At 38.6% G+C, this 66075-nt stretch overlaps 4 protein-coding genes across 10 annotated transcripts; 3 read left to right on the forward strand and 1 right to left on the reverse strand.

Moving 5' to 3' along the window:
• Positions 1-4880: 4880 nt before the first annotated feature.
• On the reverse strand, positions 4881-14221 carry Tceal7 (transcription elongation factor A like 7). Of its 4 annotated transcripts, none has more exons than XM_060374351.1 (4): positions 14173-14221; positions 7242-7307; positions 6379-6423; positions 4881-6025 (listed from the first exon to the last, which is right to left on the reverse strand). In XM_060374351.1, the coding sequence occupies exon 4, from the start codon at positions 6001-6003 to the stop codon at positions 5707-5709; it is 297 nt and encodes a 98-aa protein (XP_060230334.1). In that variant the 5' UTR covers positions 6004-6025; positions 6379-6423; positions 7242-7307; positions 14173-14221; the 3' UTR covers positions 4881-5706. The 4 variants fall into 4 exon arrangements, with proteins under 4 accessions (XP_060230334.1, XP_060230335.1, XP_060230336.1 ...); XM_060374352.1 differs by having other exon boundaries at positions 4881-6017; positions 14173-14210; XM_060374353.1 differs by lacking the exons at positions 7242-7307; positions 14173-14221 and adding an exon at positions 7114-7220 and having other exon boundaries at positions 4881-6017.
• Positions 14222-14641: 420 nt separating this feature from the next.
• Positions 14642-16205, forward strand: LOC110541995 (protein BEX2-like). 3 transcript variants are annotated; one of them, XM_021628666.2, is made up of 3 exons: positions 14642-14911; positions 15166-15241; positions 15580-16205. In XM_021628666.2, exon 3 carries the CDS (start codon positions 15585-15587, stop codon positions 15972-15974), a length of 390 nt encoding a protein of 129 aa, XP_021484341.2. In that variant the 5' UTR covers positions 14642-14911; positions 15166-15241; positions 15580-15584; the 3' UTR covers positions 15975-16205. The 3 variants fall into 3 exon arrangements, with proteins under 3 accessions (XP_021484341.2, XP_021484339.2, XP_021484342.2); XM_021628664.2 differs by having other exon boundaries at positions 14642-14821; XM_021628667.2 differs by lacking the exon at positions 14642-14911 and adding an exon at positions 15025-15046.
• Positions 16206-22522: 6317 nt separating this feature from the next.
• On the forward strand, positions 22523-25497 carry Tceal5 (transcription elongation factor A like 5). Its single transcript, XM_021628668.2, has 3 exons — positions 22523-22682; positions 23980-24047; positions 24660-25497. Exon 3 carries the CDS (start codon positions 24686-24688, stop codon positions 25259-25261), a length of 576 nt encoding a protein of 191 aa, XP_021484343.1. The 5' UTR covers positions 22523-22682; positions 23980-24047; positions 24660-24685; the 3' UTR covers positions 25262-25497.
• A 17797-nt stretch (positions 25498-43294) lies between these two features.
• On the forward strand, positions 43295-45519 carry Tceal8 (transcription elongation factor A like 8). Of its 2 annotated transcripts, none has more exons than XM_021628663.2 (3): positions 43295-43450; positions 43870-43940; positions 44543-45519. In XM_021628663.2, the coding sequence occupies exon 3, from the start codon at positions 44565-44567 to the stop codon at positions 44925-44927; it is 363 nt and encodes a 120-aa protein (XP_021484338.1). In that variant the 5' UTR covers positions 43295-43450; positions 43870-43940; positions 44543-44564; the 3' UTR covers positions 44928-45519. The 2 variants fall into 2 exon arrangements, with proteins under 2 accessions (XP_021484338.1, XP_021484337.1); XM_021628662.2 differs by lacking the exon at positions 43295-43450 and adding an exon at positions 43540-43564.
• The last annotated feature ends 20556 nt before the right edge of the window (positions 45520-66075 follow it).

A 66075-nucleotide genomic window follows, 5' to 3' on the forward strand; every position in this document is an offset into this window, starting at 1 on the left:
TTTTTAAACCATACAGGAGACAAAGGAGGTCACTATACTTTGATTAAAATATTCAGTTTATCAATAAGTTCTAATATAATCCAACAACAGAGAAAAATGCTGTCATTAAACAACTGTCTTTAAAAGAGAATAATAGTGTAAACTTCAACACTCCACTTTCAGTCTGAGGACACTTGGATAACACTGTCAATTGAATATAAAATATATATACAGCAACTATCACAAAACAGCAGTAGAATACAGATTGTTATTAAGTACTCATGGAAAAATCTCCTAAAATTATAATTTTATAAGTGTTAATTATTAACATTTTTAAAAGATTAATGCTATACAAAGTATTTCCCCTAACCACAATCAAATGATTAATATGCACAATATTTTAACAACTTCTGCAACTCAAAAAAAGGAGAATAAACCTTTCACAATTAAAATGGTAGGACTTGAATCTACAAAAAAGATATAACCAGAGGCTATAAATCACATAAACAAATGTCCTGTATCATTTTCTGCTAGCAATAGAACAATATGTCATGCCCACCAGCTTATTTATGCCTCAAAATGGAAAATAAATATTGGTTAAAATGTGGAGACACATTATTAATGGGAAGGTAAAATGGTGAAGATGGTGTAGAAAACAGACTTGTATAGGAGTATGTCATGTTGTGGTGATGCCAACCATAAAATTATCCCTGTTAGTATTCACAACTGTAATTTTGCTAAGGTTATGAATCACAATGTAAACATCTGATATTCAGGAAGATAATCTGTATATGGCCTCAATGGGGGTCAAGACCCACAGGTTGAGAACCATTGTTCTAAGCCTTGTAGTTATTAAAAATAGAAATAGGATTATTATATGTGTTAGTTATTTATCTGTTCTGATAAAATAAACTAACAAAATAAACTTAAGGAAAAAAGAAGGGAAAAAGGAAAGAAGAGAGAGGAAGGAAAGAAGGAAGGAAGGAAGGGAGAGAGGTAGGAAAAAGGGGAGTTTATTTTGGGTAACAGTCCCAGGGGATACCCCTTCATTGTGGCAGGAGCTTGAAAAAGCTTGTTGAATTGTGTCCAAAATCCAGAACAGAGAGTTCTGTGCTCAGGTAGTTTCCTTGGCTTATACAGTTCAAGATCTAAACCCGGGAAATGGCAATGCCTTCTTTCAGAGTGGGTCTTCTCATCTCAATAAACTTAATCAAGACAGTTCCTCATATGCATGCTCAGAGGCTAACCTAATCTAAGTAATCCTTTGCAGATGTGCCTGAACATTTGTCTCCTTTCTGATTCTAGATCCTGTCAAGCTGACAATACTAAAGATCACAGCTCAACCCCTTGTCAACTTGACACCCAAGTCCATCACTTCTAAGCTGTTACTTTCCACCTCTTATTCCCATAATCTTCTTACAATGCAAAAATATGCCCCACCCAACTTCAAAATCCTCCACTATCTTTAACCATTCCAACATTGTTTAAAAGTCTGAAGTCTCTTCAGAGACTCTAGGAGGTATCATAACAGTGAACTCCTATATTATTTAAAAAAATGCACAATTCTAACACAGTGGCTCCAAATGTAACCATCAATTCCAAAAAGAAGAATGGAGTGACAACAAAGAATGATCAGAGCAAACCAAGACTAAAACATGCAGCAAAGGCAAGCAAAAAAAAATTCTGGAATTCCACTGGCCAACATTTAGAGCTCGTGATGGATCTCCAGAGGGCTGGAGTGGTCCCACCCCTCCAGTTCTGCTGCTTGAAGCAATAGACCTTCTCTTGGGCAAGCTCCACTCCATGTCTACAGCTTTCTTCAGTTAATGTCTCATTGTCCAAACATCTGGAATATCCTAGGATCTCCAGAGATTCACCTTCCAATCATGTCAATGGCTCTCTTGAAACTATGAACACACCACCACCATGCATCTCCTATGCCTGCAGAGTCAGTACTACATGGGTGGCTAAACTTTTTCTAGATTTTTAGTAGCAGCAAATTAATTCTTCTGCTTTTGTTGATGTATCTCTCAGATTTGGTGTCACCACTTCTGGGTTCTTTGTGTCATAGATGTTAAACAAATCATGATGGTATCTCTACTATACTCTTTTTAAAGTACTAAGCATTGAAGCTGCTGTAGAGAGAATTTTTTTTTAATCTAAGAATGAAGACATGAAGATACCTGATAAAACAGGATCAGATGAATGGGGAGGAGGTCCCCCCTATCAGTGGACTTGGAAAGGGGCATGGTGGAGATGAGGGAGGGAGGGAGGGACTGGGAGGGAATGAGGGATCGGGACACGGCTGGGATACAGAGTTAATAAAATGTAACTGATAAAAAAAATAAAAATAAAAATAAAAATAAAATAAAATAAAAAGAAGAATGAAGACATTTCGAACAACAAGCAGACTGCTTGGCTCAGAAGTTCAAAGAGGTTTTCTGTATGGCCAAGCACCCTAGTGAGTTTCTCCAGTTCCTCCTATTCCTGTGGTTGGAAGAAAATAAAATCCTTATGAGCAAGTAGACTACTGTTTTCTAAGATGTGGACTGTCATCCAGAATTTTAGCCCTGAATCCCAAATTATTGTGTAAAGAAGGTACTTTACTTTTTAGACCTGTGGGTTAAAAAAAAATGCCTAAAACAAGAGGAAGAGGCAAGAGTTCCATTAAAATGGCTATCATCCACACAGAGAGAAGTGTAAAACCATACATAAATGATTACTTGTACCCTTTGGAAATTTCTTTGCAAAAGAATATAATGCCACATCAGCAGACCATGACATTATTTTTTTTTTCTTTTAGAAGAAGTGGAAAGTACAGATAAGTCTGGAGCTGGGAGAAGAATGATTCGTCTGTTTGCAAAGAAGGTACTTGCAAGAGCTTATTATCTCTTTGAATGTGGCTGCACTGAATCTCCCAGTACATTTCAAAAGATAACAATGTAGTGTGAGCTCTTGCTGTTCAGCCAGAGGTCATAATACATGTGGGAGTGCAGGACCAAGTGGCTTTCAGTATTTATAAGACACCAGAAAAATGAAAACGTTTTGTCTAAAATACACATAACAACCCACTACAAATTGTGGTATAAATGGGTGCCACACACCATAACACATAAATGTTCACTATAGTTTTCAGATTTAGTGTGACTCAACAGTAGTAGCCTACAAAGATGGATCCCTGGCTAGCTATGTTTCATGAAAATGTCTGTTCCCATTGCTGGGCAAAATAACTTCTTTTGACTAGAAAGATAATGCAGGAAAAAAAAAAAGAACAGAGTATCAGGTTATAGGCCAAGACATCACCTGGGGGCATTCAACAATACTTCCTTGCTGTTTGGGGAAATATATTGCTATTTACTGTGTCTTAAAACTGAAAGTGACACCAAGTTTGAAAGCCACATTAATAAAATCAGAAGGATTAGCTTGTACCTACTAAAAATCCAAAACAGCTTAGATTTAAAGAGCTAGAAGTCAATTCATGAAATACCAGCCATGCTTCCTCTGCCTATTAATTATCTAAAAAGAGAACAGGGAGGGTTGGTAGTCACATGGATGACTCTTAGATTCCCTTACATACCTTTTTATGTCTCTGGAAGGAAGCCCAGTCTTTGAATTGTGATCCAAATGCAGTGAGGCATAGTTTGCCAAGCATTTCCTTAGTGTTCACAGGGAGAGAAGGAGCCACATATCCCTAGGATGTGTGTGTACAGAAAACACATGTCAGGCATCACTGCCAATACAGTTTCCTAAAATTTGTTTTGTATGATGGATAATTACAGGGAGGCTGTGTTTAATGTTAAATATATGTAATTATTTACCACAAAGTAAAAGTTATCACGCCATTATTAACAGTATCCCCTTGCCTACCACATAACTCTCAAAATAGCCAGACTCCAGTGTGAAAGTCATCAGTGTAAGAGTGTTGACAACTGCTTCTTATGTCAGTTAACACATCATGTACATAGAACAAAATTATTGTCCATTGAATTATCCATCTATGAGGAACATTAATATAATCCATTTTTATAATTAATAGTCAATAAAATGTTTGATTGTTCTTGGATTTGGGGAAGTTAAATGTGTCCATCTTTACCCTAAGAAAAGATTTTGTATTTTGTAGCATTTAATTTTCAGATGCTAACTTAAAACAACAGGCTACTACAGTCACCTATTTTCATTAATTAAGAAATATAATTTTAAAAAAGGGAACCCGGAAGAAAACCACATAAAGACATGACTTCAATTCTACTAGGGTGACTGCAATAAGAACATTTAAGAAAAAAAACATGTTGTCTAGAGAGATGGCTCAGTGTATAAATATGCTTACTGTGTAAGTGAGAGGACCATAGTTTGGATCCTCAGAGCCCACATGAAAGCTTGGCAGGTGTAGCAGCTGCCTGTAATCCTAGTACTTGGGATTTAGTCACAGGATACTTAGGAAGGGCTGGCTAGATATAGTATCTGAAGTTGGTGGGTAAGGTTTACCAAGAGACCCTGCCTCAGTAAATAAAGTTGGAGAAGATCAAGGAAGACATCCATCAACTTCAGGCCTGCACAAGCACACACACATTATCTACGATGTAGAGAAATTAGAAACATTATGCATTGTTAATGGCCATATTTGAAAAGCAGAGTAGAAATTCCTGTAATCATTAAATAGAATTAATCTATGACCCAACAACTCTACTTCTCAATATGTATTTATGGGAAAAAAAAAAAGATGTCCCAGGACAGTGAGGAACTGGCAACGTTCCAGCAGTGTTACCTGTTTTAAATGCCACTAGAAGGCTGAGGTTTAAGAAGACACTGAGAGAACAATTCATTGGAAATTCAGTGAAGTTTTGATACATAAGGCCCCCAGTGCATCAGTGACTGTGGGGCTATTAGAGAGCAAAAGACCAAAGCAGGATGTGGGTAGAAACAAAGGTGGGGTTTAAAAGCTGAGGGTTAAGGTGGAAGGCCCCACCTCTGCCTTCTGGCATTGTTCTTGAGCATATATTGAAATATTCCATGTCCTCTTTCAAATGTATAGCTCTATACAAGCTAGGTTTCTGTATGAACATTTGCAAATAAGATCTCACCAAATATTGAGAGCTATTGTCCCATAGCAGTTCTATATAAAATATCTGTAAAACAAATATTTTCCCTATGAAATGATCAAGTCTTAAGCATATGTCTTTTATAATGGTCAGTTTATTACTCTGGCTAAGGAATCCAAAAATAATTAGCAGTTGACATGCCTTTCTTATACTTCTGCTATTAAAAAGTTGCTGTTCCACTGCTTTCCAAAGGTGACTGATAAATCTTTTTCATTTATGTCTAATTGTTTTCCTTTTTGGGATACAAAATTAAAAATACAGATATATATATTCATTGTATGGAAAATAAGAGAACACGGAATACATAGATTCACCTCTTCGGCATAGAATAAGCTTTGCATGGTATTATGCATAAATGAATACATAAGGCATACACAGTGCTTCATAGCTTGCAATTTTTAGTTTACGGTAAATTACTAAATGATTGTCCTTTCATGTAAATGAATAAAACTTCTTATTAAATCTGTGGGGTGAATCTGGAAGATGAGGTGTAGACAACATGAGGTTTGTATATGACCATAAACAATACTGAAATATTGAAGTGAAATGATGGCAATTACTTATAAAGAAAAATTGAAACAGAAAACAGTGGAAATATTAACAGAAAATAATTTCTGAGGCTACTGCTTTAAAAGGGATGATCCCGAGATTGGGTATGGTTATAATGCAGAGCCCTAAATTTTTTTCTCAGACTTCTTATTTCTTCCAAACACCTTTCCATCTCGTCTTCCTCTCCTGTCATTTCTTCACCTTTAAAATGCCTATAGTCTATGTCTTCTTTAAATTCTTCAAGAGACTGAAGCAGCCTCTGTCTGAAATTCCCTTCCACTTGCCGGGCTTCAAATGCTCCATGGGGTTGTTCACCCTCTACCTTTGGCTCACTGCACTTGGGCTTTTCTTCTTTTTCTTTGCAGGACTTTTGCATGATGTTGTTGTTTCCTGTTTAACTCCACAGAGAAAATACAGAGACAGATTATTTTCTTACTTTTGAATAATTTTCTTTTAGAATCAATGTATTAGTCCATTTTCCTACACCTTACTGACCCACAGTTCCAGCTTTCAGAAAGTGAAAATATCTCAGCTTCTTCCTCAGCTTCCTGTCCAATCTCCTTTTTCTCTTTCCAACCCCTCAACCCCGAACCCAACCCTTTTGCCAGAAGATAAATTGAATGGCTCCTCTGAAGAGCCATTGAGGCTGCCAATTTTACCCGGCATTGTCCCTTCACAAGTCCCACCCCTAGAATCCCAGTCTAAGTGACTCCCACACACTAACTTGTACAAATGCAGGGTAGTTTCTCACTTCTTTTTGCAGCCAGGTGGTATTTGTGAATAAAGATTCCTGGATCTACAACAGAAATAAGGGATCAGGGAAGAAAGTACTGAGACCAGAGACATTATCATTATCTGGAATCTGGGATTCTCATCACTGGTAATTTCAAGTACTCTACTACCTGTTTTGTTTTTGTTTTTGTTTTCCCCCGATAGCTATCCATCCCTCTAGAATTCTGTGCCTGTTTGCCACTCCTCACTCTCAGGCTTGGCCCTTGTAACACTCCGCATCTCCTATCCCCCATTTTGACCTCACCATTGTAGGTTATAAATGAATGAGGTGAACTATTTTTAAATTATCTCAGTTTTTCCTGTCTCCATCTCATTATTCCAGTCTTTTCTTCATCAATTAACTCACATTTCAGGGCTACCATGTTCTCTGATGAATTGGGGAAAGACAAAGAAGAGGGCAAAGTTTTCCAGGACAAGAGAAGCCCTATCACTAACTCTCTAGGTTTTTCTCAAACCTTACCCCAGTTTCCCTGGTTCTTTGCCAAATATACAATTATTAGACCAGCAAGCTGGTTTAGTGGGTAAAGGCACTTGATACTTAGCCTGAAAACCTTAGTTCAATCTCTGGGATCCACATGGTAGAAGAAGTGAAGCAACTCCTGCATACTGTCCTCTGACCCACACAAATACGTAGTAGAACATGCACTCACAAACATGCATGCAAATACGTAAATTAATAAAAATTAAAACATACGCAATTATCTATCTCCCAAGTAGAGATATGGGGAAACAAGTCTAGATGGATTCCCATCACGTTCAACATCACTCCAAGGGGTCCTGATGGTTTCTGCACACCAATCTGTTGAAATTTAAGAAATTTACCTTCTCTTCACCTTGGCCACAAGTCTTCAGGGCAGTAAAGAGTTCGTACCCAGAGGAGGAAGAAACCTGGATATATAACGAGTTGGGCTCACATCAGTTTCTAATCACGTGAGGATTATGTCATCTTCCAAGTTTTGTCCCTACTTTCCACTCTCCATCAGCAGTGCTGCAGAAGTGGACCTGTCTACTAACCTCCCACCCCCACCACATCAGGCCCTGTCACTCATTTTTGCCTTTGCTAATTTCAGAGGTCAAAAGTGGCCCCTTCTCCTTGTAGATGGAATGTGCCTTTCTCTGATTACCAGGGAGGGGCTGCATCTTCCCATGGTTATATTAACCATCATTCCTTTTTTAGGGGTTGTGTTGAGAGAAAGGATTACTAGTCCTTGTCTTGGTTGCAAGAACAGGTAAGGAGCAGTCTTGCCTCTACTCACCCTTCCCTTAGAAATGAATGAGTATCATTTTCCTTATAGGTTAATATTTGAAAGCAAATTCGAGTATGAGAGATAAACTTGGCAATGAGGTAATAATTGGGTTTATGAATTTTTCCAAATATCTTCCTATTTTTCAACTTTCCATAAACACAAGTCTCATAATTTGAAATATGGTAAAGACATGCGTATTTGGAAAAAAATAATTAAAAATAAGAAGATAAAAAGACCAAGCACCTGTTCCAGCTAATGAAGTCAGAAAATAAATATAGACCTTTTAGGCGGACACATTTTTAGAAGTTCAAAACGTACAGAGCAGTTGGAGCAAGTCCTTTCCAGGAGAAGGTAAAGTCCTTCTATCACATGGTTAAGTAAGACCATAATCCTACAGCATTCTGTGCTTAGGTATGCAGATCACAACAGTCAATCACAAATATCTACTAGTTTGATTTAGCATTTTCACAGATTGTGCCATGCTGTGTTTTATTTATTCCCTTGAATGTTGTGCCCTGATTTAAAAATTGTTATTCTCAGTCTAAACTTTTTTTGTTTGTTTGTATCTCTTAAACATTTTTGTCCTGCTTATGTTTTCTTAGACTTTATTTAGCCCCATTAAGAAAACCAGTCACAGAAACCAGTACTAATCACACAAAACATTTCTTGTTAAGGATTTTAGTTCTTACATAAATGGATTATATACCTGAAAATACGCAATGAAAAAAAATATGCTAAGTTCTTCAGCCTTGTTTATTAAGTAGAGCTTTGTTGTACCCATTTTTAAGGAATGATTAGCTTCAAAAGAAAAACCAGCTAGTGAACAGCCAGAGGAGAAATAAGGCTCTTAGTCCAAAAGCTCACTGGAAACTAAATCCTACTAACACATTTGTAATTTAAGAAGTGGATCTTCTTGTAATTGAATGCTAATGTGACACTTGCATTATCAACACCTTCTTTTCAGTATTGTAAGTGACCTTGAGGTGAAACCATCCAACATCAACTGATAAAAGTTTGCCACTTTTCATTACTATATATAAGGACAATTTCTAATTAAAAAATAAAGTATTAGTTACTTGTCTCATTACTGTCACAAACTATAGGACAAAAGCATCTTTTTTTTTTCTGAGGCAGGTTTCTCTGTGTAGTCCTGATTGTCCTGGAGTCATAAGCAAGTATAAACTACTGATGAAGATGGTCATTAAGATGAAGCTAGACATGAAAGAGTGCATGTGATAAAATTCTGCTTACACAGTGTTCTTCATCTGAAAACTCTACCTATACTTAAAGGAGTTTGGATACTAGTCTCCTGGAATGAAGGGCATTTGGAGTATTGATTCCAAAGATGTGTGGCATTCTGGGGTAATACTAATGTTGAAAGTAATAAATGTGGTTTCATGAGAGTATGTTTAATTGTTACTACTTGTTTACTTTTAAAACTGTTATTTACATGCAAGTAATCATACACATATGAAAAACACATTTCAAATGAGTAATGACAAACACATACCCTCATGAGATCATGCTTATTATATGAAAAACTGCATCACCTAAGAAAGTCATGCTTCTTTGCAGTCAATCCCTGAACAGCCACACATGAGGAGCTTTATGCCTGTGAAAAGCCATGGAACTACTTTAGACAAAGAAATGCTAGGCAGAATTTTCCTGATCATCATAGCTCTGCTGCACTTTTATCTTAAATGGGTATTGTCTATGGACCAGAAAAAAATAGGAATGAAATTCTGAATCAGTGTATACATACGTGTATGCCTGCCTATATTTATGTGTGTGTGTGTGTGTATATATATATATATATATATATATATATATATATGTTAACAAATATATACATATATTTCAATGCACTTTTGAAATCAAGACACACATAGACATTAAGCTACAAGGCTTTAAGATTTTGCCTTTGTTTAGATGACACTATTCACGTTTACAGGTTTACAGGGACCTTGTTTAACTTTTAATTCTCTGTTAATACTGACAGTCATCTTTCAGTGAGATCCTGTGATATTAACATTAACACAGTCTGTCTGTTTAATTTTTGTAGTCACCCTGCTTCTGTGCCTTGTCTGATTCACATGTCTTCCATAATCAGTATGCCTTGTATTTACTTTGACAGCTGCATCTGGCACTTTCCCAGTTTGTATCCTTATCTTACATGTGAATTGCTAGGGCAGATGATTCTCTAGTGTTCTTCTATTTTCTCTCTTTCACCTCCACAGATATCTATGTAAGAAGTATGAGGTCACTTATCCGGTTAGTGCTGTGTATAACAGTCACCTCAGGATATAAAATGAAGTCTGTCCCAAACTGCCACTACATTCTCTTCCAACTTCTACATGCAACTGCCATTCTATTATGCATTTTGTGTAGTTATTCTTTGACTTCTCCTGATGACCAGTACTACCTTCTTAGAGGCAAGTTCTACACTGCTGAGAAATTTATTCTCTCTGGAATGTGATTTAGAGAAAAGTTGAAAAGACTGTTTGCTCTCTATTTTCAAATATACATCTTAATTCTGGATATGAAGAAAACTGTCCTCTTGAGATTTTTATATAGATTATACTGAATGAAAAAAATTAATTTGGGCATAATTGAAACCTCCAAATATTAAATATCCCAACTAATAATCACAGTGATATTTCTACACTTTTTTAGTTTCTTTTTAATGAATATCAAAATTATTTTATAATCTTCAGAACATAGGTATTATACATATTCAATTAGATTTATTTTAATTTTTATTTTAATAAACTTTTTAATTTTTTATTTTTATTTTATGTGCATTAGTGTGAAGGTGTCAGGTCCCTTGGAATTGGCATTACAGATAGCTGTGAGCTGCCATGTGGGTGCTTGGAATTGAACCCTGGTCCTTAGGAAAAGCAGACAGCACTCTTAACCACTAACCCATCTCTACATCCCCTTTAACAAACTTTATTTAGGTGTAATTTACATAAAAATGAAGTGTGCACATTTTGTTTTTATAGTTCTGAGAATGAAACCTGGGCTTCATGCATGGCAGGCAAGCTCCTTACCATTGACCTACATCTTCAATGCAAGATAATCATAGTTAAACTGTATAATCCAATATTTTCACATTAATCAACAGATAAATGACTATCAAGATACAAAATATTTTCCTTTGCTGAATAAGTTATGTTGTGCACCTTTACAGTCAGAAAGAGCGCAACTTTCTAGTCAGACAACAAGGGTCCAGATTATATGTTACTTCTGCTTATTCTAAAAGTCATAGGTTACAATCATCTAGAACACACTCCTCTGTATCTTTTGAGGTTCATCTGTCATATATCTTTTGAGGTTCATCTGTCATTGCTTATATGAGAAGCTTGTTCTTCCCTTCGATCAGTAATGTTCCAATGAATGGATACATAAAATTTGGTTTACGCATTCCTTCATCACTGATTATATTTTCATTCACGTTGTAGTGATGTTGCTATGAACATTCCTTGTCAAAATTTGCCACAAAGTAATTTCTGAATTGTTGTGAAGAGTCCTGAGAGTTGAATTCTAGAACATATGGTTTATGTAAGTTAACTTATCATGGAATTGCCAAAAAAAAAAAAAAATTCCTGCAAAGTGGTTTAACTTTTCACAGGTGACGAATTAACACTTTTTCTGTATCCAAAAAGCAGAATGGACTGTCAGACACATTATCTTTACCATTGCATTGAGTTCAGTTTGGTTTTTAATATTGTTTTCATTTTACTTTTGTTGTTTTGTGGTTTGTTTGTTTGAGACGGGGTTTCTCTGTGTAGCCAGGCAGGCCTTGAACTTATGGTGATCTGCCTGCTTCTGCCTCCCTGAGTGCTGGGGTTAAAGATGTGTGCTATCACACCTGGCTTCTTTGTACTTCTTAATTTGAGTGTCAGGAGTTCTCTCTACTTTTGTTTTTTAGATATCTATTTAATGAACTTGGAGCATGCTGATTTGGTTAGACCAGCTGCCTATTAAGTCCAAGTGATCATATTGTCTCCATCTCCCCAGTGCTGGGATTACAAGGATATATTACCCAGCTGACTTTTTACATGGCTGATAAGGATTCAAACTCAGGTTCACAAGCTTTCCCAACTGAGTGATCTCCTTAACTCATCTACTTCATTAAAAACAAACAAAAAAAATCACCAAAAACAAACAACAACAACACAAAACTATGTCGTTTAAAGGGAAATATTTTAAATTTGATAACTCCAATTACTTGGGGTTTTTTTATATAATTTCTTGTGTTCCACCTAAGGAATCTTTGTTTCCTAAGATTTTAGTGTTTAGTGTTTTTATGTTTTATTTTTAAAGTTTTATAATTTGAGTTTTTACACTAGGGCCTATGAACTAATTTGCGTAAGTAAAGGTAAAAGAAAAGGTCTCTTTTGTTCCTGGAGGAATTTCCATTTGCTTCATAACTATTTGTTGAAGATTACACTTTGCCTGATACCTTTGTAAATAGATGAAATGGCAGGATATGTGTAGGTCTATTACTGGTCTCAATTCTGTTTCAGTTATGACTGGAACACTCCTTTACTAATACCGCAACACTACCACTCTCCTTTAGTAACACCCAACACTACCACACTCCTTTACTAAGACAACTTAAACCTTGAAATCATGGTATCAATCCTCCAGTGGTTTCTCCTCAAAATTAGTTTATCTATTCCAGGTCCTGGGTTTTTCTACATATATTTCACGTGTATGCTTGTCAATTTATAAAAGACTGTGTGCTGACATTGGGAGGTTTGATTAAACAAAATGTGTAGATTAATTGGGAATATTGAATTTCAGAAAAATTTACCATTATATATGTCTATATTTTTTGGTGCTTAATTGCTTTCATCATTGTTTTAGTTTTAGTATACAGCTTACTTCTAAACATTTCCTTTTAAGCCAGGAAGTGATGGTGCATGTCTTTAGTCCCATCACTTGGGAGGCAGAGGCAGGTGGGTATCTAAATTGGAGGCCAGCCTGGTCTACAGAATGAGTTCCAGGACAGCCAGAGCTACACAGAGAAACCATGTCTTGAAAACAAAAACAAAAATCACATTTAAAGCTCATAAAGTATATATCATACATCTGCATTTCAATTTTCAATTGCTCCTCACTAACATATAAAATAAGTATATTTTGTATGTTAATCACGTATCCAAAACCTTCCTACACTGAATTCCCAGTTCTCTGGGGCATTGGCTTTCCCTGTCATCTGCTCCCAGGATGCCCTTCCTTCCCCTGGCTGTCCTTCTCAGCTACCAAAACTTGTCCTGAAATAGATTTACTGTATATAATTTAAGATTATTTAAGACATGCTCATTGACTTGCAAATACATATGAACCATTTGAAGCAGAAATTTCTGAAAGAGAATTGTTAACTTCTTTCCATTCTGAAAATCTTTCAAGATTTTGTAGCAGTATATTCTGTCTAGCCTCGTGAAAATGCCTTGAATGTCTAGGGGCGCCTAAGAAGGGGAGCCATCAACTGCCCTTTCCTTTTCCAAGGTCCAAAAACAGCAGCTGCTGCCGGTAGAGTCTATATTTATATAATGCATTAGCAGAAGAAACAGATGGTTGTTTTTTTTCCCCCAAATTTAATCCTGTTTTCCAAATCAGACTATGATTTCTTTCTTTCTTTCTTTCTTTCTTTCTTTCTTTCTTTCTTTCTTTCTTTCTTTCTCTTTCTCTTTCTTTCTTTCTTTCTTTCTTTCATCTTTCTTTTCCTTCCTTCCTTCCTTTTTTTTCTTTCATTCTCTCTCTGAGATCTCTCTCTCTCTCTAATGAGACAGCATCTCCCCAGGCTAGGCCAGTGTTCCAGTAGAGATCCTCCTGCCTCAGTTCTGTAAGTGCTGGGTTTTTACAAGCAAGAGACACCAATTACCTGCATTTTCTTTTTTTAAATTTTAATACAAACATAATTACTTTTTCCTTCCCAAGCCCCTTCTGTCCAACTCCTTCCAGGCCCCTCCACTCTGCAATTGATAGTCTCTTCTTCTCCGCTATTATCATTATATATAAAAGATGTATGCTTTCCCTTTATCACCAAAAGTACAATACAGAAATGCATTAAGAAATTAAAAAAAAAAATCAGACTGTTGGTAGTGGCACAGGCCTTTAATCCCAGCACTCAGGAGGCAGTGGTAGGTGGATCTCTGAGTTCAAGACCAGCATGGTCTACAGAATGAATTCCAGGATTGCCAGGGCTACCCAGAGAAACCTTGCCTTGAAAAACAAAACAAAACAAAAGAAAAAAAAGGGTCTCTCTGCCATATCACCGCCATCATGGACATGATCCACGTGCAGCCCATCAAGCTGGCTAAGGTAACCGACGTGTTGAGCAGGACAAGATTGCAGGGACTGTGCAGACAGGTGCATGTGGGATTTATGGATGACATCAACAGATCTACAATCTCAAACGTCAAAGACCCCATTAGAGAAGCTGATGTGCTTACACTATTGGAGTTAGAAAGAGAGACTGGGGAATTTGCACTGACCTTGCTGATGGGTCCTAGATATCCACCACTTAACCCATGGGACGACCTGCAGGTGTTAAACAAAGCATTTGTATTATTTAAAAAGAAAGAAAGAGAGAAAAAGTGAGAGAGAGAGAGAAAGAAAGAAATTAATTTTAAAAATCTGCATTAACTTTTTTTTTACTGAAGGAAAAATGGAGAGCTTTGGTAAGTGATGGGACAGCAGAAGGAAAGAGGGCCATCCTGAAAACAGAGGAGAGGAAAAATCAATCCCCCAGAGAAATGGGAATGGCAAGTAGCCCAAAGAGGACACACTGCCCTTCTCTGTCGGCCAGTAAACGCCCAGGGCTTAGAGTGACAGGCCCCAAGCTGGAGATGTTAAGGGGACCTGGAGGTGAAGAAAGGGTCTGGACTTTGCACAGCAAGACACTGAGGGCAGGAGAGGGAAATAGGGGCTGGGGCGGAGCTTTGGATTGTGACGCGGGTCCCACGTGACCAGCCCACGCAGGCTCACACCCCTCTCTGGGGTCTCTGGAGCAGCCCTTGCTCGCTCACACCCTCCAGGCCACCATCCCTGGCAGAAGCACCTGTTCCTGGTAGTGCAGCTCCTGGTGCTGCAGAGCACGCAGACCGGGCTGCGCGGAAAGCAGGAGGCGGAGCGACGGAGCTGGTGAGGGAGCCTGCAACCTGGACCCAAGGAACCCTTTGCTGGGGTCCCGCGACGCCAGCCCGGCCATCGCAGCGCAGGCCGAGGCTGCAGGTGGTTGTCCCCGTGTCCAGCGGCACTGCTGCCGGATGGGGGCGGGCCCAGGCAGAGACCCTCGGGGACTATGAGCATGCGCCCCGCGACAGCTTCCCATAGATCCTGGCTCCCCTGCGTCTGGGATGCCCAGGGGTGATTGGTGGGGCGGGGCTAGGTGGTGGGTGCGAGTCCCCAGGAAGAGCCTGCCCCGGGTAGGGGTGCCCAGGGCAGTGGCACGGGTCCTCCTACCCACACTTCTGCATTTTCCGCAGGTCTGAGGAGCTTCGCTTCGCATCCTACCAGGTGTCCAGCATCGCTAAGAGGAGGAGAAGACAAGGATAGGCCCAGGTGGGTGCAGGGTCAGTGCTGGGAAAGGGAATGTGTGAAAAGCTGAGCCCTACATCCCAGAGCCCAACTTGCCCCCTCCACTGCATCCTTCTTTTCTATTCTATTCTTCCATTTTGGTGACGCAAATACTTGGAGATGGATCTGAGGGAAACAAACAAACCAACAAACAACAACAACAAAACGGTGGGCTTTGGGGACATGTGGATTGGAATTAGGCTCTCTAGAGAGCCCATGGGCTTCACAGGTGGGGAAATTAATTTTGGAAGGTGCGAAGTACAGACTCTGTCCTTGTTGCTGATCAGTCAACCGAGAAATCGTTTCCTTCCTTTCTTTCTCAGGAGCAATGGAGTCCAAAGATCAAGGAGTCAAAAATCTCAACATGGAAAATGACCATCAGGAAAAGGAGGAAAAAGAAGAAAAGCCACAAGATGCTAGCAGAAGGGCGCCAGCTGTGGCCCTGACTTTCGAAGCTGGCGAATATAGTGTGCCTAGAGGCAGTCGCAGGTGGTTCCGAGTTAGGCCGCCCATCGTGCACTACAGATGGGACCTGATGCATAGGGTTGGAGAGCCCCAGGCAAGGATGAGGGAGGATCATGCGGAAAGGTTTGGGGAGGACGTGAGAAGGCAGCTCATGGAGAAGTTAAGGGGAAGGCAGCTGAGCCATAGTCAGCGGGCGGTTAGCACTGACCCGCCTCACCATGGCCATCATGATGAGTTTTGCCTTATGCCTTGAGTCCTGAGGTTTTCTCTCAAGTTAATAGGGGGACCCCTGCTTCCAAAACTTACATTTTGTGATGTACTGCTGTAAAATTTTTGAGGTTACTTCTTTTATGTGGATCTCTTCCTTTTATCAGCTTCTAGTTGAAACTTGTGTTTTTCACTGTAATTCTTTTTGTTAGCAGAATTTATCAGTTGCATGAAAAGATGCTTGTTAAATATTGTGAAACTAATAAAGCATATTTAAAAGGCATTCTCTGCACTTTTACTTAATTTTACTGAATATAGTCATATAATTGGAGTAAGTAGTGTTGATCACTCGGAAAACTGAAAACAATTTTCTTTATATTCATTTTTTAGAATTGAAGACATTTAATGAAGAATTTGGTGGCTTGAGATATGGTTTAGCTCTTTTTAAAAAACAAGTTTTACTTTATTATGTACACAATGTTGTGTCTATATGACAGAAGATGGCATCAGATCACATTATAAATTGTTGGGAACCACCTTGTGGGTGGGAATTAAACTCAGGACCTCTGGATGAACAGCCAGTGCTCTTAATCTGTGAGCCATTTCTCCAGACTAAGAATGGTGTAGCTTTTAAGAGCACCAGCTGTTCTTGCAGAGGATCCAGCTCTACTTCCTAGCACCCACAAGGTGCCTCCCAGCCATCTGTAATTCCAATCCCAGGCAATCTGATGACTTCTGGGTACCAGGCATACATGTGGTGCACAGACACACATGCAGCCAAAGCACTTATGAATAAAACAATTCTTAAAATGAAAATATTTTAATAACTATAAAAAAAACAATGTGAGAACTTTCCAGACTTATGACAATCTCAGATCCAGTTTATCATCTGGCATCTGTTACTGAGAAAATAAGAGATAAGTCTATTTAATATCTATCTTTATGCTTATCAGTAAGGTGAAAATAGTCACCTCAGGGCTGTTGTATGAACTAGATGAGGTAATCTGTGAACTTTTTCCAAGTTTTCATCCTCTTGGCATGTGGGTAAGGTAATCTCTGAAATGTTTTCAGTTATTAGGGAGTGTTTGTAAGACCAGGTCTTTACTCAAAGGCCCCATGGGACAAAGAATAGGTGCACTCTGCTTTACTCTGCCCTATTCTCATCCTTTCCTGAGAAAGTCTATATACTAGACTAGAGTTCTACACCAGACTGCATCCCCAAAATGAGAGATTCTCTCTGATTTCTCTGAAATGTTCATGGTACTGAATCCTACTCTTCATGTGTAGCTAGATTCCTTTCTGTTTATCTTTTTGTTAAAAAAAAAAAAAACATTATCTGGGGCAATTATCTCTCTAGTTGAACAGATTATAGCAGACATACGAGACAACAGCTCACCGAACCTGAAGCAACAGTCCACATTAACCTGAAACTTCGGAATGTACAAAATTTTGTTTTTTTTATACTGAGCTGAGCATCATAAAATCATGGTAGTGTATCAAGATTTTGATTACATAAAAAGTACATTTATGAAAATTGATTTTATTTTGTAGTACTGGGGAATGAACCCACAGGCTCATGCAGAGCTAGGCGTGCCCAGTGTTTTGCAAAAATAAACTTAAAATTTAGGACTCTGGAACAGGTTAGTACATAACTCATGGCCAAATGTAGCCCACTGTTTATTTGGGGGGCTGTAAGAATGGTTGAAAAATTATTTTGGAACACAAACATACGGACTTTTAATTTGGTGTTTATAAAATTTTATTGGAACACCAAATGCTAACTCATTTACACATTATTTGTGACACATTTTATGTTACAGTATCAGTATTGATTAATTGTAAAATAGAAAGTATAGCTCATTTGCAAAGACTCTCACCTGTTCATGATACACAACGATTGTTACCCTCTGCCTTAGACTGTAACATGAGAAGGAGTTAACAGGTAAAAACATCCATTATGGAAAGTAACAAACCCCAATATGAATGATATGTTTAATTCCAAAGTGTCCTGGCCTCTCCCAGGCACTTGAAATGTAAGGAAAGTTCATGAAGACAGCAGTTAATAAAAAGGCTCAAAGGGTTTGGATGCCTTTTCCTAAGTTTCATAGAAATGAAGCCTCTAAAGTAATGAGCTTCTTTTTCTCAATTCTTTACAAAGAAAGATGAGCAATAAAATTCTGGCAAGGTACATGCAGTAAGATTAGGGATGTTCACAAAGAAGAAAAATGTTCAAAAAGAGATTTGATCTTGTTCCAGTAATATATAGATCACTATTATTGTGATTTTTTACATATAAAATTTTAACTGAATCAATTCTTTATTTCTAATATGTATTTCTATAATACAGCTGAAAGAATTATAGAGATTCTCATATTTGAAGTTTTTAGTTTGTTATGGTCTGAAAGAATATTGTGGACGTTTTGGATTTTAAGAGAGCCTAGCCTAGAAATCACTGTGTAGCCCACACAGGAACTCACAATGATCCTCCTATCTCAGCCCAAGGTGTATGATTACATGCATGAGAAATCATATTTGGCTGAAAGCATCCTTTAATGTCAAAAAAGAGGCTTTATATATGTATGAGTGAATGAATTGGGCCATTGAGGCTTAGCCTATCATAGGCATCTAGTAAGTACTTGTGAAATATATGAAAAAAAACTGATTCATTGGTACTCAACAAATAATCAGCATACATTTTAGATGCTTACACATTTCTAACAAGCTAACAGAACCAAAGCAATGCAGATACATCACTAATTTTAATAAAATTATGTTTTCTTAAAATTTGCAAATCACTGAGAAAAAAAATTAAATGAACGGAAGGTTGATGTGGAGCCACAGAACGTGTTGCAGAATGGACTTTCTAGTTTAGAGGAGAGAATAGGCACAGCAACCTAAAAATACACTCTGGACACAAGTGAAATAAAGCTTTCGTCATTAACTATCATCTAATCACCAATGAAAATGAAGTAATAGAGACTGGGTTTATCCCTCCAAACTGAAATATAAAACCTAGACGAATTTCCAGGTTTGGGAATGACTGAAATGTTAATGTTCAGTCAAAGCAAAATTATTTGAGAAGAGATATATATGAGCCTTATGACTAGCTACAGTTTATGACATATCGCAGGATTTTTAACATGTCAGTAAAATATATGTCAATTATAGAACAAAGACCAGAGGATCATCGAAGTATATGCTTTTAATATTTCATTCTATATTCAGAACCTAGTTCTGATGCGTTCAAGATATATACTATACCCCTTTAAAGAATCATGAAAATTATAGCTAAACAAATAATGACATTAACTCTTGAAAGACCCAATCAATCCAAAATGTATTAAAAGAAAAGGAGAATGAAGAAAATATGGGACAAATAGAAACAAGATGGTTGGTTTAAACCCAAACATATCAGTAATCATATTAACACATGGTCAAAACATCTTGATTATAAAGATTGTCAGATTGGATAGAAAGAGATAATACAATTTTTTATTACCTATAAGAATATCATTTTAAGTATAAAATAAAAATAGATTATAAGACTGGAAACTACATAATTTTGTGTTCATCAAAACAAAATTCAAATTACTATATTGATATTAAGCATGATAAGTTGCAGAATGGAAGACTAGGGATAAATGAAGGCATTACATAATTTTAAGTGGTAAATTTTCACATATTACAATGTTTCAAACTACATGAAGCAAAAAAAAATCATAGCTCAATGAAAATTAAGCAAATCCCTAATAAAAGTCAGAAATGAAATATTGTCTCTAAAATATTAACAGAACAAGCAAACAGAAAACAGACTTCCAGAACAACATGGACGAATTTATTCTGTTTAATACATATGTAACTTCCCACTACCAAACAGTAGAATGAATACCTAATTTAAATGTGCACAGAACATTTATCACTATAGGCCATATTCACTGTCATATCATAAGTCTTAATAATGTTAACAGGATTCAAACGATATTTGAGACTGTGTTCTTAGAGCACAATGAAATTAAATGAAAAGTCACAAGAAATCCCTGGAAAATGTCAAAATCTTTAAAATAGGAACAATTAACATATGTATAAGCAGTAACTCCTGGCCCAAAGTAAAATGGAAATTAGGCCATTTGAATAGTTCATGGATATACATTTGCATAGCATGGCTGAGGTTCTGGGATCAATCCAAAAACAGCAAACTATTTCAAAAAAGGCAATCATTTTCAAATTTTATTTACTGCAAATTTCATATGCAAGTACTGTATTTACATCATTCTCTATCCCTTTTCTTCCAGCTCTTCCCATGTCCCACCATTATGACACACTCACATTTATGGTCTCTTATTCTTTAATTATTTTTACACACATACACACATTTAGAAAAACAATCTACTGAGTCCTTTTAATGTTACTAATATGTATATGTGTTTAGATCTGACCACTGGCGATTGAGTAATCTATCATGGGATTGTCCCTGGAGAAGACTGCTGCCTTGATTTCCCTGCAATGAAGGACTATATATTGAACTGTAAGTTAAAATAAACCCTTCCTTCACTTGTTTTTTTTTTTTTTTCATTTTTTAGAGTGTTCTCAGAAACAGGTGGAAATACCCTTAATGCCATTAACCCATGAAAAAAATAAAGAAAATGTGGTATAAATATAGGACAAAAAGGAATGAAACATCATATGTGTTAAAATGTGGATCAACCCTGAAAACATTATGTAAAATAAGATAAATCAGACCAAAAGTTTATGTATTTAATAATTTCTTTTAAATGAAATACAAAGGCTACATTAAACTGTAGAGACAGAAAGCAGATTAATTATTACTAGGAACTGAAAAGAGAGAACTGATAATGGTGCCTAGGTGGTATCAGGGCTCTTTAGGGCTTAATGAAGATATTTCATAACTAAGCAGCAGTGAGGGCGGCAGAATAATTTGCATGTACTATATATTATTGAAATTACACATTTAAGAACGATTAATTTATGTTATATGCCTTTTCCTACAAAAGACAATAAAGAAAACTGATTTTAGAAATAATATGTATCCTTATATATTCTCTAGACCAGTGGCTTTCATCTTTTATATATAATATACAACTTTGAACATTTAAATATATTTATTTATTGTTGTGAGAGAGAGAAGAAAGGAGGTGAATTTGGATGTGCGTGTACCATGGCCGAGGTCAGAGGGCAACTTTCAGGAGTAAGCTCTCTTCTTCTACTTTGCTGAGGCAGGTCCTCTCTTGTTTCTGACATGCAATGTACTCAAAGCTAGTTGGTCCATAGGCTTCTGGGCCATTCTCCTTTCTCTTCCTCTCCTTCTGCCAGCAGAGTTTTGTGGTTATACCACATCTGTTTTTTACCTGGTTTCTGGAACTGAACTGAGGTCACACTTGATTTTTACCCATTGAATCATCTCCTCAGCCCAGGCCTTTTAATAAACCATTTAACAAAACCAATGGGGTCTATTCCTGGCAATGTATATATCAAATAAAATGTATATATTTTATGCCCATGTATATAATTTTGAACATAATTTCAAAGGGTTCACAGTTTGAAAATGCCTGGACTCAGGGAATAAATGAGCAGTATGTGTTTCTCATCTCCCCTATTGCAACTTCTCTTTTCTCAAGCTCATATTTCCTGCTTCCTCATTATGTCAACCTGCTTACATATCAGCATTATTTCTAAATTCTCATGGCATACATACTCCACTAATTCCTACACACGTGTACCTTATATTCTATCTTGGGTGGTCAGTTCAGAACACATGACCTAGATGAAGCAGTCTGGTCCGCATGTCAGATGCCAAGTCAGAAAGTACGAGAATATGAGTATGGATTATAGTCAGAAACCCTGCAGGGTGGCAAGGCGCTTCTCCCGGGACCTTGGAGGTGAAGTTGCAGAGTTGAGAGACCTTGCAAGCCATATCTTGTGAGTAAAATGGAAGGGAGAAAACATGTCTAGGGAAGCTTCTACTCAAGCATTGTGAATGACCTCAGAAAGGAAACACGTCTAAGGGCTCTCCCCGCAGCAATTACTTCTCCAGGCTTCATGGAAACCCCAAGCTGCAGGAGACCAATTTTCTCCTGTTTCTTAAACACTTTATTTTAAATGAAATAGTTTTGTGCTTAAGAATAACACGTGTCCAGCAGAGTAAATGAAATAAAACAAAAATTATTAAAAAGAGAAGAAAATCTCCATTTCAAAAATGTGCTTACCTTCCAAATGATCCACCCTGTACCCTTTATGAAAAGAAGACCATGTGTAGAATGAATGTCTGTGGCTGAGAGACGAAGTGCATTGAAGGAGTACATGAACTGTTATTTTTTTTCTTTTAAATAAAGTGGCCCCCATATCCTCTGAGATCTTAACATGCAGCGGTATTAGGAAAAGATGCAGCCTTTCCCTAATGACTACGCACCACAGGATGAACCATATTTGACCTCTGGAATTTGCAAGTAACACGATGAATGACAAGGCCTCATGCTGTGGGGGAAGGGACAGAAGGTGGCGGGGGTAGTGAGGGTAAAAGTAGGCTGGCTCCTGACGCACTTTCTGATGCTTGGGAGGGGAACTAGGGACCAGAGCCCACTGGTGACGTTCTTGTCACGTGATCAGAAGCAGCCTTTTGCAGAAGTCCCTCTCTTCCAGGTACCAGCAACCATCTCCTTATCTTATCTCCGTGGAGGAAGGCAGTCTCGAAGCTGAACGACAGAGGGGTGGGGGCAACTGCCCTATAGCCCGGCAGGTTGGTACAAGCCGGGAATTCCTGGGGGAGGGGTGGGAATGGACAGAGGCTACTGAGCAGAGCACTCAGTCTGCTTTTCAGATACCGCCCCCTTTCCACCCCCATTCATTTTGGCGCAGAAGATTGTGTGACTGTTGGGGGTAGCACTCTTATATCCTTGGAGAAATGTGGGCTAATGGCAGAAGGAAATGTGAGAAGGAGTCGTTTCCCTGGGATAGCTACAAATCCTTCACTGCCTGTAGACCGCTGGGTAGGAATGACAAGAAGGCTAAGACCAGAGCGGACTCAAAACTATATACTCTATTCCTTTCCAGCTGCTCCCCGACTTGGTGCAGGAAAGGGATGTGGACTGCAAATAAATACTAACTGGGACAGGGGTCATTGGAGGGAGATGATGGTAGAGAATATCAATTGAGATCTCTTCAGAACAGTGATTGAGCTACATTTGTCATATAGCGGAGGAGGGCGGGGGAGGGGACAACGGTGATGTGGGGGTGGTGATGGCCTAATCCATTTTAGGTAGCAGGGGAGGGGCACAGGCCTCTAGGCTGAGGAAAGTGGACTGCCCCAGGCCAAGGCTTGAGTTCTCACTTTCTCCATCCCCCAACCATTTTGGAGCCCAAAATGATAGGCAGAGAAGACCAAGGGTGGGGGGCTGCTGTAGAGGAAAGAAACAGGTTTAGTAGAGGCTCAGTTCCCAGTTAGAGGGTGACTAAAGTAGGAAGAACCTTTCAAAGGAGGTAATAAGGACCGAACATGTTAGAGTTCAGAAATAATCCACCCTTTTCATTGTAGAAAGCTGTTTTTTTTTTCTTTTTTTCCCCTGTGTATGTGGGGAGGAAAGGGTGAGTGGTGTGCTGTGGTTATGACTACTCTGTCTTCTTCTGCTTCTATTATCTCCATTTTCAGAAAAGTATCCATCTGTGCATTATCAAGGAACCCTAAGGGTGGGGATAGGGGTTGGAAACTGGTCTAGAGAACAGAGGGCAGTAAGACCTGCCTTCTGACTTTCATAGTCCGGAGCTCTACTCATTTCAGTGAAGTGAGAGTAGATTTGGGGAGTGAAATCAGACACAGAGAAACAATTTGGAAGGAATTTTTCTTTCCCATAGCTCCAGGCTAGAAAACGGTAAACTCTCAAGGGAGATGTGTGGGAGAAAAATCAGAGAACACAGAGAAAGGGTGATGGGGAGAAAGGGAGGAATTGGGAAAGTTTTGACAAAAATTCTGTGTCCTACTTGTCAGTTGTTCAGTCTTCTAAGCCTTCATTCACTCCCTGATTCCTATCTCCCCACAGGTCTTCAGGTCTGTGGCTGTGGGCACCAACCCATCCAAGAAAAGGAAAGACCTGCAGTATCAGTGCAGGTTAGTGAGAGAAGGAATGCCTTTCAGCACCCCTGGAAGTAGAAAAAAAGCTGGGGGAGGCCACTGCATGCCTGATTCCTCCAATCCTTCATAGTACAATTTCAAAAAGCATTTCAAGACCCTAAGGGAATGTGATCCTTTATTGCTGCTGAGGATAAAGAGGAGGCTATGAGAGTGAGGAGAAAGGAAGGCACTTGCCATATTCTCTGAGGCTATTAGAGGACACTTGGAATCTATGTGCACTTTTTGTAAGTTTTGTAAGTGAAAGAATGAGTAAAAAATGTAAATGCCCCTTGATTCCTGTACTTTTTTGTAAGCTAAAACTATAGTTAGTGCTGCTGTGGGCAGATCCAGAACAAAGTTTAGCAACCATTATTCTCCACATTTCTGTCTTAGCACATCCCTTTAATGGTAGGAAGAAACAGCCTTGAAATTTCCTGCAAGGTTGGTGGATATGTATGAAGTGTATGGGGAAAGGAAAGGGAATATATGGATAAGAGTTTACCTGGAAGGTGGATTAAGGTGGGTTGGGAGAACCATGAACCAAGGAAAGCAACTATTCAAACCTTGTGCCATCTGAAGGTCCTTAGTGTTCTTTTCTTTGTCTTCTAGAACAGACAACAGAGAAACATTGCAACATGGAAAAGTTCTACAAAGAAAATGAAGGAAAGCCAGAAAACAAGGAAAGGGCAGAAGATGAAGGAAGTACAGAAGAGGGAGGAAATGAAGACAAGTCAGATGCAGAGGGGAAGCCAGCACACCAGGGGAAGCTAAAGGAGGGAGGGACAGGTGAGCAGGGACAACAGAAAGGTGAAGGGAAGCCAGAAAAGCAGGGAAAGTCTAAAGGGGAAGGCAAGCCTGATTCCCAGGCAAAGCCAGACAGCGAGGCACAGGCTGCAGAAAAGCGCCCTGCTGAAGATTATGTGCCCCGGAAAGCAAAACGAAAAACAGACAGGGAGACAGATGATTCTCCCAAGAACTCCCAGGAGGACTTACAGGACAGGCGTGTTAGCTGTGAGGAGATGGTGAGGGAGTATGCAGATGCCACTAGGGCTCAGGAAGAACTGAGGAAAAGGCAGAAAATCGGTGGTTTTCACTGGGTGCCAAGAGAGGCACAGAATGCATTAGTCCCCAGGGGCCAACAGCGGGGAGTCAGGGGAGTCAGGGGAGGAGGCAGGGGACAGAAGGACTTGGAAGATGCTCCCTTTGTTTAATGCCTTTGGCCTTTCCTTTTGGTTTCTTTGATGGGAAATATTGCCAGCCCTGCTTTCCTGGCAGGTATTTGCCGGGCTCTGTGCTTTAACCTTGTGCTGATATTTTTCTTTAGGTGTCACTCTTGTTACCAGCAGACAGCACTCTGTCTTTTAGTAAAGGACTTTCACCCATGTGCATGGAAGAGATGTTCATGGTATACTGTGAAATAATAAAGATAACACTTTGCAGAACCACAGAAACAGTATCAGTCCATTTTTGAAAAAACAAACAAACAAACAAACAAATATGTAACAAACAAATATGTAGAATATTTACACGGGAGCTAGAGAGATAACTCAGAGGTTAAGAGCACTGGCTGTGCTTCTAGAGCATCTAGAGGTCTTGAGTCCAATTCCCAGCAACCAAATGGTGGCTCGCAACCTTCGTCTCTCTCTTCTGGCATGCAGGTGTATATGCAGGCAGAACACTGTGTACATCATAAATAAATATATTTTTATAAAAGAATATTTATACAGAAGAAAAACTGTATAACTATGTAGACCTAAAAAAAATGATGGTTTTTCTCCATGTGGTGCGATTTGAGATTTTTCATTTTCTCATAAAAGCCCCTCCCCATTAAGAAGAGAGGTTACTTTTGTTATAAAAGAAAAAATAAAAAGTAAAATAAAAGGCTGGGTGCAGTGGCACACACCTTTGGTCATGGGATTCTAGAGTCAGAGCCAGGCAGATCTCTGACTTTGAGGCTTTCTTATACTTTATGGCTAGCCAACTCAGGCCAGCCAGGACTACAGAGTGAGACTTGTCTCATAAAGCCATTAAAATAACTTATTAAAACGTGCAAAGGCAAAGGAGACAGTTAAAATTCTTGGCAGAGTGCAGAATTACAGGTAAAACTACATTACCCCTGGGAGTAAAAATTGGAGGAGTTTTTGCAATTCCTTGGAAGATGCTGCTTCTCTGTCATATGTGAACTAGGGATAGATACAATGGAATACAACAAATTGGGCAACAAGCGCTGCTGATGCACACTCACAGCAGCAGATGAGGCACTTGGAGGATAACTGTAGGTGGTCTCATCTATGCCCAAAAGAAGATGCAGGAAGCTGAGATGTGGGTGATACCTTCCCTCGAGCAAATGCCACATCCCCTGGGAATTAGGCCTTCTCCCTCACGGATTCTGCATCCATCTGAGACACCCACTCTTATTAGTAAGTGAAGTACTTGAGGTAACAATGCCTCTTTTATTTTCCTGAAGCCTGTTAAGTAGAATATCTATTGTGTTCCATTCTAATGTGTTTAAAATGTGCTTTTACTTACTTTAATAGTTGTCAATCAAAAAATGTGGAAAATGCTTTCTAAAATCTTAACTAAAAATTAGATCCACTGTATTTACCTTTGTTAATTATTTATGTCTTTATTTACACAGTGACAAGGTCTCATTTAAGCCTAGGCTGGCTTTGAACTTGGCTATGTACACAAGAAATGACCTTTTGCTTTTTTAAAAATCCTGTTTCCATATTCTTAATGCTGCAATTGTAGGCACGCACCACCAAGTTTAAGAAGAGCTAATGATTAAAATCAGGGCTTCACATAATATAGGATAAACATATTAAAATTTACACTCTTAAAGAAGCTAAACAACAAGGAAGACTCTAGGGAAGATGCAAAATCCTTATTCAGAAGGATAAACGCAATAGACATCAGAAGCAGAGAAGACAGGGAACAGGACAGGAGCTTATCACAGAGGGCCTCTGAAAGACTACTGATTGAGGTATCAAAGCAGAGGCTGAGACTCATAGCCAAACTTTGGGCAGAATGCAGGGAATCTTATGAAATAAGGGGGAGATAGAAAGACCTGAAGGGGACAGGAGCTCCAAAAGGAGACAACAGAGCCATAAAAACTGATCCGTGGGGACCCTGAAGAGATTGATAACACAACCAAGGACAATGCATGGAGAGAACCTAAAACCCCCTGCTCAGATGTAGTCCATAGACTTAGTCTCCAAGTGGTTTCCCTAGTAAGGTGAGCAGGGGCTTTCTTTGGCATGAACTCGGTGACAGGCTCTCTGATCACCTCCCCCTGGAAGGTGCAGCCTTGCCAGTCCACAGAGGAAGACAATGCAGCCAGTTCTGATGAGACCTGATAAGCTAGGTTCAGATGGAAGGGGAGGAGGACCTCCCCTGTCAGTGGATGGGGGAGGGGCAGGGAGGAGATGAGGGAGGGAGGGTAGGATTCGGTAGGGGAGAATGATGGAGGGGATACAGCTGGGATACAAAGTGAATAAATTGTAATAAATGATAATAATCAAAAAGAAAAAATCAGGGCTTCATGAACTCTAGTCAAAAATTCTACCAAATGAGATGAATCCCCATCTCTCAGACTTTTGTTTTACAAACCCAAGGACTTATCTTACTCATTTTTTGCTTCCCACAACACATAGTAGAAACTTACAAAATAAAGACAATAACCATCAAATCAGAAGATCTCAGTTTTCACACTATTTCTGCTCCTGTTTGTATGCATACTGTTGAATATGTAGACTCATTAGTTTGTTAGTGTCATCATTGCTAAAGCAAGATCTCATGAAGACATGGATGGACTACACCTCACTATGTAACTAAGGCTGGCCTTAGAGTCATGATCCTCTTTCCTTTACCTCCCAAGTGCTAGGATTTGAAGCATTAGCTATCACACTTTGTCTCATGTAACTTCTTTCCTATGCAACTGAAATTTACGTTTTCAAAAGAAATGTGGCAAGGGAGAAATTACTGCACAATTGTTTTTTTTCCAAATGGGCTATGGTAGTAGCTTTCTAAGTTTGAGAGCTTCTGGTAGAATATCTGTATATAAATCCTATTTATTTTGCAGAAAATATAAAATCTTGGCTTCTCTATCAGACTCAGAACATCAGAATCTCTTCTGATTTGATGTTTCTTCCATTTCTAAGTTGTTATAAGGAATCGTATTAAACGCATTCATTTGTGGGAGGTGTGTATGTGCGTGTGTGTGTGTGTGTGTGTGTACACCATGGTGTACTCATGGAGGTGAAAGTACAACTTACAGTAGTTGTTTCTCTCCTACCATGTGGGTAGTGGGGATTGAACCAGATCAACAAGCTCCTTTATTTGCTGACTCATCTCTCCAGTCCTCAATTTCATGTTTCATAAAATAGACACATATGCTAAAATTAAAAACACTAATAGTGCAAAAGAATATATTATTAATAAACACTTTAGTCTGCATTGCCAGTTCATATTCCCAATACTTAAATATGTTTGGTTTCTGAGATCTACCACCATATTTTTTAGTGTGCATTTGTTAGTATTTCAACAGATTTGGAGAAACATAATTCACAGATCCCAAATTTTACTCACTTAGACACACAATTCAGTATTTTTAATATGTTAGTAGAGTTCTGAAACCATCACATTATCAAATTCAAAATTAGATATTTGCACCGCCTTAAGAAGAAACCTTATACTTGTTGACGTTGTGCCTATTCCATGTCCCTAGCATCTGGTAAGCAATGATCCTGCTTCTGTGTCTACGGATTGGCACATTCATATGAATAGAATCATACACTACATGGCTTGTTGTATCTGTGTTTTTTTTTGTTTTTTTTTTTTTTGTCTTGTTATAATGTCACAGCACCCATCATCACTAAATATTTGTGGGTAAGGTTTTGTTTCAAAATATGTTTTTGGTTTTCTGGAGTGTATTCTTAGGAGATGATTTTTTTAAAGTCTATGATAACTTGGTATAAGTTTTGAAGACCTACCAAATTGTTTTCTAAAACAACTGTGACATTAGATAATCCTACCAGCAGTGTGTTAGAGTTCCAATTTCTCAATATGTTTGATGACACTTGCAAATTTATTATAGCAGTCTTAGTTGTTTAAAAAGTAGGAGATCATAAAGATTTTAACCTGAACTTTCCTAATGACTAACAATGTTCATCACTGTATAGTTTTTTATTGATTATTTATATATCTTCTGAGGAGAAATGTGTATCTAATTATTTTGATTTTTTTTTTTTAAGAATCTTTCTGTGTAGTCCTGGTTGTCCCTGGAGCTCACTCGGTTGACTAGTTTGGCCTTGAACTCACAAAAATTTCCACCTGCCTCTGTCCTCCAAGGACTGGAATTAAAGACATACACTACTACACTTCATTTTGTTGATTTTAAAATTAGATTTATAGTCATTTTTTTTACTGTTGAGTTGGAATAACTCCCTGTCTAGTGGAGAGTTAGGCCCTTACCAGATAATTTGCAAGCATTATTTCTTAACTTGCTATGTATAGCCATTATCTATGGACATTCTGATATGAAAATGTAGTACATTATTCCTTACCATATGTGTTAGTCAGCTTTCCTGTGCCATAAAAAATGTCTGAGAAAAATCAACTTAAAAGGAGAAAAAGTTATAGTTGGGGAGATGGTTCAGAGGTGGAAAACCATGGCTACTCTTCCAAAGGACCTAGAATGGATTTTCTACAGCCACATGGTAAAAGCCATTTGTAACTCAAGTCGAGGGGATATGACACCATCTTCTGGTCTCTGAGGGCATGGCACATACAAGATGCACTTACATACATTTAGGCAAAAGACACATGCACATAAAATAAAATATTAAAAGAGAGAGAGAAAGAGACGAGACAAAATATCTAGGCAGATGATTAATGTGTTAAAGTGACTGCTGTACAAGCATCAGGACCTGAGAGTCCTAGTGCCCACATAAATGCCAGATGTGGTGGTGTGCATCTGCAACTCTAGAACTGGACAGGGACTAGTGGTGGGAGGAGTGAGATGTGGGTAGACCTTTCGAGTTTTCTGGATGTTCAATCTAGTTAAACAGTGAACTCTAGTCTCAGAGAACCTGTCACAAAAAAATAAAGTGGAGGAATTGGAAAAAATGGCTCAGTGGTTAGGAGAGCTTGCTGCTCTTGCTTCCCAGCACCTATGCTAGAGGACTCACAACCACCTATAATTCCAATTCCAGGGGATCTGGCACCCTCTTCTGGCCGCTGTGGGTACTGCATATATGTGGTGTACATGAAGACAAGCAACCAATACACATACACACATAAACATAAATTAAAAAATAAGCCAGGTGGTAGAAGCCTTTTTCCCTAGCACTTGGGACACAGAAGCAAGCAGAATTCTATGAGTTCAAGGCCAGCCTAGTCTGTAGAATGAGATCTGGGATAGCCAGAGCTACACAGAATAACCCTACCTCAAAAAGCAAACAAACAAATGGAAATAAGTAAATTAAATAAAAGTAGGCTGAAGAGACCCCCTAAATGGTTAAGAGCCCTTGGTACTCTTCTAGAGGATCCAAGTTCAATTCCCAGCATTCACATGGCAGCTCACAATTGTCTGTAACTCCAGATCCTGGGGATCTGACACCCTCTTCTGTCCTTGGTGGGCAGCAAGCATACATGTAATACATAGACATGCTGCAGGCAAAGCACTCACACACATAAAAATAAATAAATGAACAGATGTCATCTTCTGGTGTCTGCACATATACATGCACTTGTATAATAGACACATAAACATGATTTCACACCCACAACACCCACACAAAGATAAAAGTTTAGTTGAGAGACTGTATAGCTGGGTCAGTGATTAAGAGCACTTGCTGCTGTCTAGTCTTATTGTAACTTATTATGCCATATTGGGTTGATATCCCTAGGAAGCTTGCTCTTTTTTGAAGGGAAACAGAGGAGCAAGGGATCTGGAGGAAAAGGGAGAGGGAGGGTACTGAGAGGAGTGGAGGGAGGGGAAACTGGTATTGAGATGTAATATATGCAAAAATATGTAAGCTGGTAGTGTTGGCACACACCTTTAATCCCAGAACTTGAGAGGCAGAGACAGGTGGACGATCTCTGTGGTTTCAAGGTCAGTTTGTTCTACAAAGTGAGTTTCAAGATAGGCAGGGCTACATAGAGAAACCCTGTTTCAAACAAACAAACAAACAAACAAACAAAAGCACTAGCCTATCTTGCCGAGGGTGCAAAACATTTGGTTGCCAGAACCCACATGGTGGCTCACAGCTGCCTTTCCAACTCCAAGGAATCTGACACCCTGGTCTGGCCTCCTCAGACACTACACGCTCATAGTATACTAACATACACGCAGGCAAAACACTCACATATAAAAAAATAAGAATTCTCTCTGCCAGGTCATGGCCATCATGGACAAAAAGTCTCAGACAATCAAGCTGGCTAGAGCAGGACTTGTTGGCAAGTACAATACATGCAAGTATGTAAGGAATTTGTGAATGACACCAGCCCACTGTCAAAGGCCCCAATGGAGAAGGTGATGTATTCACCCCATTGGTATCAGAAGGAGAGGCTTGGAGCTTGTATTGACCTTGTTGCTGAGTCCTAGATACCCACCACTTAGCCCATAAATGATCTACAACTGTTAAATAAAGCATTTGTATTGTTTTTTTTTAAATAATAAACAAATACATCTTTTTAAAAAGTTTATTTGGGCATATAGCTTCAGTGGTTCTAGTCAAAGGTCACCTGATTCTTTTGCCATTGAGCCTGTAGCAGCACAGTTCATTATAGGTAAAGTTTGTGTCACAGATGTTGATAAATTCATAGTATACTGGAAGCAATAAAAAAAGGGTTAGGATATCACTGTCCTCTTCAGAACCATTCTCTCAGTGATCTAACTTCTACTCACTAGTCTCTACGTTTCAGTAACCCATACCCTAGAAACTAGAACTTTAACTCATGTGCTTTTGAAAGACACATATAATAATCATAAACTACATAATTTCTATTGTGTATTGTCTACACCCCCGCACACATATAGCTCTACCATATACATTCTTAGCACATTTGATAAGTGCACCAGTGAGTTACTGAACTCTGAGAATCATTTGCTGATTTAAGGTAAGTTTATACTAGAGTAGCTAATGACTCCAAACTCCTCATGACTTAATGTAATGGAGGTTTATGGGGATGGCTCAGCAGTTAAGAGCACTGTCTGTTCTTCCAGAGACCCAGGATCAACTCCCAGCACCCACGTGGAGGCTCACTACCATCAATAGCTCCAGTTTCAGACTATCTGATGCCCTCATCTGGCCTCTGCAGACATCAGGCAAGCACATGGTGCACAGACATATACATAGGCAAAAAAAACCCTCAAATACATTTTTTAAATGAATAAGTGAGATTTCTTTGGGGATAGAGAAAGTCTGTTTCTCCATCAGGGATCTAGTTTATGACACTACCGTGGTAGCAGTTGGTAAGAGTTCCAATGAGGAAGAATAAAAAGACAGGAAAAATTAAGAGGACATGTGAAGAGAAATTTTTCATCCTGGGATCTGGTTTTCATTTCTTGCTGGCTAAGAGTCAAGAGTTGCAACACAACTATTGAAATCAACATTGCTGTGAAGATTGCCTACACAAACAGTAAAAGAAGATAAATGATTTACACAAAGTCGCATACAGGTAAGAAATTTAGCCCAGTTTAAGATCCAGGTTTATTTGGCTTTAGTTTAATAATCCTTAACTAGTTTTCTTTAATTTGATCTTCAGTTTATTGCCCAATCAATCCTTTAGAATTTCAGAAAAGTTGTATGTACTATTTCTGAAGCGGAAAATCTTAAAAACAAAATGCAAATGCCACTGTTTCTGTCACTGCCATACCTTAAAAGGCAATTCACAGTTTGAAAAAAAATTGAGGTGTGTGCAAAGTGAATGTTTCTGCAACTGCTTAGTATGGAGGTGATAAGACTTTTAAGAGTGAATTCTTCTATAAAAAAGTTTCCTTTGCCTGCTGTCTCTTACACTTGAGGGCCTAGGGACGACTTGAACATAAGAAAATCAAGAAATGGAAACAACCTAAATGTTCTTCAACCAATGAATGTATAGTAAAATGTGGTACATATGCACTATCAAACACTACTCAGCTTTCAGATTTCAGACTGAAATCTGAAAGTAAGTAGGTGCAACTCGAAAATGTTACATTGAGTGAGGTACTCCAGAGCCAGAAAGATGAATACCACATGCTCTTTCTCATCAGAGGCCCCTACCTCAAAATAATCTGATGTGAGTACATAGACTGGAGTAACTGTGGAAATCAGGAAAGAAAAATGCTCCATTGCTAGGAAGAGCATACATGGAAATACAAGGGATGTCCGAAGGGAAATGTGGGTTCTTTAGAGGGGTATGGTAAGTACAGAAGAAAGAGGGAGGGGAAAGGAGAGAAAGTGGAATTCTAAGGACAGGAGGGAAGGTATATACAGAAGGAATGGGAAGGTAAATTAATAATAAGGATGTCTGCAAAAGTCGTAAGGAATCATACTATTAACTATTCACCTCAAAACCTATAATACACATAAGTCTGTGTATAACTATGCATATATTATTTTTAAAGTAAATTCTTCTTATCTAGGCTGCCAATGTTCCTTCCCAGATCCAAAGACTATCTAACAAAAAAACCCAACAGCAGGCATGAGAAGTTATCTTTAGAGTGTTGGTCAGGATTGTCCAAAATACACCCAAAACATGAAGGTTGTTGTTATTGACCTTGTCGTGCCCAGCTGTAGAATGTAAGTCCTTATTGCTGGAGACTCCATGTACTTCAGTCATAGGGTTCAGGAGCTTTTGAGGTGTTAATGACCCGAATGCCTGTTTCCTGAAGGTTAGATCTCATGGGACCAGGAGGTGGCATGCAAGTTTCCAAAGGAGGAAGGCAACTGACACTTCTACCCATGAATCACAAAATGACCAACATAGCACAATAACCTAAAGGATGCAGTAGTAGCACACATACCCTTGGTGGTAAGCAACAGTTCCCTCTCTAATTGGAATTAAGAGCAGCTCATCAAGAGAAAAAAAAAAAAACTGGTACTAGAAATCTAGCTAACTACTCAATGCTAGTGAAGTAGTGGATATTGGAGGAGGAGAACCTATAGTCACTACTTTATTACACCAACATAATCCCCAAGAACAATCTAAACTTTTGTCCTTATAGCCACAGATAAATGTAGTCTTCGTTCCTCATCAAGGAAGCTTGTCTGTGCAACAAGTGGAGGCCAGTACAGAAAACCACAAGCAATCAAAGTGTAACATTATTGAGATCAGTTCTAATGGATACATCTGAAAAACATTCCTTTACTAAGGCTCAGAGACTGTTGCAGAAGATGGGGCAGAAAGATTGTAAGAGCCAGAGGACCAGGGAGTTTGTTGTGAGAGAGTGTTTCCTAATAATGTCAGAAGCTACAGCCATGAAGTCTTACCAACATGACTTCATATGACAATCGTGCCATAACAAAAGCCATTACTTTGCATACTAATTTTTAAAATTGATCAAAAAAATAGAAACAATGTTTTAAATGCTCAAATTTCTATCCAACTCATGTAAGAGAGGAGGAAATATGTATTTGTACTGTCTTTTATCATTTCATAATAACCTTTATTCATGCTTTTCTTCTTTTATCTATCTTTTTAGATTACCATACGAAGCAGTGGATTTCATTATGGCATCCTCATACATGCTTTTCTTGTGAATTCAAATTACTTTATGGAGTAAAAGTAGCTTCATGTGGAGAACTTAAATGTTTCATTTAAGAAAAAAAATGTGAACAACACAGTATCTTGCTTTTTATTTGTTTAGGAGTGTATTTATTTGTCTTTTTCTTTGAAAGATAACTTTGAGGAGTGCAGTTCTTTGTTGACAGTTTTTCTATTTGACCATATATACTAACTATCCTACTTGTTTCTGGTATTTGTTGTGTGTTTTCAAAGAACAAGAAAAATAAAGATCTATGATTCACATGGAAGCACATTAGATTCTGAACAGTCTAACTGTTCAGAAAGAGCAATGCCAGAGAATCACAATATCTTGTCTCAAATTATATTACAGAGTCACAGTGACAAAATAAGCTTGGTACTGATATAAAAACATAGATGTAAGCTGGGAAGTGGTGCAATATGCCATTAATTCCATTACTCAGGAGGCAGAGGCAGACAGATCTTGTTTGATGCTGTCCTGATCTACAGAGCAAGTTTCAGGACAGCCAGGGCTAAATAGAGAAACCCTGTCTCAAAAAAGCAAAGCAAACCAACCAACCAACCAAATAAATACATACATGTAGACAGCAAAATATAAATGAGGATCTAGAAAAAAAATCACACATAACTCCAGCCACTCAATTTTCAATAAAGGTACCAAACAAACAAACAAACATTGGTTAAAAGCAGAAGACAGCCTCTTCAACAAATGACACCAGCAAAATTTGATATCAAAGCCCATATTGTTAAATACTACATTGACCTTATAAACAATCAGTGCTAGATGGAAGAAGGGCTAATGGCATCCTAGTCTCCTTGCAGAAATATTTGCTCCTGATATATTCCGGCAGAGGGAAGTCATTTTCATTATCCCATCAAGCTCAAATTGAGAGTTTGAAACCCATGCCACACAGATATCCCTGTTTAACTCAGTGGGTCACAAAATAAAAATATTTTTTTAAAATGTATGGATTACAAGAATTTGGGAATGGAATTTATAGATAGGAGTGAGGAAGAACTTATAAGAATGAAAAAGCCATAAAAAAGTGTTGGTCAGAATAATTAGAATGCTATCTATCTATCTATCTATCTATCTATCTATCTATCTTTTTTTTTTTTTTGAGACAGAGTTTCACTATGTAACCCTAGCTAGCATGGATCTCACTATGTGACTAGGCTGGACTCAATCTGCCTGCCTCTGCTTCTCAGATTTTGGGATTAAAGATTTATTCCTCTATGCCTGGCCTAATTTGCAATATTAAATGTGGAAGGAATATGGAATATTAAAAATTTCACCTTAGCAGGGCATTGTGCACATCTTTGATCCCACCACTTGTGAGGCAGAGTCAGGCAGATCTCTGTGAGTTTAAAGCCAGCCTGGCCTACACAATGGATTTCAGGACCACCAGAGTAACACTGTGAGACCCTGTCTTGAGAAAATAATAATAATAATAATAACAATAATTCATCTTTAAGATTTCATATTAATAGTTTATGTGGTTAAACTCTGCAGTGTATTTGTGCAACTTCAAATTATCTGTCCCAAATACTCACTAGTCACTCTGGCTGTTTTTAATACACGTAATTCACAAATTCTTTAACACTGCTCCATCCTAGGTGGGGCAGATACTAACTTTCTTCTGCTTCAGTACGGACTAGATGCTAAAACTCACTTCTTGCCACACATACAGCTCAGTGAAGAAATGTGCTTCTAAAAAAGAGTATGAAAAGAGAAACAAATAGTAAAGTGAAAATACCCAGAAGACAATGGAAATCAAATGTTCTGAATTAACAGCACTGCTCACACTTTGTTCATTTCATATCCCAGCCTTGTGGTGAAAAATACATTTCACCTCTTTGATATTCTTCTTCCAAATCTATAACTCAATGTAATCATGAGCAAATATTGAGAAATCTAAATTGTGAAATATTTTACAAAAATATTTCAGCCTTGAAGTACATCAAGGTCATGGAAAATAAAGGGTAGAAATACACCTGATTAAAAAGACTGGTGAATTAAATAAAGCACTGTGTCCTAGGTTGAATCTTTGAGCACATAAATATTAGTGGAAAATCTTTCAATGTCTGGATAGTCTTTACTTTAAAGCAATCTATAAATTATAACTTCTTAGTTTTAGTAAACATGTATTATAACAAGTAAGCAAGGATGGGTGTGGTCACTATGTGATGAAACACACATAGTGGGCATATGTGCTTCTCCTTTAAATGGAAATTGTTAAATGAATTTTAATAAATAGGAACGTGAATCTTTTTTTTAATTTTTTACTTAACTTTTATTAAATTACACTTTATTCACTTTGTATCCCCCCATAAGTCCCTCCCTCCTTCCCTCCCGATTCCACCCTCCCTCCCCTTTCTTTACGCATGCCCCTCCCCAAGTTCACTGATAGGGGAGGTCCTCCTCTCCTTCTCTCTAATCTTAGTCTATCAGTTCTCATCAGAAGTGGCTGCATTGTCATCTTCTGTGGCCTGGTAAGGCTGCTCCCCCCAGGGGGAGGTGATCAAAGAGCAGGCCAATCAGATTATGTCAGAGGCAGTCCCTCTTCCCATTACTATGTAACCCACTTGGACACTGAACTGCCATGGGCTACATCTGCGCAGGGGTTCTAGGTTATCTCCATGCATGGTACTTGTTTGGAGTATGAGTCTCTGGGAAGACCCCTGTGTTCAAATTTTCTGGTTCTGTTGTTCTCCTTGTGGAGTTCCCATCCTCTCCAGCTCTTACTATTTCCCACTTCTTACATAAGATTCCATTCACTCTGCCCAACAGTTGGCCATCAGGCTCAGCGTCTGCTTTGATAGTCTGCAGGGCAGAGGCTTTCAGAGGCCCTCTGTGGCAGGTTCCTAGGTTGTTCCCCATCCCGAAAGGCAAAGAGGATGGACGTCAGAAGAAGAAGAAAACAGGAAACAACCTAGGAACCTGCTACAGAGGAACATGAATCTTAATAAATGAAAGTGACTGAAGAACCAAACTGAAACGTCTCTAAAGAAATCCATAATTCCATAATAAAGTGGATATTTGACATTAATTACTAGAAAAAAAATCATTCTATATTTGTACCCCAAAAAGATAGATAGATAGATACACACAGAGAAAGAACCACTATCTAAATACTAGTCTATTATTTTGGCTACCTATATAACTTTAATATAATATACTTTATTATATGTATATTATTTTGTCCGATTTTATGTCTTATATCTTATTTTTAAAATGTGTATTCATTTAAGCATTTGATAATAACGGAGTTTTAAACTATTTTGACCAATTTGTCATTTACAAAGTTGGATCAAATACATTTTATGGCACTTCTGGACTAGTGAGAGATACAAACTAGAAAGCCATCAGAACAGGGTATGGATCTTAGAATGAGTAAATACAGGATCGAAACATAATGTTGCCTATTGAAATCTAAGCAAACTGACTTACTGGAATTTGAAAAGTTAGTGGCCATGACACTGCACTTTATGTTTGCAGTGTCCCATGGACTGCATAACTGGAAACTGTTTCCTATGATCATTTACAATGTGAGTTCAGTCAGTGGGCAGAAGGAAAAAGAAATAGGTGGAAGAAATAATATATATTATAAATGCTGCTTTAAGTTAAATTGTTGTGGCCAATCATTATTCTGGATAGTTTGCAGAATGTATTAGATTTATGCATGCTAAACCTGTAGAACATATTTTTATTTCAAGATATATGGCAACAAAAAGCAGAATCAATTTAAAAGGAAGTCAGGCCAGGATTTGTGTTTACATTCATTCTAAGATCTTTACCCTTGAAACTGCAATGATAACAAAGGAAGATAGGGAGGCATTGTTCAATGGATGCAAAGTTACAATTAAATAAGAGGTTTAAGGGTTTTTTTTAAGATTTATTTATTTATTATTTATACAGTGTTCTGCCTGCATGTGTGCCTACAGGGCAGAAGAGGGCACCAGATCTCATTATAGATGGTTGTGTGCCACCACGTGGTTGCTGGAAATTGAACTCGGGCCCTTTGGTAGAACAGCCAGTGTTCTTAACCTCTGAGCCATCTCTCCAGCCCGAGGTATAAGTTTTATTACTCTCTACAGTTAGTGTAGTTAACTGTAATTTGTGTAATTTTGAAGTACTCAGAAGAATAGATTTTTGTTGTTCCTACCAAAAAGAAATACATATTTGAGGAGACAGATATGCTAATTACCCTAATTTAGCTATTGCAGAATGCTTACATGAATTGAAGCACCACATTGCAGTACATAAACAGCAATGAAAAATGTGAAAGATGAATTTTTCTACAGAGTGTCAGAATGCAAGACTATAGAAAAATAAACATAGAAAGCATCCAGATATCCTAGTCATACCTAAAGGCTTTCTGGATAAGACATGCTAACCTGCAGCCTCCTTTTCCTCCCTTGCATTGCCTGGGGCACTTCCAGATTTAGAAGTATCTCTAGTGCAGGTTGAGTGCACACACACCCACAAAGACAATAATTAACTAAGATATCCAGTGTGGCTGTTCTTCAGAACCTACATCCTCCTTGTTAAAATTAACACCTACACTTTTTCTTCTCTTTTTACTAAGATGTGCATATTTTACATTTTTATTTATGTGTGTGTGTCTGTCTGTCTGTCTGTCTGTCTGTGTATGTGCATGTATGTACAAGTGCAGAGATCAGAAAAGGATGTTGGATCCCCAGCAGTTAGAATTGCAGGCAGTTGTGAAGCTCTATGTGGTTGCTAGAAATCTGATTCTCTGGAAGAACAGAAAGCATTTTTAATGACTGAGCCATGTCCCAAACCCTAAGAGATGTGTGTTTACATCAATACTATGTTAGTATTTTAAACTTCACTTGTGTTCAAAATCTACCCTTACTAATTTAATTTCAAAGCCAGGTGACTGTTACACTGCCATTCTGAAATTGCTCATAGAAGACCGAAGACCTGGCTCTTTGTCAGGTGTGGTATTACTAAACTGACTGCATTTTCTTTTTTGAGACTTTAGGAAAAAAGAATTAATAATCCCCATCAATAACATCACTATGGCTGTGACCGCATATATATAGAATAGGCAGAGAGGACAAAACTTTCACTTCAATATTTGTGGGAGCACAAAGGTTTGTCTATAAGAAAACTGGACCCACATGGGTGTGCATGTGTGTGTGTGTGTGCATGAGTGTGAATGCATGTGTGTGTTTACACTAAGGATCAGGATAAGGGCTTAGTGCACACTAAGTAAGAGTTCTACTATTGACATACATTCCCAGGCCACTCAAACTCTTTTTGAAATGATGAAATTTATGGGAAACATGTTAGTTACTATTAGAAGAATCACTACTAAAACAGGAAAGTTGAAGCATGATCTCTGATCTCCACCCACAATCCATATATCACTGCTGTCACCCCTCCCCCAATACATGGACACATTCACATACAAACACATGAAAAAGGAAGGGAGCTAGGAAAGTTTAAAGGTCACGGAGGGGTTCAAACCTTCTTGGGACCATAAAATGCTTGAATGGTCATTTTTCAGAGGAACCTATGTCCTGGAGGAGCTCATATTATTAATATGGGGTTATGTTCATTTGATATTATGTTTGCTGTTGCTTCCAAATAAACCGCCTTGTTTTAGAATTGTTATTTTTCTTTCCTGTTTATCTGACAGCAGCATTATGCTGAAAGAGAAAGACAAGACAAAGTGGGAATCAAGGATTGCTAAACTATAAGGAAAAGGGTATGATATGGCTAAAAAGAAAGACAGAGAATCTGGGGAAAGCTAGGTGGTGGGGGCCATGCCTTTGATCCCCAGCACTCAGAAGGCAGAGATAGGCAGAACTCAGTGAGTTTGAGGCCAGCCTGGCTTACACAGTGATTTCCAGCACAGCCAGAGCTACACAGAGAAACCATGTCTCAAAAAACAAACAAACAAAACAAAACAACAACAACAACAAAAAAAAAACCTGGGGCTGGAGAGATGGCTCAGCGGTTAAGACACTGGCTGTTCTTCCAGAGGACCTGGGTTCAATTCCCAGCACCCATATGGCAGCTCACAACTGTCTGTAACTCCAGTTCCAGGGCATCTGACACTCTCATACAGACATACATTCAGGCAGAACACCAATGTACATAAAAAAAAAAAAACCTGAAAGCAAGAGAATGAATGAGTGAATGAATGAATGAATGAATATGGGGAATAAAAGACTATGTTCTGACCGTAGTGATGCTTAAATAAATCCTAACATTAAAATTCACAGAATTCTACATACAGAAATTCAATTTTGCTATGAATAATATTTGTACTGGTAGCATCACAAAGAGTGAAAACATTTTGCTGTAAGTAGTAAGGAAATATAATTATATGTATGGTACACAGTCTCCTCAAATAAAAGAAAACTTGCATCTCATCTATGGATTGAATTTTGTGCTTAATTATAAATTATTAAACATTAAACCAAAGAAAATATTTCTTTTGGGGCCTTTTCTTTTTCCGTGGTGGACTATTCTGTGCAAATACATTCCGCTGTGATCACACTTGCAACAGACAGTCCCTACCATACCCCATTCTGTTTCTCTTGACTCTTCAGGTAGATAGCCACTTCAGATACCACCGCACCTGCAGATACTAGTGAACTCTGGATTTCAGAAAATCAGCTTCTTCTTTAAAATACTGCTATTTTTTTACACCATAGTGATAGTCTCTCTGTGTTTTGATAACAACAGTCATGCATGTTGACAGTTTATTTTATAAACTTTTTGTAAAAAAAAAAAACTTGCAAATAAAAGAATATCAATGTGATGAAATTTACCAGAACCAAAGTCTATGCATCTCAATAAAGTTTTGAGTAGTTAAAATATTCATTCCGAAGTTGTGAAGCCTCACATTGCAGTTTACACTTTCACTATTGTATATATTTTGTATACTTTTCTATCACCAAAAAATGAGAAATCCATAGCAAAGTTAGAAATAGAAAAGTTTATGTCTTCTTCCATATCTCATGTCCATTCCCTGGATTCAACCCTTCCTCACCTCCTAACATTAGACCTTTCTTGTTTTCATTTCTAAATGTTATACTGCTTGCAAATGTAAATTTGTTTATATAAATAAATAAACATACATATTTATCGACCAGGTTCTGCCTATGAGAGAGAGTATATGCTTTTTTCTTTCTGATATTGTGTGATCTCATTTAATATTATACATTCTAAGTACATTCATTTTCCTGAAAAATTTTTTTTGTACTGGGTTTCTCTGTACCCCTGGCTATCCTGGACTCACTTTATAGACCAGGCTGGCCTTGAACTCACAAAGATCTGCCTGCTGCTTCTGCCTCTGAGAGCTGGAATTAAAGGGTGTGCCATGATGCCCAGCCTGATTTTTTTTTTCTGAACTGAATAGTATTCCTTGCTATGGTAAATAAAGCAGCAATAAGCACAGGGTGTAAATAGCTCTTTGGTAGAGTATGGAATTCTTTGAGATGGCTCTTGTTTTAATGGAGCACATTGAACACTATCAGAGTATCTAGAGTGCCACGGGTGAATGAATGAATAATCCTATGTGCTTAATAAGCCCAACAGTCAATGGTGACATACAAAGAGCTCTCTCCTTTCTGCTCCATTGTAAGCATTATTTCCTTACAAACATTCTGTTCTTAATAACAAAAGTTTACCAACAAACATGTTTCTTTGAGTTCTACCAAAGTTCAAAGAGTGAAAAGCAGGCTTTTTTGTTTAACAAAGACACTGGATCCCACAAAAGACAAGAAAAAGAGGTCTGTCTGAAGCCTTTATTTCCAAGTGGAAGCTGCCAGCAGTCATCAATTAAAAGTTCAGACATCTCATAATAGTTTAAGCTCAGCCAGAGAGAGTGGTGGATTGTGAATACAAAAGTAAGAAGACAAAATTGGCTCTTTTCAGTTTGCAAACGCTTCCATTTTAGTAAGATTTAAAAAATCCTAACACATCAGTATGTTGTAAATACTGTCATTTCATTTTGTAGGCATTAGAATATTTTTGAAACCTTAAAATTGATTTAATGAAATTATTTTCTCCTCATCTAGTGTTAAGTAATTCGTATGAAGTATATCTTTTAAAATATTTAAAAGCATGATTCTTTAAAACGGAACACAAGAGAAAGCTACCCAAGAGGGTTAGTGAAGCTAAACATTCCTTCCTTTTCAGCCAGTCTCTCCCTACCCGCATGAGCGCGCACCTATGACCTTCCCCCATTTTAAAGCCGAATAAGCTTCCCAGAGAAATGGTGGACTGTAGGATTTTGGGGGAGGGGACGGGAAGTACAGGGAGCAAGGGAGAGAAAGCGATGGTTTCCCAAATTAGGAGAACTAGTCGATGCACCCTAAAAGACTGATCTTTCCTGGTAATCTGAGTAAGGTGAATAGATACTTGGTGACGAGACCGGTCTTATTGTCTCCCATTGGCACGTAAGAAAAAAGATTGACAGTATCAAGTGAACGGAATGTAGGGGGTGGGCTGCAATGTTAATGGGAGGGGTAGCCAAAGGCTGGAGCTCATTGATGACGCGGCCCTCACGTGACCTGCAGTCGACGTGTGCAGAAGTCCTTATAATCCAGGCCCAGTTCCTCAGTAGCAGCTCAGTCTTGCTAAAGAGGAGGGGCCCGGCTTCTTTCAGGTACTTTAATAGTGGGCGCTGGCTCAGAGACTAGAAAGCACGCTCATCCCGCACTATCGCTCTTATCCTAGGGGTCTGTTTAACTATTTTGTGCGAGAGGTTTGGGACTGCTTGGTGAGGAATGGGGCAGACTGGGAGGGAGGTCGCTAACCGATGGGCAGAGAGAAAGAAAAGAGAGGGGGAAAGGCGGAATGCATGAGATACAGAGAGAAGTAACAATAACAATGTGAGGAAAACTTGTGTGATTGTTTGCTCTCTTGCTGGGAAACAGAGGGTATAGATGAAGGCGGGGTTGCCACAAAAGGAAGGAGAAGAGGGGGAACGTAGAAAAACTTTGTACTATCAAAGCTTATATTCGTAAGAGAGACCTTTTGATCCAGGCACTGGCGTGTTCACAAAGCACTCCTGTCTTTTTACAGGACTCTTGATCTTTTGGGCGCGACATAAAATCGAGGTTCAAGAAGAGAAAAAAATCTCCAGATACCTACAGGTCAGTGCAAGGGTGCGATTGCTTCAGGTCCCTTTGGGTGGGGGTAGAAGTGTGGAAGACACCAAAGCACATCCCAGGGGCGCCACAGCCTCTTCTTATCCGGATATCTGCACGGGAGGCCAGTGCAGATCCTGCTGCGGAAATGAGGTGAAAAAGGGAAAGGGAGAGGAAAAAAAACATTTAAAAGAGAGAGAGGAGGCCGCTGAGCGTACTGTTTGCTGGTTAGAGGCTGCGGATGGGATGACTTGGAAAAGCCTGAAAGGGCGGGAGTGTTAGAGCCTTGTGGGAAGGGATGGGTTAATTGCTTCCCCGCCGCTCCCATTTCGGTGCTAGGAGAGGTTTATTGCAGGGCCTGCTGGGAAAATGGTGGGCTGGAGCCGGGACAGGAGAAGATGGAGTTAGAGAGCTAGGAGAAGGGGGAGGGAAGGGAGGTGGAGGAAGGGGTGGAGTCAGGAGCTCAGAGCCTGACTTTGCTAGTTAGAAAACTTTTTTGCTGTTAGAGACTTGAATCAGAAAAGTCCGTCGCTATGGGAACGGGAGAGCCTGTCCAGTTGCCTGGCACCAAGTCGGTTTTGTTTGCTTGTTTTGTTTTTTTTTTCTAGGATTAATTTATTCAAAAAAGAAATGCTCAACATGCAGAAGTCTTGTGATGAGAATGAAGAAACACCCCAGAACACACCAAAAGTAGATGATGGCCATCCTTCGGAGGATCCACCACAGCAGGCAGAAGGAAATCTTCAGGCTTCTGGAGAAAGTGTGCAGGAGGAAGCTGATGGAAGCCTTAGAGGAGAGCCTGCTCAACCCAGCCCAGAACCTAAAGAGGACACTCCCACAAGGCATCTGAACCCTGAAGAAGTGATAAGAGGAGTAGATGAGCTGGAAAGGCTTCGGGAAGAGATAAGAAGAGTAAGAAACAAGTTTGTGATGATGCATTGGAAGCAAAGACATTCCCGAAGCCGTCCCTACCCTGTGTGCTCCAGGCCTTGAAATCTTTTTTTCTCTCATATTGAAATCTGGCTGCTGCTTTCTTTCTCTTAGCGTTTTCTGATGTATGTTTGAACTTCATTTTACTTTTAATTACCTGGCAGAATATTCTTTTAGGTAGTTTTGTTGTTACCAGCATCTCATTGGATTTTGGATTTTGACTCATTTTCCACGTTTATTTTTCAGTTGGAAAGTTTCACACTTATGCATGGAAATGGTGTTTATTCATTATTATACAATTAAGCAGCGAATTAAGAAGCAGCATATTTAGGGTCAGCTCACATATAGGAAAATTCCTAATTATGTGTGTACTTGTATAATTATACGTATATCAAAAAACTTAACAGTGCTCATTTTTGTGTGGTGTGTTTTCATTTTGCCTTTTGCTTATTTGTATTTTTTAATGAATATGTGTCTCACCAAGAACTGCAGATTTTTTAAGAAATGGGAATTAATTAAAATTAATTTGTAACCAGCTTGTAGAGGCAATAAAGACACTAAACTCTTGGTGAGGAACTATTAAAAAGAAATGTAAACCTGGAATTACCTCTGGATTTCTTAGCCAGAGGAATAAAACTGGCAATCATTATAGATATACTTGCTTAAGACTTGGTCTTTTCATGGGGGAAAATATTTGCCTCACAGGGATATGTGTGGAACTTAGTATTCCATCTTTTGATCTCTGCTGGCCCCTACTACTGGGGCCTTGAGTATCAAGGCCACACTGGGTTTCCTTGAAACCCCAGTTGAATTCCCACCTCACCTCCACTCCCAGTGCTCAAATAACAGGTGGTGCCACTGTACCTTGTTTTTTGTGTTTTAATTGAAGCAGCCAAAGGCTAGCATGAGTATAAGCCACCACACTCTGCTTACCCAAAGTTTTAAGCTTCTGTTCTATAGTGACTTAGCCTAAGTAATGAGTGGGGTGCATCAGAGTACTTACTGTTCTTGTGGTGAACCCAGACTCCATTTCTAACACCCACATAGTGGCACATGACCCCCTGTAATTCCAGTTCCAGGGTATCTGATGCCTTTTTCTAGACTCTACACAGCATGGTACACATGTGCTCATGAAGGCTCATACTGATAAACAGATTCATATGGTCTTAAAAAACACTGCTCTAAGTTTCTGAGGAATCTTGCAGAGTCCTTAGCAGAACTAATCCCTTTTGTTTTTAAAGGTGGAGTGGTTTCTCTGTAGGGTCCCAAACTGATATACTAAACCTATTTGGGAGTAGACCAAGGTAATGAAATTTGGATGAAAACTATGAGTTACTGGGTATTTGGTTTTTGTTTTGTTTTTTATAGCCTAAGATGACCTTAAGCTTCTGATCCTTTGGTCTCCTCTTTCCAAGTGCAAGGATTGCAGGTGTGCACCACTACTGCTTTCAGTTTATATGATGCTGGGAATCAAATGCAAGGTTTTATACATAGTAGATAAGCACTCTGCCAACTGAGCTTTGTATTCGATTCCCAGAACAGCTGATTCTAACAAAAAATAAGATTGGTGTCATTGCCTTTTAAGACAAGTCTGTCAGACAGCTCCTGGCAGGCGCTACTAGTTCAGGAGATCCTTGGAGAACAGGTGTATGTACAAGGTTGTTTTCCATCTCATTTCTTAAAAGATAAAGATGGTTTATAAAGTGAATATGTATGTATATCTAAGTATCAAAACTACACCCTTCTACCCCTTGCTGAAATATAGAAAGATTCAAAAACTTTCAAAGGTACTATGAGCATGATAAACATACTTGGAGTAGAATGACTATTGTATAAGTGATAGGTTTTACGTTGCTCCAATAGAATAAAGGGTATCTTTTTATTCTGATACCCCCATATATTGATGGGTATTTGACTGATAATCATGTTTTGACTATTAACAAGTACTTTTATTTTTGCTATAAAATTAATCAATTCTGTTTTAGAATGAAAAAAAATAGAAAATCTGATAAGCAAAATCACAGGGACGGTAAAGAAAAGAAAACTATCTGCTCCCTTTAATTAGGCTTCATCAGTAATGAAATTCAGATGACATTAAAAATATTCTTGACATGCTCAGTTCCTTAAACTATGGTTTTCCTTAACCCTCTGTGGTCCATGTCCAATATCAATATTTTCCTTTAAATTTTTAAATCACATTTATTTGTTTGTTTGTATGTGGAGGGGGCAGCATGTGCTGCAGAGTATGTGGAGGTTGAAGGAGAAATCAGTACTCTGCCATGTGCATCCTTTGATGGCACTCCCGCTTTGCAGGAAGCACTTTTATTTCTTCAGAGTTATAACAAGTAATTGAACAGGAGAGGGAGAGGAAAGGGAGAGAGAAACAAAAACTTCTGGTCCAAAAGCTTTCAAAATCAGTCATTTGTGAAGTATTGAGGATGCTGACCTCTGGGGCCCACATGTAATCCACTCGATTTATATTCTGACTCCGGGCTGTAAATACAACATAGTTAACAAACTGCCAAGGATCATTGGTATGCACAGTGTGCCTTCCAACATAAATAAAGACTATGAGATAAATATAATGAAACACTGGTAAATGCTGAAGCTGGAGGGATGGTTCAACAGCTAAGGGCATTGGCTGCTTTTCCAGAGGACAAGATTTCATTCCCGTCACCCACATAGTGGCTCACAATAAACTGTGAATGCAGTTCCAAGAGATCCAGTCACAAGGTATGCACATGGTGCACAGATATATATTCAGGCAAAACTCCTGTACACAAAAGTTCAAAAAAAAAAACTATAATAAATGTAAACATGAAATTTTGAGGAAATACTAATAGAATTATAGATAATAAGATTTAAAACCTTCCTGTTTACAAGGAATGAAGGATCAAAAAGCCAAAGGTGAGATGTAATATAAAATAAAAATTTTTTTGAACATCATGCTGAGTTATGCATTCCCTTCTTGCAACATGAATAAAGCATATTAAAAGAAAACTACAAATACAGATGATTTTTCAAGATTGCAACAGGCTGATGGATGATGGTTGAGCTGGAATTCCCAGTAGAGTAAGGGTCTAGAGGTTAGGCTCACTGTGACAGTTTGATTAGAAAGGCTATGATTTTCAGCATCTTAGTACTCGCAGGGGCCACTCAGGCACTCCTCTGTAGCTTGGGTCCACCATTTGGTTTCTTGGCTCAAGCTTTTGTCAGGCACCAGGGCTTCCAGAGCTGAAAGCTGAACTATCCTGAACAGACTTAAGAGCTATTCCCATTCCAAGCTGGAGCATGTTATCTTTTGTTCTGTTAATATTTCTCTTTTGGAAATTGTTTTTCCAAAGGAAGAGATAAAGCCTTAAAGCTCCCTTGCTGGGAACACTGATTAGGACAGCTTTTGAGCTAGTAGGTGTCTCACTGAGGTCACTTGCAGTTGAAATATGAGGAGCTGACCCTTGCCTCAGAGTCCAATGAACTAGCCTTCAGAATCCTGCTTTGCAGCAAGCACTTTTATTTCTCCAGAGTTATAGCAAGTAATTGGACAGAGGATAGAGGACAGGAGAGGAAAGGGAGAAAGAGAAAGAGCAAAAATTTGGTTAGCTAACAGATAAGATCTTCCCCATTCTTGTCCTATCCACCCTGTTCAGACTTCCAGAATGGCCTGAAATGTGCCCTGGCCTGATTCAGTGGTTCTATGATGAGTTAGCTCTGTGTTTATGTAATGCAGGGCATCTCATGTCTTTGTCAGCTCAGACCCCAAAGCGTACATGATTGCAGGTAAAGGAAGCTTACAAAGGCTTGGGATCCTACATCTTGGGAGGAAAAAAAATGCTGTTACCACTTGTTTGAATAACCCCTACACTGCAGACTCAGCTTTTAATTTGGAGACTCAGGACAATCCAAATGAGTTGGTGTTTTGATGCTTTTTAGGAAGTTGGATCAGTGATTAAGAGCACTTGCTTCTTTCCCATAGGACCTGAGTACAGTTTCCAGTACCCATATTCATAGGCTCACAACCACCTGTTATTCCAGCTTCAGAAGATCTGATGCATCTTGCCTCCATGGGCACCTTCATTCTAGTGCACAGAAAATAAAAAGCAAAATCTTTCGGAAAACACAATTAAAGCTGCTTTTTAAGGTGTTGAACGTGGAGGAAGCAGTGCAGTTAAGTTGTGTTCTTCATATCTGTCATCTGAAGAAATATTTCTGAGATCTTTTTAAAAGATTTGTGTTCATTAGTTTCTTTCTTTCTTTCTTTCTTTCTTTCTTTATTTATTTTGGTGTTTCAAGACAGGGTTTCAGCCTTGGCTGTCTTGGAACTCACTATTGTAGACCAAGTACTGGGATGAAAGGCATGCCTCAATCTTTTAATCCTGGCTGCTTTTGTTATTTTTAATTATGTATATACGTGTGTGTGTGTGTGTGTGTGTGTGTGTGTGTGTGTGTGTGTGTATCCATGTGTGGTTATGAACATGCATATGTGGGGTTGACCATGGAGGCCAGAGGCATCAGATGCCCACTTGGAGCTGCAGTTACTGGCAGCTGTGAGCCCCTGGATATGGGTGTTGGGAATCCTAAGAAGCTGCCATAAGAAGTGTCAGAAGAAGCTGTTACTCTTTGAATCTTCTCTTCCGGAGCTGAGCCTCAGCTTCTGGCATCTTAAAGGTAATGAGGTGAAAAGTCAAATTCTTTGTTTTAGAAATGCAAAGTGAGACGCTGAGGGATGTCTCAGCAGGTGAAGGTGTTTGCTAACAAATCCAACAATCTGAGTTAGAGCTCTGGAACCATAACAAGGAAGGAATGAAACAACTCTTCCAGCAGGTTTTCTTTTAAGTCCCATAGATGAAGAAAAATAAGGGGGGGGGGGGGGAAGAAAGTAATAAGAAAAGAAATACAATTTAATTAAGTATATGTATAGCCTTAAAGACAAATAAATGAATCTGTTATATCTGTTTTCTTCCTATTGGTATATACATTGGGCTTCTATACATCAATTATCTTTTTTCTTGAATGACATCTACTTTCTTAAAAACCAGGACCTTTATAGTGCCACAGACATAAAACTTTTAGATGAAACAAAATTATTTCTTCTCCACCATCATTAATCGCTACTGTTATCATCTCTATTATCATTAAGTGTTGTGTTCAGTGAACAATCTGTGGACTCTGCTTGAGATCAGGTCACATAATGTGAGATTTGGAAATAATCGTTAACCAAGCCCTGGAAACCCACTACCTAAAATGATGAACTAAGTTTACCAGGAAAGCACACGGCAGAGTAAGATGTTCTACTTTGAAGTATGAGATCACATTGGTTAATTTAGCTAAAAATGAATTCTATTCATACATAAAATGAGACTGAGTTGTGGAAAACAAATTCAGGAAACTATATGTAATGCTGGCCATATAGTAAGCTTTCAGGGCATCATTGTTACTGTCATAACCCTCAGCTAGCCTTGCATAAAGGAAGCAACTTCCAGACAACCTAAATAAAATAACTGTTAGGACCAATGAAATAATGATGTGCATAGCAGATTTTATATGAAAGAGGTTTATTGGATGGAGATGAAGAGAGAGAGAGGAGAAAGGGAGACATGATAGAGGGAAGGGAGGGGAGCACACTGACTGAGAAAAGGGAGAGGGCAAGAGGGTAAGAGACAAGAGGGCAAGAGAGAGAGAGACAGGTTGATCCTTTTATGAAGCAGCTGAACCACATCTGTCAGGTGTGGCTACCTGCCAGGAGACACATGATGACATCATAGGTTGTTGCTAGGCAACCCAGAAGAAGCTTGCCTAAATACTAACATTCCTCCCTTTTTCTGTAATTGAAAAATGAGGAGCTTGGGCTGCTTCTCATGTAAGGCAAGTTAAAGTATACAAATTTAGGTTCATTGGAAGCAGCTCTTGGTTGCCATGGAAGGGGGTAAGAGAGAGACAGAGAAAAATAATAGCAACAAAATGTCCAGATTACATGGTCAAGAGGAGGAGAGGAAGCCCTTGCAATGGAAAGTTCAGGGTAGAGGGCTGCCAGTAGAGAGTTGCCAGCCATGCAAGGCAGCAGGTAGGGACTGAAGAATGCTGGGAGAACCTGGAGCTACTTGCCCTGGGCCATTCCAGCCTTTTGTTAATGACAAGTGAAAAGTGAATAATAAGGAGATTCTCTTCTGGCTACTTCCTGCTGACACTGGGGGCACTGCGGGAGGTTAAAAGGCTGAAATGCTGGCCAAGTCCAGGAAGAACAGGCTGTTTTGATGCTGTCCAAGGTCTGTGAGAACACCCATGGCTGGGAGGGAAAGTGCAGGTCCAGCTTGATGGAAGTCTGTGGGGTCAGACTGGAACACTGTGGTAGCTGCTTTGGCACTGTTGTGGATGTAGGAAACACCTGGGTCTGGAAGGATACTGAAACATACATATAGGCAGAAGACAAAGTCATGTAGGTTATGGAGAAAATTTCTTTAGGTGTACATTTGGAACTTTTGGAAGAGTGAACAGAGGTGGAAGGTTTGGATCAAAGAAGAGACTTGAACATGGGAACCTCCATTTACATGAGGGAACCTAATCATTGGCAGTAACTAAAAAGGTTTTGCTTTGGAGCTGTCATCTAAGGAAAATGAGGCATTCTGTGAAGTACAAGGGACAAAAGATCATTTGATCTTAACCTTTAGTATGATTACACGTTATGTAGATTTAAAGGATATTTAATTTTGAGCTTGAAACCGGGATAGAGGGTGGTATAGTGGAATGTTTTTTATTAGATTAAATAATCAGGGCTCCATTGATAAAGGTCAAAGCTCTGGACAGTCAATATAACAGTAGCATGGCAACAGGAGGAAATACTAAGCATTTTTACCTATTTAGGATACTTTAAATCACCGTAGACCTTGCAACCTTTATAACTTGCATTTACTAACCTTAAAACACTTTAATAGACCCTCAAATATCTATAACTTGTGTTTACCAACCTTAAAACACTTTCTTAGACCTTCAAACAACATTTTTCTTAGGCCTTGGTATCCAGTTATTTACTAGGAGACATAGGTGAGACTGCTATGAACATTTGTTGTCCTTTAGCTAAAGGGATGGTGAAAGGTTACATCTGAGGCCTGTTTTTCTGAGTCTGGTAACAAAGCGTATTGTGTCTAGACCTGACAATAACGGCTCTAGAAGGCTTAAGGCCTGGTCTGCTGCATATGAAGAGAACTGAGAAGGCATCTCAAGTCTCCCAAGACGGAAGTTGGCAATGTGTCCTTGGGACCCCAATGTGAGGCCAAAACAGACCTGCAAAGTTACCCTGGGCTAGGCAAGGGTGGTGGAGGCCGCTGAATCTAGGAGCCATTTGTCCTCCACCAGGCCAAGTTGTTGGAAGGCTGGAAGTGTCTGTGGCTCTTGTGTTGGTTAAGACTCCATAGCTGGGCACAGAGGACAAGCCTGCCTGGGAGCATTTTGACTTCCAGAGGCCAGTCTGCCAGCAGGCAGTGTGTGGCTTGTTGAGGCAGTGCTGGGACCAGTGTCCTTCCCCGCTGCATTTGAAACAGTTATCTGGTAGAGTTGACTTTTGGCTATACCCCAGCAGGATGGGGCATTGCAGACATCTTGTTAACCGTGCAGGAATACCGACAGTCTCAGAGTAGCAGCCAAGGACTAGAGCATAGTTGTTGCTGTAGCTGAGCCTGTCGGGAAGTCTCCTCTCATTATTTTTACCAACTCCTCTATGGTGACTCAGGGACCATTCTCAGTTGTTAATTAAAGATAACAGTGAGGCCATGTCTGCATCTGTAGGACTATAAATATATTTTTGAATATGTTAAAGGACTTGTTCATCTATAAGATGACTGAACTTTTAATGTGCATTTGTTAACCATCAAATATTAGGACTTTAGTTTTTGTCCCTGTTAAATTGGAGCATTAAAAATCACACAGTTCACAAAGAGAGAGCATAAGAGTTTTTTGTATGACTTAGTTTATAAAAGGTTTACAGTTTATAAAGTCTAAGGTTATATTATAGATTAATAATATTACCATATTCAGAAAGCAAGACTACACATATTTCTAAAGCAGTGATTTTTAACTTTATGGAGAGTGTAGAGTGTGATGACCAAGTTTTAATGTTGTAAACAAATGAGTGTCCCTAAAATTAATATATCCCAATATAAAAGTATCTTTGGAATCATATCACATAGTTTAAGGGTATTTAGGCAAAAACTTTTACCTAGTAACCCTGAGTTATGAATTTTACCTATATTTTTGACACTGGTTTACAAAAACATGGAAGAGTAATAACATTTTTAGAATCAGCAATACAGTAGAATAGTATAAAACAATTTTAAAATTGTGGTTGAATTTCTTATACCAAATCCATTTACCTCTGGAGGAGAATCCAGTGCATAAGCAACTAGTGGCGGAAGAAATAGCATTCATTCACAAATACATATGCTCTAAACAATACTTCGACCTTAAATTTTAAATATCATGTCCAATGAGTAAATTCAACAAGCAAATTATATAAATTGTTAGATTAAATGCTTACAGCATAATTTTAAGACATTTATTTTGGGAGCAGTGTGTACAGAAATTAGGGAGAAAAGATTTTAACAGCTGGAAAGTAGAGCCTTAGATTTCAAAGAATATGGGAGTCAGGTTTAGAAAGCATGCACTTGGGTTCTTACAGGCCAACTACAGGAGTAGGGGAAGGGGTGAACCAGCAGCAAGTGGACAAGCAAGTCCATGTGGAGATGCAGAAAGCCAGAGCCACATGGAGGAGTCTCTAAGTAGAACTTAGGATCAAATTTAACAGACAAACCTTAGGGGGTGTTCAGATTTGCGGCTGGAGCTGGCAGTATGATTTGTTGGTTTTGACTGGCTGGAGCAGGTGCTGTAGTAGTATCCCCACCTCCTCCTGCCAGCCATGGTACAGCATCAACAGCAGTTCCTGGTGAGTGGATGATGCACAACAGATTGTATATGAAACAGGTCTATGGATGGAGATGAAGAGAAAGACAAGGAGAAAGCAAAGCATGATAGGGGGACAGGAAGGGGAGCCCCAACAGAGAAAAGGGAGAGCAAGAGAGTAAGAGAGCAAGAAGGTAAGAGAGACAAAGTGGTGGTTTGATCCTTTTATGAAGAAACTGAACCAAACCTTCCAGGTGCAACCTGTTGGGTGACACATGATTACATCATAAGTTACTAGGCAACCCAGAAGCAGGCTGCCTAAATACTAACAGTACGTACTCATTTCTAACTATAATCTTATCTATCATTCATATAATGCTTTAAAAATTCACCTTGGTGGAATTGGAGCTCACTGTGTTAAGTAGAACAAGACTGAGAATGATGAAGGGAATTTGCTTTCCTACATATGAAGAACTTAGAATTTTATTTTATTCAAATTCATATTAATATCTTATGTGTATGAGTATTTTTGCTTGCATGTCTTTCTATACCCTTTGTGTGACTGGCATCTACAAATGTTGTTAAAGGGCATTGACTTCCCTGGAACTACAGTTACCTACAGATGGTTGTGAGCCACCATAAGGGTGATGGGAATTGAATTCTATCTTCTGGGAAAGCAGCCAGTGCTCTTAACTAGTAAGCCACCTCTCCATCCACTCTAATTAAAAAATAAAAGACGTGTAGAAGAGAAACTATTGAGGAAGAAAATGGGGAGCACTGAAAGAGAAGGAAATAGGCAAACGAATAAGAGCAAAGTACATTTATAAGCATTTGTGAAAATAGTGCAGTGAATCCTATTCTTTTGTACAATTAATATATGTTAGTAAAAACAGGATTCATCTTGAGTAAAGAGATAAACATCTGTAATCTCAACACCTGGGGCATGGAGGCAGGAGAATTAAAATTCAAGGCCAGCCCTAGCCACACAAGGAGACACTGTCTCAAAGAAATAAATGCAAGAATAAAACCAACCAAAGAAAAAGGCTTTATTATATGCCACTTAAGGGGTATGTGTGTATAATCCCAAACTCAGAAGGCTTATTGTCCCAGAACTCTGGAGGCAGACACAGGGTTCTGTGTTCAAAGTCAGTGAGGGCTACATTTGAAGTTTGAGAAAGTGTGAGCTATTCAACAACATACAATCTATCTATCTATCTGTCTGTCTGTCTGTCTGTCTGTCTGTCTGTCTATCCATCATGCATACATACATATATGTTATAAAATAGTTTTTTATAGCTGTGTGAATTTCTAGTCTATTCTTTTACTACTATTTTTACATATTACTCCATAGTGAAATACAGAAGATTGTTTATCCACACATATGTTGTGTGATATGTAAATTGTATCCATTTTGTCTGTTATAAATAGACTATTTATATATCTTTTCATTTTTTCTTTAGTATTTATTACAATTTATTCACTTTGTATCCCAGCTGTAGCCCCGTCTCTCTTCCCAGTCTCACCCTCCCTCTTTCTTCTCTCCCTATGCCCCTCCCCTAGTCTACTGATTGAGGAGGTCCTCCTCCCCTTCTATTTGACCCTAACTTATCAGGTCTCATCTGGACTGGCTGCATTATCCTACTCTGTGGCCTGGCAAGGCTGCACCCGGCCATGGGGAGGTGATCAAAAAGCTGGCCACTGAGTTCATGTCAAAGGTAGACCTTGCTCCCATTACCAGGGACCCACTTGGAGACTGATTTTCCATGGGCTACATCTGTGCAGGGGTTCGAGGTCCTCTGCATGCATGGTCCTTGATTAGAGTATCAGTCTCTGAAAAGACCCCTGTGCCCAGATTTTTTGGCTCTATTGGTTTTCTTGTGGAGCTCCTGTCCCCTTCAGGTCTTTCTATTTCTCCCTTCTTTCATAAGATTCCCTGCACTATGCCCAAAGTTTGGCTATGAGTCTCAGCATCTGCTTTGACATGCTCATCAGTTGAGTCTTTCAAAGGCCCTCTCTGGTAGGCTCCTATCCTGTGTCTTTTCCTGCTTCTAATACCTATCTCATTTGCCCTTCTGGATAAGCATTAAGCTTTTTTTTTTAACCTAGGGTCCTCCTTGGTGTTTAGCTTCTTTAAGACTACAAATTTTAGTATGTTTATACTTTATTATATGGCTAGTATCCATTTATAAGTGAGTATATACCATTTGTGTCTTTCTCACTCAGAATGATCTTTTCAAGATCCCATCATTTGCCTGCAAATTTCATGATTTCCTTGTTTTCAATAGCTGAGTAGTATTCCATTGTGTAAATGCACCACAATTTCGGTATCCATTCCTTAATTGAGGAACATCTGGGTTGTTTGCAGATTATGGTTACTATGAATAGAGCTGCTCTGAACATGGTTGAGCAAATGTCCTAGTTGTATAGTTGAGCATATTTCAGATATATGCCTACAAGTGGTATAGCTGGATCTTGAGCTAGCACTATTCCTAATTGTCTGAGAAAGCTCCAGATAGATTTCCAAAGTGGTTGTACAAGTTTACATTCCCACCAGCAATGGAGGAGGGTTCCCCTTTCTCCACATCCTCTCCAGCATGTATTGTCACTTGAGGTTTTACTCTTAACCATTCTGATGGATGTAAGGTGAAATCTCAGGGTCATTTTGATTTGCATTTCCCTGATGACTAAGGATGTTGAGCATTTCTGTAAGTGTTTCTCTGGCATTCGATATTCCTTTATTGAGAATTCTCTATTTAGCTCTGTTCCCTATATTTTTTAAATTGAATTAATTGATTTGTTAATGTTTAACTTCTTGAGTTTCTTAAAATATATTCTGGATCTTAGCCCTCTGTCACATAAAGAGTTGGTGAAGATCCTTTCCCACTCTGTAGGCTGCTGTTTTGTTCTGACGACAGTGTCCTTTGCTTTACAGAAGTTTTTCACTTTCATGAGGAACCATTTATTGATTGTTGATCCTAGAGCCTGTGCTGTTGGTGTTCTGTTCAGGAAGTTGTCTCCTGTGCCAGTGAAGGCCAAGGCTCTTCCCCACTTTTTCTTCTAACAGATTTAGTGTGTCTGGTTTTATGTTGGGGTCTTTGATCCATTTGGACTTTAGTTTTGTGCAGGATGATAAATATGGATCTATTTGCATTTTTCTACATGTAGATACCAGCACCCCTTGTTGAAGATGCTATCTTTTTTCCATTGTATGGTTTTGGCTTCTTTGTCAAAAATAAAGTATCCATAGGTGTGTTGGTTTATTTCTCGGTCTTCTATTCAATTCTATTGATCCACTGTTTCTAGTCCAGTACCATGCTGTTTTTATTACTGTTGTTCTATAGTATAGCTTGAGATCAGGGATAAAGATACCTCCAGAAGATCTGTTATTGTACAGGATTGTTTTAGCTATTCTCTTTTTTTGTTATTCCATATGAAGTTGAGAATTCTTCTTTCAAGTTTTGTAAAGAATTGTGGTGGTATTTTGATGGGAATTGCATTGAATCTGTAGATTGCTTTTGGCAGGATGGCCATTTTCACTATGTTAATCCTGTCAAACCATGAACACAGGAGACCTTTCCATCTTTCGATATCTTGTTCAATTTCTCTCTTTAGACATTTGAAGTCCTTTTCAAACAGGTCTTTCACATGCTTGGCTAGAGTCATACCAAGGTACTTTTATTATTTGTGGCTATTGTGAAGGGTGTTGTTTCCCTAATTTCTTTCTCAGCCCTTTTGTCTTTTGTATACAGGAGGGCTGTTGACGTTTTCGAGTTAATTTTGTATCCAGCCACTTTGCTGAAGGTGTTTATCAGCTGAAAGTGTTTTCTGGTAGGATTTTTGGGACTTATGAACATTTCTATAGGACTTTCTGTCCACACACCTTCTTATTTCTCTTGGGAAATACTTAGAAGAACAATTGCTCAGTAGTAGACAAGATGAACATTTAATTTTATATGAAGTTGCCAGACAGTTTCCCCAAGAGATTGCACTATTTTATACTCACACCAGCAATCTGAGAATTCCAGTTGTTTCATGTCCTTATCAAAATGTCAATGCTATGAAAAGAAGAAACTGCTCTAGTTTAAAGGATGTTCAAATTCATCTGAATTCAATGTGATATGTAATATTTAATAAGGTTTGTAGGTCAGATAATAGTATTTTTATCAATGCTGAATTTATTGAGTGTCACCATGATTTTATTGGTTGTTTAGAAAGGCGTCTTGATTAAAACAAACAAACAAACAAACATGTAATCAGAATACATTATATGAAAAAATCTATTTTCAATAAAACAAAAAATTTAAAAATAAAGTGTGATTTATATGATTTGTTTTGAAGTTGTCAGCAGAGTCAACTTGAAGCAATTTTAAAATATTAATTGGCAAATGCAATACACATATGGAAATTTACTTTATTATCCTTGAAAAATGTGAAATTATCTGCTTTATTATACTTGAAACCTTTTGCAAGTACCTTGAACCTATCTTCTCTGTATTTAAGAAGGGCAAGGAAACACAAAACCTGCAAACCCCTAAGACATGTGGACAATCTATTTTCTCCTGCCTCTTGGTTGTTGCTCTATTAAAAAAAAAAAAGTGTGATGTGGCCTGTGGCCTTGATGGGCAATCTTTAGGGCAAAAAAAAAAAAAAAAGTGCAACAATATTTTTTTTCTTTATCTTTGCTGATTTAGCTCAAAACTATAAATTAAAATGATCTTCTTTTATCTCTTTCCTCCCATCATTCTTCAGCCCTGTAACTCAAATTAGGACAAGGCAGAAGTTTTCTCATGGGTTGCTTTAGACCTGGTTGTGAAAAGACATTGTGTGAGTTGCTTTATCAGTGATGGGAGTGTGAACAAAGGAGAAACTTGTCCCTGTTCCTTTTAACTATCATCTAATGTGGGAGGAAAACAAGAGCCAGGAGCCCCAGAGCAAGTTCTCAGGTAGTGAGTACAAAGAAAAATAGAAGCAATAGGAATGGAGAACCAGGAAGGAGGATGTGACGAGGGTAGAAGCCAAGCAAAGTAATGAAAAGAATAATGCATTCTGAATGTACAAAAAGGACAGAGGTGAAACCATAGCCAACTTAGACTAATGCCGTATTTCTATTTTTCTTCGTTTTTCTTTTGTTTTGTTTTAAGACAGAATTTCTCCATGTAACTCTGGCTGTTCTGGAACTGGCTCTGTAGACTCGGCTGGCCTCGATCTCAGATATCCACCTGCCTCTGCCTCCTGAATGCTAGGATTAAAAGTGTGTACTACCACTGCCCATCTGTAGGTCAGATTTCTTTCTTTTCTCTTCCTTTTTTTTTAAGACAGGCTTTCTCTATGTTGCCTGGGCTGTCCCGGACTCTCTTTTTAGAGCAAGATGGCCTTGAGTTCACAGAGATTCGCCTGCCTCTGCTTCCCTGAGTGCTGGGATTACAGGCTTGTATTAATGTGCCCAGTTGTAGGTCAGATTTCTAATACAATATTGTCCTAGAATGTAAAGTTGCTTTTATAGCCAAAGAGATATTTCCCTTGCGTTCTCTAAATATTCCACACCTGCAGTTCATGTCGAGTAAATAGCAACTCAAAAGTGAGAAGAAAATCCATGAAAATGTTCTGTATAAGTCAGAAAATTTCATCTTGAAGATATTTAAGTTGAAATTTGATAAAATAGTATGGAACATGGATCTAGGGGCACATAGCTCAGTAGTAGAATTCATGCTTAACATGTGTAAGGTTGCTGGTTAGATTAGCAATGTACACACTCACACAGGGAGAGAGAGAAAGGGAGAGAGACACAGAGAGATATTATAGAATGATACCCACATGGGATTCAAATGTAGTAACAAGATTGTTAATAAGAAAGTATAGGAAAATTTTATTTGAGAGGCTAAAAAGCCAATGAAATAATGGAAGCAGAAATTATGGTGATTGAATAAGCCGAGGTAACAAAAGCAAAAGGATCAGATTCTCCCTAGGATTTTCGAAGAAAAAAACAAGTCTAGTCAACACCTTGAACTTAGCCTTGTAGTACAATTCAGAGTCCTAGCCTTCAGAACAGTAAAGCAATAAATCTGTTTTGATACAAGCCATTGAGTTTATAGTCATTTGTCACAATAATGATAGAAATCTATCTGTGAAGAAACACTGAAGGACACCAGTATTTCAGCGGCTACAAAATAGTTTTTTGGCTCTGACCACAACCAGTGATGTGAAACAGATAAACTTCAGCTTTACAATTACTGGCTGTATGACTTTGGGTGAGTTAATTAGATGATATATGCATATATATATGCATATATATACGCATATATATATATATATATATTTGCTTCTTTCATCTCTTTTTATTTGTTTGTTTTGAGAGGGACTCTTTATGTAGCCCAGGCTTACCTTGAATTGACCATTCTCTTATCTCAGCCTTCTGAGTAGTGAGATCACAGACTTATCTCACCATACCTGTCATGTATCTAATTTTTTTCTATCTGTAAAATTGGAAAAAAATAGTACATAGCTCAAAGGGATTTTGTGGGAGTTAAGGTTAGTATTGAATTAATTCACTCATTTATGGAGCAAGTACTCCATAAATAGTACTTTTGAGATCCTTGTGTATTAAGATGATTCAAGAATGTCATTGCCTTACAGCTAATTTATATTTATTTTATTCTCCTCTCTTACTGACCACAGAGTCCCTGCCCTCCATTCCTTACAACACCCACCCTTCTCCTTTTTTCTTCCCCAGAACTCCTCCTCTTCCATTTCCCTTCAAAAAAGAACAAGCAGTTCAGGGATATCAATCAAAAAGGCATAAAAAGTTACGATAAGATTAGGCACAAACACTCATATCAAGACTGGCCAAGTCAACCCAGGAGGAGGAAAAAGGTCACAAGACCAGGTGAAAAGAGTCCAAGACACCTCCTCCTTCCACAGTTAGAAGCCCCACAAGAACACTCAGCTATACAACCACAACACATATGCAGAGGACTTGGTGCAGACTCATGCAGGCTCCTTGATTGCTGCTTTAGTCTCTGTGGGCCCTTATGAGCCATGCTTAGTTGATTCTGTGGATTGTGTTCTGGTGTCCTTGCCCTTTCTGGCTTCTACAGTCTTTCTCCCCCTTCCTCTGCCTGGTTTCCTGAGTTCTTCCTAAGTTTTGACTGTGGATCTGTGCATCTGCTCCCATCAGTTACTAGAGGAAGCCTCTCTGGGCCAGACACCAATCTATCAGCAGCATAGCTAATGTTTTGTTTTTGTTTGTTTTTCTTTTGAGATAGGGTTTCTCTGTGTAGCCTTGGCTGTCCTAGAGTAGATTTGTAGACCAGGCTGGCCTTGAACTCACAGAGATCCTCCTGCCTCTGCTTCCTGAGTGCTGGGATTAAAGGCATGCTGAAATTAAAGTTAAGCCTGGGCCTGCCTAACTTTAAAAAAAAAACTCAACACAAAATACTATTTTTAAAGGAGTTATGTTGGATAGTCCAGCTAAGTTTATCAATACAGAATAGTATAAGAAGGAGTTGGAGCTGGTACTATGATATCCAAAAGCAGAAATCTCAAAAGTATTCTGAGAAACAGTTTTTCTGTTACCTCCTCTTCATTTTCAACCCTAAAGGTAGGCTGTAGAAACTATCATTTCTCTTTCTAAAGGTCAGCCATAGAAACTGGAATCCATTTTACTCAAAGCAAGTCATAAATTCCAAAAAATTAGTCTTTTCCTTTCCTTACATTTCTATCTTGAATCTGGCCATAAGAAAATTTTTTGACCTATTTTGTCTAATAGAGGCCAATAAGCATTCCCAACATGTTGTACAAAGGGTCCTTCCTACCTGGGAAGAAGGAATCTTATACAGAGGCGCCAAGAAGACTCTATATATGTCCCACTTGGTTTTGCCAGTTGGTTTCCATTAGATCATACGAGATTTTTCAACCATATGCCTAAATAGCTGTTTTGTTCTTGCATCCTCAAATTTTGAACATAAAAATGGGCAGGTGATCTGGTTAAATACACGACTTAGTTGAATGAAATTATCTGTATGAGATCAAAAGCTGTATATCAAACATGCACTAGTAAAATTATCCAAGAGAAAAATGACTGCTGGTAAGTATACCAAGGTCCAGTGGATGGCCACACACACATTGTTCATGCTTATATCTGATTTACTTGTAAGACACACAATTTTAAAAGTACTTCAATATTCATCAACATATGAGTGGGTAAAAATATTTGCCATTTCCTGAGGCAGTATTCTGGAACAGGAAAATGCATACAATTAGATACATTCTCATTATGTATGATGAACAAAAGAATGAAAGGATAATGCATGCTTTATGACAGAATTTGTAGAAAAGTACTATAAAATACCATCACCCAGAAGGTAAGATTTTAACCAAGTTTTGTGAGAACACAAGCACTGTTATTTTTCAGCATGTTCTCAGTGATTTCTCCATTTCCTGTAATCTTAAGATGTCAGTATGTGTTGCTGGATGGTTTGTATCAGGTGGGAAAACCCACCCAGAATGCTGAACTTAAAATTGTTGAAAGTAAGTTGAGTATCACCCTTTGTCACTCTCTACTTCTTCCTGATGGCAGACAGATATTATTAACTGCTTCTAGGTCCTGCCACAATGACTTCCTATCATTATGGACTCTACCCTTAAAGTAAGAGCTAAAATAAATCCTTCTTGTGTTGCTTTAGTCAGGCATATTGTCACAGCAACAAGTCACATACTAATACACTGCTTTGTAACATAGGCTTGACTCTCCTCTTTTGAGAGATCTGACCTCTTCACACTTTCTCTCGTTTATTATTGAGCTTTTATCTCAAGTCGTGTTCCACAATATGGAAGCATGCACATTTCCTTAAGAAACCCAAATCTACAAACATGAACAAATAAAAGACCGATAGGGATGAGTTTAGTGATCTTTTGTTGCATTTTTATTGGTTCGTAAAATATTTATATTCTTTTCAAAGACATTTTAGAGACATTAACTGATATCTCTTTGTCACTCTAAAAGGACAGGCTATATCACCAATGGAGATCAAAAAATGTTGACCCTCAGATAAGATGCAAAAATTAATGGAACTTCTTACTGGTATAATCCAGTTTTCCTTCAGTAGCATCCTGAACTGGCCTTTCTTAAAAGGCCAGAAAATCCTGTCCTCCACACCTTGGCAGAAACCTTTGTAAAGAAGCTTCCTTTAAGTTTAAACAGTGACATCATGACCCCTGAACTTTGCTCTTAGAAATTTCTTGCTTTCAATACCAAAGAAAGTTCCAAGAGATAGGTTATTATTTTTGTCTGTGTAGTATTACAGGGTTAATTCAAGTGTTAGACTCTACAACCAGAGATAAAACATCTGGCCCAGAAGCACAGTTGACCTATTTCCTGACCTTTACTGCTGCTAGAACATTATGTCTTTATTCCATTAAAGGGACAACATTCTCTGTACTTGAACAAATGATATTTTGAATATAAACATGGATTCTTATTTCTTCTGGAATCTTTGCACTCATCCCTTGCCCAGTGAAGGGGACTTCTCTTTTCCTTTCTTGGATGGAATCATGTTTTGATCTCTACCACATTCTCAGCTTTAAAAAAACAATCAGTTAAGGGGTGAGGGGCTGATACAGGATTGCTGATTGGTGAGACAGGCTTAAGCACTAGATTTTAAAAGTACTAAGAGAACATTCATGAACTTCACTCAACCTGCTAGCCTTTGTTAATTACTCATAAGTTTATCGCTATGCAGATTCTGGCCAGACTAACCTCTCCTTCCTCTAGGCAGATAAAAGATGATTACAGTTCTGAAAATGATATGGGGATGGGGTTTGCCTTAAGCATGCTTTGATTCAGAAATTATCAACTTTGATAACTAAATAGTATGACAACACTGATGGTGTACAAGTGTGCATGATCATTCATTCACACCCAGCAATCCTCTGTGTAGCTCCTGGGGTGAGAAGTCAAGACCCCTGAACAGGGAATGGGTAAGATGAAGGCTAAGAACACAGCTCTGTAACATATTTAAAATACATTTAAACACACTTAAAATACATTTTAAAATAAATTTTAAGTGTGCCGTTTCTGCAGATAAACTTTTTTCCCAAGCAGTTTTTTTTAATAATTTTTATTTTCTTATATTAATAATAGGTTATTTATTCTGTATCCCAGCCATAGCCATTCCCTCATCCTCTCCCAAACCCACTCTTCCTCCCTCAACTCCTCCTTCCTCCTTTCCAAGTCCACAGATAGTGGAGGTCCTCCTCCCCTTCCATCTGACCCTAGCTATCAGGTGTCTTCAGGACTGGCTGCAATGTTCTCCGTGGCCTAGCAAGGCTGCTCCTCCCTCGGGGGAGAGGGGAAGGTCAAAGAGCCAGCCATTGAGTTCATGTCAGAAATAGTCCCTGTTCCCCTTACTAGTAGAACCCACTTGGATACTGAGCTACCATGGGCTATATCTGAGCAGGGGTTCTAGGTTATAGCCATGCATGGTCCTTGGTTGGAGAAACAGTTACATAAAAGACCCTTGTATCCTGATATATTTGGTACTTGTGGAGCTCCTGCACTCTCCAGGTCATACTAACTCCCCCTTCTTTCATATGATTCCCTGCCCTCTGCTGAAGGTTTGGTTATGAATCTCATCATCTGCTTTGATACACTGCCAGGTATAGTCTTTCAGAGGCCCTCTATGGTAGGCTCCTGTCCTGTTACTTGTTTTCTCCTACTTCCACTGTCCATCCCATTTGTCTTTCTAAGTGAGGATTGGTCATCTTACCCCAGGTCCTGTTTCTTGGTTATCTTCTTTAGGTGTACAGATTTTAGCATGTTTATTCTATCTTATAGGTCTATATAAGTGAGTATATGCGATGTGTGTCTTTCTGCTCCTGGGATAACTCACTCAGAATGATCTTTTCTAGATCCTACCATTTGCCTGCAAATTTTATGATTACCATTTGCCTGCAAATTTTATGATTTCCTTGTTTTTAATTGCTGAGTAGTATTCCATTGTGTAAAAGTACCACAATTTGTGTATCCATTCTGCCGTTGATGGACATCTGGGTTGTTTCCAGGTTCTGGCTATTATGAATAAAGCTGCTACAAACATGGTTGAGCAAATGTCCTTGTTGTGTGTGTACTTGAGCATATTTTGGATATATGCCTAGGAATGGTATAGCTGGATCTTGAGGTAGCAGTATTCCTAATTGTCTGAGAAAGCTCCAGATTGATTTCCATTGTGCTTGTACAAGTTTACACTCCCACCAGCAATGGAGGAGGGTTCCCCTTTCTCCACATCCTCTCCAGCATGTGTTGTCACTTGAGTTTTTGATCTTAGCCATTCTGATGTGTATAAGGTGAAATCTCAGGGTCCTTTTGATTTGCATCTCTATGATGGATAAGGACCTTGAGCATCTCTTTAAGTGTTTCTCTGCCATTCTACATTCCTCTACAGAAAATTTTCTGTTTAGCTGCGTACCCCGTTTTTTATTTGGATTGCTTGATTTATTGTCCCAAGCAGTTTTTAACAACAATGGGAGTCTGACTTCAGTTTTTTATGTTGGATGTTAAATTCGTGGCCTTGCACATTCCAGACAGGAAAGTTCTATCACTAGCTAAAACCTCTAATACCTGGACTGACTTTAACACCTTTTTATGATGCACAAAGTTTTTCCATGAGACATAATGGGGGGTAATTCTTACTTTGAAGAATACTGGATCGAAGTCTCTCTTTAAATTTTATTAAAAACTTTTAAAATGTTACACTTCTTCCTTCCTTGTCTTCTCTCTCTCTCTAACCCTTCCCCCCACAATGAAAGCCCCCTTTTAGTATTAGTGTTGTAACATATTTTATGTCGCAGTGTTCTATTAAAGTGTCTGTTGGAGATATAAAGAGAGAGGTGTAGCTTCACTTTTGTTGTTGCTACTTTGAACTTCCTCAGCTTGTGTCAATTATAAATGAAATATTCTGCATCTCAAAGACAGGTTGCCATACAAAAATGTCTCCATCTAAATCCAAATTGTAAGATAGACAGCACAAGGGCAGTCCTGAGACTGCCTCTCTCAACTCCGTGACTCTCACATATAAAGAGATGAGACTGTATAGGCTGTAGTGAGGATAAAAAATGAGATCTTAGCCAGGTGTGGTGGTGCACTTCTGTAACCCCAGCACTCTGGGAGGCAGAGGAAGGTGGACCACTGTGAATTCAAGGCCAGTTGATCTACAAAGTTAGTCCAGGACAGCCAAGGCTACACAGAGAAAACTTGTCTCAAACAAACAAACAAACAAAAAATGACATCTTGGATATGTAGAACTATAGGTCACTCAAGACAGAGGTT

Source organism: Meriones unguiculatus, chromosome X (genome assembly GCF_030254825.1).
Source record: "Meriones unguiculatus strain TT.TT164.6M chromosome X, Bangor_MerUng_6.1, whole genome shotgun sequence".
Lineage (NCBI taxonomy): Eukaryota > Metazoa > Chordata > Mammalia > Rodentia > Muridae > Meriones > Meriones unguiculatus.

What these genes read in the sequence shown, in the direction of transcription:
- Tceal7 (XM_060374351.1), bottom strand. Translation starts at nt 6,003, where the DNA reads ATGCAAAAGTCCTGCAAAGAAAAAGAAGAAAAGCCCAAGTGCAGTGAG.
- Tceal5 (XM_021628668.2), top strand. Translation starts at nt 24,686, where the DNA reads ATGGAAAAGTTCTACAAAGAAAATGAAGGAAAGCCAGAAAACAAGGAA.
- LOC110541995 (XM_021628666.2), top strand. Translation starts at nt 15,585, where the DNA reads ATGGAGTCCAAAGATCAAGGAGTCAAAAATCTCAACATGGAAAATGAC.
- Tceal8 (XM_021628663.2), top strand. Translation starts at nt 44,565, where the DNA reads ATGCTCAACATGCAGAAGTCTTGTGATGAGAATGAAGAAACACCCCAG.